At 40.9% G+C, this 72,089-nt stretch overlaps 1 long non-coding RNA gene and 4 pseudogenes across 4 annotated transcripts; 2 read left to right on the top strand and 3 right to left on the bottom strand.

Moving 5' to 3' along the window:
* Positions 1-1,309: 1,309 nt before the first annotated feature.
* Positions 1,310-6,611, top strand: LOC116764992 (annotated as a pseudogene).
* Positions 6,612-14,533: 7,922 nt separating this feature from the next.
* On the bottom strand, positions 14,534-21,656 carry LOC116764991 (annotated as a pseudogene).
* A 14,985-nt stretch (positions 21,657-36,641) lies between these two features.
* Positions 36,642-52,488, top strand: LOC116764909. 4 transcript variants are annotated; one of them, XR_004353078.1, is made up of 8 exons: positions 36,642-36,760; positions 40,044-40,166; positions 43,486-43,546; positions 44,131-44,189; positions 45,278-45,338; positions 50,316-50,362; positions 51,047-51,130; positions 52,456-52,488. It is a non-coding gene; the product is annotated as an uncharacterized LOC116764909 (long non-coding RNA). The 4 variants fall into 4 exon arrangements; XR_004353081.1 differs by having other exon boundaries at positions 44,131-44,205; XR_004353079.1 differs by having other exon boundaries at positions 44,047-44,189.
* On the bottom strand, positions 47,020-47,705 carry LOC116764908 (annotated as a pseudogene).
* Positions 52,489-52,607: 119 nt separating the features above from the next.
* On the bottom strand, positions 52,608-65,176 carry LOC116739341 (annotated as a pseudogene).
* Positions 65,177-72,089: the final 6,913 nt, after the last annotated feature.

The raw sequence follows: 72,089 nt of genomic DNA, 5'->3' as shown, positions 1-72,089 counted from the left end.
CAGTTGCTGCACTATCGAGCTACTTATATCTATGACTGTCTGTTCTGGTAATACAAAATGAGGACAAAGTGTGTCAACTTGTTTCCCACAGAAACCAAAAAATCTACATGAATCACTTTTCTCCTGTGCCCTTTCACCTTATCCCCGCCCAGTTCTCCACGAAATGTCCTCTTCCTTCTCTAATTATTCTCCTCTTCATTTTGCTAGGCCTTGCACCCAAGCATGCAAGACAGAGAATCCTAGAGGTCCAAGATTCTAGAGTGGCTGTTTGCAAGGGGGAGGAGGAGATTACAGTAACTGCCACACTGTATATACTTCTGTGCAAAGAAAAAGGGACAGTATTCAGAATGTCTCTCACATATAAAAGAGCTGGATGGCAGGATACCTGTGTGGCCCAAGGAACTAGAGGTAGCAAATTATGGGGAAAACAATTGCAACCAAAGGCTGGAAGAGGAAAGGTTTGCAACCAGCTCTGTCTCCTTGATCTCTGGTATTTGTGTCCAACAGGCAGAGTCTATTTTGTGAAGAATCAAGCACTGAAAAGAAGACTCCTGCTGCTGGAAATTGACAGGAAGTAACATCCATGAGGGTAAGAATGCAAGATCAAGGCTTGTCCTGGAAACAATGCTCATAATGGAAAAAGAAAAGAAAGCAGAAGAGAAATGTAAGAGGCAAGTCCAAGTTGGCCGAGCCTGGCCCAGCCCAAGGAAGGTAGGAGTCAAGGAGATGAAACTAACAGTGAAGATCCTTGGACAACAACACTCTCCACAAGGTACACTCAACAAACCTCACCCTACGCTTTAACCAAGTTACAAAAGGAGCTTCTTAATCCCTACTTTTGCTCCTTGAAAGCTGCTATAAGTTTACTAATTAGACAGATATGATTTCAGAACAACTGTAATAGTTCAAACTAGATGGCTCTTGCCTTCCTAAGGATATTAATTTAATAAGATATATATAGCTCTAAGTATATGATACATAAAATATAATACTCTGTAGGATATAGGTAACTGTTAGTAAATTATTTTAATGAACATCTGTAAAAAATGATGCAATGATTTCCCTAATGTAAGAGCCTGGGGGAGGTAAATCTGTCTTCTAGGATTTCCTACCCAGAGCTCAGAAATTTAGTTGTTGTTTTAGCTCTCCTACACTCTCTCCACCCAAGCCCGCCTTCCTGTTGGGGATCGGACCTCCCTATTGGCTATATCATACCTTTAAACTGCCTGCTTTGTGACATCATTCTCCTACATCATCACAAGTGACCAGTGACCACTGAGCAATAACCAGTGACCTTTGTACTGGACACATGCGCCATTCAGCTGCAGCCACTCAGACATCCTCTGGTGTTGTCTCCTCATCCCTTATATCTGCAGTTGATGTTTCCTCTTCTTCTCTGGCCATGTCAGGTAAGAAAAGAAACTTTTTAAAGTTTATTGTTAGATTTATTTTGCCCCTAAATTTACTAGTAGATTCAAAATAACACGAAATAATGAGGGAAAGTATTGAACTAGAAGTCTGGAGACCTCATTTCAGTTTTGACTTTGGCATTTACTATCTGCGTGACTTTGGACAAATCATTGACTGTCTCACAAAGCCTGATATTTTCCTTATCTGTTACGTTAGGATACTACATTGGTTGATCACTCTGATCCCTTTCTTTTCTAATATTGAGCCTTAAAGGGTACCCATGTAGAAAATGAAATCAGAGACTTCTCAAGAGTGTTTCAACAGAAACACAGAAAAGCCAGGTGACATAGGAAACTAGCAATATACAACAAGATGTTCCATCTCTAATGTTCTCCCACCACTAATATTTCGACTAGTTGAAAAGAGAAAATAGGGAGAAAGGACGGAGAGTACTGAGCTATAGGGAGGCACAGAGTCAAACGTAAGGAACTTTAGGATTGTTTTCATCAGCACAGGCCAACAGGGACAAAGAGATAGGAAACAATATAAGAATGAAGAGGGAAAGCATAGAGGAGCTCTCAAGAAAAACGTAGTTTGCAATGGAATGTTGATGGGAACCAAAGATTTTAAATTAAAGCAGAAACAGCATAGAGTGAATTCTGCTCATATCAGGGCAAAACAAAGTTGATTGTAGCAAATCCTTATTTTAACAGACTAAGAGGAAAGTAAGGACAGAATGGGGTATCACCAGGAAAGGCAGTTTACCAGAAAAGTCATACTGTTTTTTTTTCCTTTATTGCCTCTCTGAATACAGTTGGCTCTTCACAGTTTTCAATATAAACATTTTAGAAATATGTCCTAGAAATGATGCTTCCTATATACAAGAAACCAAAGTGATTATCTATGGGTCTGCTTTTCAATGTTTTATTCTTTCTAATTTTTAAACTATGTAGATGTTTTACCAATTAAAAAGTTTAAATGATATCTTCTAAATTGAATCAGAAGGACTATGTCCTTTGGGTTATATGTAGCTTCTAAGGCAAGGTTGCTTTTCATCTTTACAGTTCTTTCCTTCCTAACACAGAGAGCACATTGATCAAGAGCCATCGTTAGTTTTTAGATCTTAGCTACCTAAGAAGAAAAACGAAATGTCAAGCCCCACATCTCTAATTCCACATTGAGGGAATTTGCTGGCGGTCCAGTGGTTAGGATTCAGTGTTTTCACTGCCAGGGCCACGTGGCGCAGCAAAAAAGAAAAAATTCCACATTTACCTAGAAACATATTGTGGAGTCATTTCGATGTTCTTATATTTGAAAATCATTTTTTAATTGGATTCTAGTGATGATTTTTTTTAGGTTTTGGAATTTCACCTACTTGGATGTTGAAGATGATTATAATCTAAGTACTAGGAAAAATACAAAAAACTTCTTGATACTTTTTAAGCTTCTTTTCTGCTTATTACATATTTCTATTCTTTGAAATATATATTTCAACCAGGCTGAATACCTGTTACATGCTGGGTAAAAATATGAATGAACACAATAACGAAATTCTTTTACACTTAGTATTTTGCTGTCTGCTTTGTACCAGTTTTCACTGAAATACTTGTCTGCATATATTGTGGCTACCTATACATTCAGATTGATTGAATTTTGTTGCTTTTTATGCATTTTTACTGATATATCTTCTCTGTCTCTATGTATTGGCTAGGAATTCTTTCAAACAAAGATAAATTCTTTCTTCATAGTGTTTTTCTTTAATAGTATTCACTAAAACACAGTGGGCAAAATTCACTTTCATAACATTGCATGTATGGTACAGAATGTCATTTGTTAGTAAACTCATTGTGCTTTGATACTTGCCCCATACCCGAGTTTTCATAACTATGTATTTCTTTTTCATTACATAATATGTTTTTCATGAGTTTTCTGTGTCTTTCTAGAACTTATTGTAACTTCCTCCATATAAATCACACACAATATATCAGTTTATTCATGTATTAATTATTACTGCTATCATTATTGGTGGTGGTATTACAACCAATTTACAGATGAGTAATCTGAAGTAATCAGATAACATTTTTCTTTCCAAAAGCACTTAAGAAATTCATTTTCGGATAATCATTTTGAGGTAGAATGAGAAACCAGGCTTGAAGAGAGTAAAAATGACTCTTTAAATTTACCAGTTGGACTGAGCTATATGTGAACTCTAGGTAATAGCGTGAGAACTGCACAAGCAACGTGAGACACTGAAGATTATAATCGTAATAGTTGTACTGTTTTCTAACGAACAAAAAAACTGCCTATAGTATAAGTTCTATTTCTCCTGCTTTCTGGCAGTATCATCCTGGCAGTAGCGTCCTGCCAAGGAAGTCAGGATACTTAGGTTCTGAAACCTGGTAAGGATACTAACATAATGAGAGAACTTGAACAAGTCAACCCCACCTCTCTGAGCCTCAGTTCCCTTCCTCATGAAATGAGACTGTGAAAATAGAAGTTCTCTAAAGACCTCCTAGTTCTAAAATGTTTCCAGTCTAGGAAACAGCATAGAAGTCAACACTAGTGCAGGCTGAAGGGAAAGATAGGGCATGGAGAAGGTTGCTTCCAGCCTAGAGAACAATGTCTGAATAATACCACTTGGGTCTTCTGCCCATCTGTGCCCAACATGGGAGCACAGGCAGTTAATACAGAAGAGTGTAAAACTGCTCAGTCCTTACAACCATCATAACGGTCTGATTTTTGGTTTCTCAGTAAGTATTGACGTTAGAGGTGTCCTGATAGCAAGAACCTTAAGATAATGCTGTTCCTCAAACATAGTGAGAATTTATCAATCTCCCTGATTTTTTCATTACCCTCTTGTTCTTACAGAAAATTTCCAAAATCCACCTGTACTTAGAACTCTAAATTCTCTGCAGCACTCTCTTCCTGTGGTGAGCAATGCAACTTCCCTAACAGGAAGTGTCTGCAACTTCTCCAGAGTCTCTCCTCCTGTCATCAGTTCGGCATCACCTACTGGTACCTCCTTCCAGACACTCATGTGTAGTGCCTACCTTCACCAACAGTCTAGCACAACTATGTTATCTGGAGTCACTGACCAGAGCCAGATCTCCACTTCAGCTGCTTCCTATCCAGGGGTTCTTGACTGGGACATCACAGGAAGCACTGAAAAGAATTCTTCTTCACTCGGAGACTTTACTCTGGCAGTCACTGACCCGCACACAGCTGCTACCTCCATGTTTATGGCAGCCCAGTATGATAAAACTGCAGACCCCAATAACATGGTCCCTCTATATCCATCACTTTCTGCCAGGCTTGCTCAGGGAACACCATCTCAAATTCCAAATCAGGGACACAGCCTGTCACTTCCCTACCAGGAAGGAAGCCAGGTATATTATTATAACCAAGGCACATTGAGGTCTTTACTGTATGGAGAACTTGGATACTGCCTGCAATCCTATGGCTCTGTGTCATACACATGAAGTAGGGCCTCTGTGCAACCAGAAATGGTAATGGTACTGAGGAAGATTCAGCCCACAAATATCCAATCACCAGCTTCCACGTCTGGAATGTACTACCCTGTGTCTGCTCAACCCATCACCGAAACAAGTTTTCAAGAAATCCCTGATATTCACCAGACCCTGGGCTGCACTGATCCCCTCAGCCAAGAGGAGCAGCCTGGATCTGAAAATGCTGATCTGGGAAAGAACAGCCTGAGTCTTGAGGACCTAGGGACACCTGAAAATGGGATGGAATATAGCAGTGGTTTTCCAGACGTTACTACACTGGCGGAGGGTATTCACCTTCCCCAGCTCTTTAATTCTTTGAAAGATCTTGATCAACCCAAAGGTCCCAACGCAATCAAAGCCAAAGACAACAGAGCCACTAAGGTGAATCAGGTGCAGGAAAAGCCAAGTGTCATAAAGTTTCCCTCTGATCAAACCAGGAAGAACAAACATAAAGCCTCTGAGCCTATTAGTGGTGCTCCCAAGGCTAAAATCCAGCCAAAGAATCCAGAGTGCCTGTTAGGGAGAGAAGTGGTTCTATGCAATGCTGCAGTCAGTGACTGGGCTCCTGTGAACATGGCCAAGGATTCTAAACGCAAACCTCAGAAAGCTGCATCCAGAAAGATCAGCAAAACGAAGAGCCATGGGCAGGAAAAGACCAAAAGCACCAGAGGAAGGAAGAAGGCTGAAGAGAATAAGCAGTCAGGGAACAAAGTCAAGGCAGAAGAGAAGTCAACAATTCCCCAGACAAAGCAAAAGCAACACCAAATTGAGCTTATCCAAGAGAGCATTAAAAAGCCTCGAACCTCCCTAGGCATGCGCATGCTGGAATCTGTGAAAGTTTTTCATGCACTGGGGAAGAAGAATGATAAGAAAACTGGTCTCTCTTCTTGTCGGGTCTTGGGAAATTCAAGCAACACTAAAGACCCCCAGACACCCCAAGCATCCAGCCATGGCGGAATACCCCACGTGAGGGTAAGGGTCCTGAGAAAACTCAAGTCGAAGCCCAGAAACCAGACAGCAGTGCTGAAAAAGAGTGTGCATCTCCATCCTAGTATGAGCTGTTGCCTCCTAGGAAGGTCAAAGTTGATACCTCAGCCTTTTTCTGCCTGGGAAATGCCTCAAGCTCGACCTGCTCTTCGGAGGGCACAGTCTCTGGCCTCACATCGGCCTGCTGTTGCTGACCGTGCCCACCCTGCTTCTACTAACTCAGCTCAACCTGCTGCAGTCAGTTCTTCCCAGCCAGCTCCTGCCTCTTTGCCAGGTCCTGCCAAACCAGCTCAGCCAACAGTGACCAACCCAACCCAACCGGGTTGGACTGACCATACACAGCCTAGTGTCCCTCAGTCTGCTGCTCCTAGGCCTGCACCCTACAAAACTTCATCTTGCACTTCTCTCCAGTGGGAGCCTGTTCACCCTGCTGTGACTAAGCGCCAGTCCCCAGCCAAGCTCCAAACCCCATTTCTACTCCAAGACTTCAGCAAGCAGCCAATTCCATGGAGGGAACGCAATGTTCCTGAGACAGCAATGTCAAAGCCTATCGAACAAGAGCAGAGGCCAGAGCGGGAGGCCATGAAGAGGCGGGCCCAACAACAACGTGAGAATGCTGCCAAATACACCTCTTTGGGGAAACTGTAATTTTTCATTGAGAGGGAATAAGAAATGGAAATTGCTGACTACTACGGATATTTAAAGTAACATCTGCTAGGATTGTTGGTGCCACATTGGGGACCCGCTGTTCTTCCATATATAGATAAGATAGGCATAAATTTATTTATATTGGTATATTGTAAAACTATAAAACTGAATAAAAATGTAATAGAATTAATAGATGAGTAATAACCCTTTTTAATTTTGAGATGCTGCTAACTGTGGTGTGTTTTTTTCTTTTGTTTTGTTTTGTTTTTGATGGGGTTGGAATGAAAGTCTGCATGAGAAAGGAACGACTGAACGTTGGATGGGAGAATGAAGGAAATGGGTAAAAACTGAGGAAAGAGAAAGGAACTTGGCCCAGGGCTAGGAAGGCCAAAAGAGATTTATGGATTTATGAAAGGAAGCAGGAGTGAGGATGAAAAAGCAGAAGTATAAAGCAGGGTCAGAGGTCAGGGTTGAAAGAACCAAATTTGAGTAGAGTTGAAGATGACAGAAGGTGACTGTAGGTTTACTAGGAGAAATAGAAAAGGGCTATTGGGGAGGTTGGCCTTAAGACTCACAACCACCAGATAGGTATTTAAGAAAACAAGAGGTTCAGGACACATCTCTGAAAGGTTTGAGTTGCCTTATTCAGGTGTGATTATAGTGGGGGGATAGTGAAATCTACCAGAGAGGTGGCTAGGGCTCAGAGTTATCCTAGGGGCAGCTGATGACAGGGGCAGAGCCAAGGGAACTGCTGCATCAGGAGGCCCACGAATAGGACCTGGTATGTAAATTACCATGTACTCAACACCTGAGCACCAGGGCAGCTAATGCACTATTCAGTTAATCCTGGCAACGAAAGGCAAGGCCAGTATTCCTGTGCCACTTCACTTAGAGAGGTGAATATAATCATGAAAATCTAGATGGGACAAATTACCTGGTTTCTTTAAAGATAAAATTCAAGGAGGAAAAAAAGTGAGAGAGACATGGAGGGAGAACCTAGAGATTAAACAGGACTTCAGAGACCTAACAATCAATGGCAAAGTGTGGACCTTGTTTGGATCTAATTGAAAATTCTTAAAAACAATTTTTTATGACATTTAGGAGACAACTGCAAATTTGAGCACTCACAGGGTATTTACTATTAAAAATGATATTAAGGAATAAAAGTCCTGTACTTTAAATATACATACCAAAAACCTACAGGTGTAACTACATGTTTTCTCAGAACTGCTTCAAGATAATATGGAATGGGGTGAAACAGGTGGGGGTATAGATAAAACATGACAGCCATCAGTTGGTAAATATTAAAGCTGGATGAGTTCATGGGTATACAAGGAACACTCACAGTATTTTTATACTTTTGTATATGTTTAAAATTTGTGATAATTGTTTAAAAACAAGGCAAAACTGTAGAAAACAGTTTGGCAGTTTCTCAAAGGTTAAACGTACAGCTACCATATGATCCAACAACTCTGCTACTACCTCCACTGGTCATCTAAAAGAACTGAAAGCAGGGATTTCAACAAATATTTGTACAGCATGATCATAGCAGCATGATTCACAATACCTACAAGGTGGAAAAAACCCAAGTGTCAATCAACCGTTGAAGAAGAAACAATGGTATATACACACAATGGGATTTATGAAGCAAAAAAAGAAATGGCATTTCGTTACGTGCTATAACATGGATGAACGTTGAAAACACGATGTTTAGTGAAAGAGGCAGACACAGAAGGACAAATATTGTACATTCCACTTACACGAAGTACCTAGAATAGGCAAATTCACAGAGACAGAAAATAGAATAGAGGTTACTAAGGGCTGGTGGGAGGGAAATTGGGGTTGTTACTGTTTGATGGTTACAGAGTTCTTGTTGAGGATGATGAAAAATTTTGGTTATAGACAGTGGTGATGGTTACACAGCACTGTGACTGTATTTAATGCCACTGAACTGCATATTTATAAATGGTTAAAATAAATATGATTTACATATATTTTACCACATTCCAGCAAAGGAGGGAAATTGCAGGTATCAGAATTCTCTTTACTAATCAAGCGCGTTAATCCAACTGCGTGATGACGTCATCTCGACGCGCGGTGGCGCATGCATAGTAGAAAGAGGTCCGCGCGATGCGTGGGCTTGTGCCTAGGCGCTTGTTGTTCGGGGGCCTTGTGCTGGTACCGGGGGCGCCGGGTTGGCGACTTTGGCATTCTTGGCGTTCGGTGGGCGGCACCTTGGCGGTCACATGAGCCAGTGGCATCATGCCCGTGGCGCTGGGGTCAGCGTCGCGGCTTTTCCGGACATTCGTCGGCCAGGAGGAAGGGCGGAAAGCACATCCCGGAAAGGTAACATGCCTTGACCGCTGGGTGTTGCTGGTGGAGCTCAGAGCACCTGGGCCTGGGCTTCGTCTCCTGTGCTCTCTCCTGTGACTGTTGCCCCCGCGTGCTGCCCCGTCCGCGCTGTGCTAGGGGGTATTGGTCGTCTCGCGGCTCAGTTCACAGTAGCTGAAAGGGACAGTGTGTGTATTCTGATTTAACCCCATCGTTTTAAAAGGGAGGCTCTGGCCATTGCTCCTCAGGTAAAATGCAGAGAGACTGCTTTTTAAGATAGGACTGTGAGTATTGGGGACACTTCTTAATTACCGAAATGGAATCCCCTTCAATTCCTCAAGCTGTGTCGTTTTGGCACAGAAAATGTGAGTAAGATGAACTGGAACTGAGATTGAGTGAAAAAATGCACAGGCACTGTCAAATTTTCCATTGAAAACAGTTGATTTGTGTTGTCTCTAGGAATTATAAAGGGCGTACTGTTGCTTCCTAACCGGTGTCATTTGAGAGATCTACCTCTGTACGTTCAAATGATTAATTTTGAGACTTTGTTCATGTGTGCAGTAAACCCCTTAATTCCCTAAGACCTTCCTTTCCTCCATCTCATACCCCATTAAGCCCGCTTCATTATATCTCCTGAATTTCTTTTGAATCTATCACCTCTTCCTCAACATCCTAATACTGAACTTGCCTGTCTGTTACAATTATGTCCTAAGTAGTGTCCATATTTCTTGTTTCCTTCCAATCCATTCTTCACACAAGAAACCTTAAAAGCAAGTTGGAACATTGCTCATAAACTTCCTCAAAAAACATTTTTTTCAGAATAGAAAACAAACTGTTGGCCTTTAACACTCTGCGTGGTATAGAATCCTCTCTGCTTCTCTAGCTCCATCTTGTGCCACTACTGCCCTCACTTTCTATGCTTCAGATACACTGAATTAACGTTATTTCTAACTCATCTTACAAAAGTCAGTTCAGATATTATTTTTCACTGTGATTCCTAGCATTAAGGAATTTTATTTTCAGATTTTGTATGAGGAGTAAAAGTAAATAGTGAAGTGGAAGAATTGAGTTCAAACTATTTCAGTCAACATTCATGTATTAATGATACCTTAGTAGTCAACACCAAGCTAGGTTTTATCAGGGATACAGAAGTTCTGGCCATCTTTGGTTTTAGATAACCCTTATTTATTGAGACCATTGCATTGTTTTGTTGCCTCTTATCTGTTTTCAAGATGGGAGAACAGGAACAAGGGAAGTGTAGCTTATTACAAGGCGGGGTTGAGTAAGTGGAGCAGCAAAGTGCAAAGAAGAGGAACCTACTATAGATGGATATGATTTCCATTTTCAAGGCGCATTCATCCTATGTAGGGAGACAGCCTCACAAAATTTGCCTAATAAAAAATATATTAATAGTTGGAAAGACTATCTGCCCTTTGGACAGCAGATGCCTGGGACTCGTTTCATTGCTATCAAAGTACCTTTAAAAAAGGTAAGCAAAACTTAATACTGTATTCTTCCAGAAATCTGAATTCACCATATAGAGCCCTGGCTCTCAACTCCATCATACTCCATTTACCATTTTTATAGCAAATACTTTTTAATACCTCCTTTACTATCCAGAAATGGAATTCATACATAAATACAACCTACTTTTGAACTTAATTTAAAATAAAAAAAAATGGAATGCCTAAGTATAAATAAAGAATAAAGTAATTTATAAGAAAGTAATATGTATCTCATATGTAAATGTTTCTGGATGACTATACTAGAAATAAAGAAAGAGTCAGTTACTTGTACCGTGAATGCAATAAACTATGGACTTTGATTGATAATGATGTGTTAGTGTTGGTTCATGAATTCTCACAAAGGAAGCACACTGGTATGGCATGTTGATAATGGGGAAGGCTGTGTGGTTTGAAGGAGAGAGGGTATAAGTGGAAACTGTGTACATTTTACTCAGTTTTGCGGTGAATCTCAAACTGCTCTAAAATTAGTCTACTAATTTAAAAAGAAAAGTGTGTTGCTGGCACTTGAATAACCAAACAGATCAATGGAACAGAGTACATGTATAAGCCTAATACATAAAAGAATATTTAGCAGTGAAAGCCATCCTTCATATAGGTAGATATTCAAGAAGTATTTATTTATGTGTCTATTTACAGGCACTCTGCTTGGAGCTGACAGTACAGTGGTAGGCAAAATTGATGTAGTCCCTGCATTCTGGGAGTTTACAGTGTGGTTAGGAGACCAAGATGAAATAAACAAACATAGAAATAAATATATAGAAGTGAGCTTATTTTCTTCTGTCTAATCTCTCTGGAAGAAAGGATCATAATATCGCTTGTAAACTGCAGAGGAAGAAACTTGACTTTGAATCTCATATGTTAGCATCACAGGGTTTGAATAAATTGATAATATAATAAAGGATTTTAAACACATTTTCTTTCTTATTTTATTTTTTCTGACAGAGTTTTGAAAAGGATCATGCTCCAGAAGAATGTTTTTCCCCCTTGGATCTTTTTTGACAGACTCCAATAATGCAATGAAGAACTTTGGCTGATTATTGACTTAACATATACTCGCCGCTATTATAAGCCAGAGGTAAATGGAACCTGTAATTGAAAATGACCTTCTTTCTGATACTGTAATAATTCATAGTAATTCAGTAGTTATCAACTTATGCTAAGGTGAATCCTGGCCTTATTTCATGGGTTCAAAAAGGGAAGCTAGTGGTTTCCTTAAATACACATTTGTAATTGCTGTTTCAAAATGAGATTAAAGATATGAATTGAACTATAGTATTTGACAGTAGGCTCTAGATATGCTTAAGAAATTCTATAAGCTTCCATGTTCTTTATTTTGAAAATGAAGTAAACTTTTAGTAAGAATAGTAGTAGCCTAAAAGGAAAGAAAGCGTATGACCATTATGTCTTTAGCACTTATTTGAAGCAGTTGCCTGAGCATGTTTAAGCATCGGGGTAAAAGACAATTGTTCTCTAAGTTTTATGCTTTCTTTTTCTAATACCTTCTGATATAGTACAGAAACCCATATATTCTCTTGGCCCATGTAGGACATACCAGTGCAAAAGAATTATCCTTCCTCTGACCTGTTCCATGGCCTTGGGAGACAGTAACACCTAATGTTTGTTAATATTTGTATAGCAGTTTGCCATTTAGAAAGTTCTTTCATATCCATTGACTTTGTTATCTTCATAACAATCCTTTGCTGTTGAAGTGGAAGTAGTACTGATATCTCCTACTGAGTGCTTACTCTGCACTAAGCTCAGAGGATAGGCAACTACAATTACTAATTTTACAGACGATGAAACTGACTCTCAGACAAGGAAGAATTGAAATTTCAACTCAGTTATTCCTCTTTTTTTATTGTGGTAAAATATACATAAATCATATTTATTTTAACCATTTAAAAATATGCAGTTCAGTGGCATTAAATACAGTCACAATGTTGTGTAACTATCAGCACCACAGTCTGAACCCAAAACTTTTTCTTCATCCTCAACAAAAACTCTGTAACCATCAAATAGTAACAACCCAATCATCCCTCCCACCAGCTCTTAGAAACCTCTATTCTATTTTCTGTCTCTATGAATTTGCCTATTCTAGGTACCTCGTGTAAGTGGAATCTACAATATTTATGCTTCTATGTCTGGCTTATTTCACTAAACCTAGTGTTTTCAAGGTGCATCCATGTTATAGCATGTAACAAAATGCCATTTGTTTTTTGGCTTAATAAATCCCACTGTGTGTATATACCATATTTTGTTATTCATCGGTTGATTGACACTTGGGTTGTTTCCACCTTGTAGCTATTGTGAATCATGATGCTATGATCATTGCTGTACAAATATTTACTCAAAAGCCTGCTTTCAGTTCTTTCAGATGTGCAGTGTAGGTAGTAGCAGAGTTGTTGGATCATATGGTAGCTGTACGTTTAACCTTTGAGAAACTGCCAAACTGTTTTCTGCAGTGTCGTCTTGTTTTTAAACAATTATCACAAATTTTAAACATATACAAAAGTATAAAAATACTGTGAGTGTTCCTTGTATACCCATGAACTCATCCAGCTTTAATATTTACCAACTGATGGCTGTCATGTTTTATCTATACCCCCACCTGTTTCACCCCATTCCATATTATCTTGAAGCAGCTCCGAGACAACATGTAATTACACCTATACGTTTTTCTTTAATTAATTAATTGATTTTTTTGGCTGTGTTAGGCCTTCGTTTCTGTGCGAGGGCTTTCTCTAGTGGCGGTAAACAGGGGCCACTCCTCATCGCAGTGCACGGGCCTCTCACAATCGCGGCTTCTCTTGTTGTAGAGAACAGGCTCCAGACGCGCAGGCTCAGTAGTTGTGGCTCACGGGCCTAGTTGCTCCGCGGCATGTGGGGACTTCCCAGACCAGGTTTCGAACCTGTGTCCCCTGCACTGGCAGGCAGATTCTCAACCACTGCACCACCAGGGAAGCCCTAGCTATATATTTTGGTATGTATATTTAAAATATAGGACTTTTTTCCTTAATATCATTTTTTAATAGTAAATACCCAGTGAGTGCTCAAATTTGCAGTTGTCTCCTAAATGTCATAAAAAATTGTTTTTAAGAATTTTCAATTAGATCCAAATAAGATCCATACTTTGCCGTTGATAGTTAGGTCTCTGAAGTCTTATTTAATCTCTAGGTTCTCCCTCCATGTCTCTCTCACATTTTTTTCTCCTTGAATTTTATTTTTAAAGAAACCAGGTAATTTGTCCCATCTAGATTTTCATGATTATATTCACCTCTCTAAGTGAAGTGGCACAGGAATACTGGCCTTGCATGTCGTTGCCAGGATTAACTGAGTAGTGCATTAGCTGCCCTAGTGCTCAGGTGTTGAGTACATGGTGATTTACATACTAGGCCCTGTTCGTGACCTCCTGATGCAGCAGTTCCCTTGGCTCTGCCCCTGTCGTCAGCTGCCTCTAGGATAACTCTGAGCCCTAGCCACCTCTCTGGTAAATTTCACTATCCCCCCACTATAATCACACCTGAATAAGGCAACTCAAACCTTTCAGAGATGTGTCCTGAACCTCTTGTTTTCTTAAATACCTATCTGGTGGTTGTGAGTCTTAAGGCCAACCTCCCCAAGAGACTTTTTCTATCTCTCCTAGTAAACCTAGAGTCACCTTCTGTCATCTTCAACTCTACTCAAATTTGGTTCTTTTAACCCTGACCTCTGACCCTGCTTTTTACTTCTGCCATTTCATCCTCACTCCTGCTTCCTTTCATAAATCCATAAATCTCTTTTGGCCTTCCTAGCCCTGGGCCACATTCCTTCCTCTTTCCTCAGTTTTTACCCCTTTCCTTCATTCTCCCATCCAACTTTCAGTCGTTCCTTTCTCATGCAGACTTTGATTCCAACCCCATCAAAAACAACACAAAACAAAACAAAACAACAACAACAAAAAAACACGCCACAGTTAGCAGCATCTCAAAATTCAAAAGATTTATTACTCATCTATTAATTCTCTTACATTTATTTATTCAGTTTTATTGTTTTAAAATATACCAATATAAATACATTTATACCTATCTTATCTACATATGGAAAAACAGCTGGTCCCCAAGGTGGCACCAACAATCATAGCTGCTGTTACTTTAAATATCCGTAGTAGTCAGCAGTTTCCATTTCTTATTCGCTCTCAATGAAAAATTGCAGTTTCCCCAAAGAGGTGTATTTGGCAGCATTCTCACGTTGTTGTTGGGCCCGCCTCTTCATGGCCTCCCGCTCTGGCCTCTGCTCTTGTTCGATGGGCTTTGACATTGCTGTCTCAGGAACATTGCGTTCCCTCCATGGAATTGGCTGCTTGCTGAAGTCTTGGAGTAGAAATGGGGTTTGGAGCTTGGCTGGGGACTGGTGCTTAGTCACAGCAGGGTGAACAGGCTCCCACTGGAGAGAAGTGCAAGATGAAGTTTTGTAGGGTGCAGGCCTAGGAGCAGCAGACTGAGGGACAATAGGCTGGGTATGGTCGGTCCAACCCGGTTGGGTTGGGTTGGTCACAGTTGGCTGAGCTGGTTTGGCAGGACCTGGCAAAGAGGCAGGAGCTGGCTGGGAAGAACTGACTGCAGCAGGTTGAGCTGAGTTAGTAGAAGCAGGGTGGGCACGGTCAGCAACAGCAGGCCGATGTGAGGCCAGAGATTGTGGCCTCTGAGGAGCAGGTCGAGCTTGAGGCATTTCCCAGGCAGAAAAAGGCAGAGGTATCAACTTTGACCTTCCCAGGAGGCAGCAGCTCATACTGGGATGGAGATGGACACTCTTTTTCAGCACTGCTGTCTGGTTTCTGGGTTTTGACTTGAGTTTTCTCAGGACCCTTACCCTCACGTGGGTTATTCCACAATGGGTGGATAGCTGTGGGTGGCTAGGGGTGTTTAGGGTTGCTTGAATTTCCCAAGACCCGACAGGATGAGAGCCCAGTTCGCTTATCATTCTTCTTCCACAGTGCATGTAAAACCTTCACAGACTCCAGCATGTGCATGTCTAGGGAGGTTCAAGGCTTTTTAAAGCTCTCTTGGATAAGCTCAAATTGGTGTTGCTTTTACTTCGTCTGGGGAATTGTTGACTTCTCTTCTGCCTTGACTTTTTTTCCTGACTGCTAATTCTCTTCTACCTTGTTTCTTCCTCTGGTCCTTTTGGTATTTTCCTGCCCATGGCTCTTCGTTTTGCTGATTTTTCTGGATGCAGCTTTCTGAGGTTTGCCTTTTGAATCCTTCATCGTATTCACAGGAGCTCTGTCACTGACTGCAGCATTGCATAGAACCACTTCTCCCCCTAACAGGCAATCTGGATTCTTTGGCTGGATTTTGGCCTTGTTAACACCACTGATAGGCTCAGAGGCTTTACGTTTTTTCTTCCTGGTTTGATCAGAGGGAACCTTTATGACACTTGGCTTTTCCTACTCCTGATTCACCTTAATGGCTCTGTTGTCTTTGGCTTTGATCATGTTGGGACCTTTGGATTGATCAAGATCTTTCAAAGAATTATAGAGCTGGGGACGGTGAATATCCTCCGCCAATGTAGTAATGTCTGCAAAACCAGTGCAAGATTCCACCCCATTTTCAGGTGTCCCTAGGTCCTCAAGATTCAGGCTGTTCTTTCCCAGATCAGCATTTTCAGAACCAAGCTGCTCTTCTTGGCTGAGGGGATTAGTGCAGGCCAGGAGCTGGTGAATATCAGGGATTTCTAAAGGGAGTAGTGGAGGCTCTTTGTTTTCTCTTGGGACTGGTAGGCATCCAGAGGGTTTTAAAGGTTGTTTTTTTTTTTTTTTTTTTTTTAAGGTTGGTTTTTTTTTTTTTTTTTTTTTTTTTTATGCGTTACGCGGGCCTCTCACTGTTGTGGCCTCTCCCGTTGCGGAGGACAGGCTCCGGACGCGCAGGCTCAGCGGCCATGGCTCACGGGCCCAGCCGCTCCGCGGCATGTGGGATCCTCCCAGACCGGGGCACGAACCCGTGTCCCCTGCATCGGCAGGCGGACTCTCAACCACTGCGCCACCAGGGAAGCCCTAAGGTTGGTTTTTAATATCCTCCAAGTTCGTACTATCTATTTGTCCCTGGATTGGAGATAGAGGCAGGGCCAGGAGACTACTGGCACTCTGGACTGGAGCTGTCCCTGAAACGTCCCCAAGTTCAGGTGGTGTGTTACTCTCAAGTATCTGAATATTTCTGCTCCTGCAGGACTTGCAGAGTTCTTGAGTTTGTGTCACACAAGATGTCTGGCTTGGAGGTTGCAATCCCAGGGAGTTTTTCATCACCAGGGAAATCTCCATCTCTATGAAGGAATCCAGGTGGAAGACAGTCACTGGTAAGTGAGATGCTCCCTCTAAACACCAACACAGCAATCATGTACCTTTCAAGGTTCATGATTGCTGTGCTGATGTTTTGGGGGAAGATGGACAAGGCATTTCTACTAACTCTTCTTAAGGATCATGGACAGTGCCCTATGCTACGAGATAAGCGGTGACTGTTGTAAATCTTAGTGGTGATCATTTCATGTCACTGATTCTTGGCTTTCTTTGTATTTCATATGATTGTTATGAGTCAAATAAAAAATGAGTCTTAATTTTAAAAAATGAAATGTTTTACAAAGACCGGGATTCTCATATGGAGTCCTTTCAATTCTCCCCACTTTCCTGAGAGGCTAAGAACACTTCACACCATGAACTGGGAGAGGGAGTAGAGCCCTTCATGATGAAATGTATAAACAAAGGCATAGTCTTAGCCTGCTTCCTCTGGGCAGGATCTCGGACCACAAGGTCTTAAATCCAGGTATAAATTAAGGACGTGAATAACGAGAGTTCTGAAACACCTTCCAAAGAGACTCTAAAAGTAGATCAGGGAAGGGAGTGATACAGTGTGGTAGTACAAGGGGAATGATCAGCTACAGCAGTGGAAAATGTTGTACCTATTTGTATGCACTCAGGTTTCTTGTACATGTAGCATAGATGACCTTTAGAATGTCCCTCCCACTTCCCCACCTGAATTAGGTATTCTTCTTTTAAAATTTATGTATTTATTTTTTGAACTTATTTATTTTCTGTTTGTATTTTTTTGGTGGCACTGGGTCTTCATTGCTGTGCATGGGCCTTCTCTAGTTGCGGCTAGTGGGGGATACTCTTGGTTGCAGTGTGCAGGCTTCTCATTGTGGTGGCTTCTCTTACTGTGGAGCACAGGCTATAGGCGCATTGGCTTCAGTAGTTGTGGCTCACGGGCTCTAGAATGCAGGCTTCGTAGTTGTGGCACATGAGCTTAGTTGCTCCACGGCATGAGGTATCATCGCAGAGCAGGGTTCGAACCTGTGTCCTCTGCATTGTCAGGCGGATTCTTAACCACTGTGCCACCAGGGAAGACCTAGGTGTTCTTATATAGAGTCTAAAACCAGAGAGCCCTGAGCGAAGGTAATGGTTATTAAAGGCACAGGATCTAAATTCTACCTGTCTATACATCACTTCCCAGTGGCAGATTTGTTCCCATTTTGGAATGCTGACCTCATTGTTCAACTTTCTTGCTGTTTGTACTCACCTTAAAAACTTGTTTCTGTGATGGGTTGAGCAGACACAGGGTAGTAGATTCCAGAGGTGGAAGCTGGTGGTTGGATATTTGTGGGCTGAATCTCCTTTAGTACCATTACCATTTATGGTTGCACAAAGGCCCTACTTCCTGTGTATGACACCGAGCCTTTGGATTGCAGGCAGGAGCCACGTTCTCCATACAGTAAAGACCCTAAAGTTCCTTGGTTATAGTAATATAACTGCCTTCCTTCCTGGTAGGGAAGTGACAGGCTGTGTACCTGATTGGGAAATTGAGATGGTGTTCCCTGAGCAAGCCTGGCAGAAAGTGATGGATATAGAGGGACCATGTTATTGGTGCCTGCAGTTTTATCATACTGGGCTGCCATAAACATGGAGGAAGCAGCTGTGTGCTGGTCAGTGACTGCCAGAGTAAAGTCTCCGAGTGAAGAAAAATTTTTTCAGTGCTTCCTGTGATGTCCCAGTCAAGAACAACTGGATAAGAAGCAGCTGAAGTGGAGATCTGGCTCTGGTCAGTAACTGCAGATAACACAGTTATGCTAGACTGTTGGTGAAGGTAGGCACTACACATGAGTGTCTGGAAGGAGGTACCAGTAGGTGATGCCGAACTGACGGCAGGAGCAGAGACTCTGGAGAAGTTGCAGACACTTCCTTTTAGGGAAGTTGCATTGCTCACCATAGGAAGAGAGTGCTGCAGAGAATTTAGAGTTCCAAGTACAGATGGATTTTGAAAATTTTCTGTAAGAACAAGAGGGTAATGAAAAAATCAGGGAGATTGATAAATTCTCACTATGTTTGAGGAACAACATTTTCTTAAGGTTCTTGCTATCAGGACACCTCTAATGTCAATACTTACTGAGAAACCAAAAATCAGACCGTTATGATGGTTGTAAGGACTGAGCAGTTTTACACTCTTCTGTATTAACTGCCTGTGCTCCCATGTTGGGCACAGATGGACAGAAGACCCAAGTGGTATTCAGACATTGTTCTCTAGGCTGGAAGCAACCTTCTCCCTGCCCTATCTTTCCCTTCAGGCTACACTAGTTTTGACTTCTATACTGTTTCCTAGACTGGAAGCATTTTAGACCTAGGAGGTCCTTAGAGAACTTCTATTTTCACAGTCTCATTTCATGAGGAAGGAAACTGAGGCTCAGAGAGATCGGGTTGACTTGTTCAAGTTCTCTCATTATGTTAGTATTCTTACCAGGTTTAAGAACCTAAGTATCCTGACTTCCTTGCCAGGATGCTACTCTGAGCATGATACTGCCAGAAAGCAGGAGAAATAGAACTTATAATATAGGCATTTTTTTTTGTCCGTTAGAAAACAGTACGGCTATTACCATTGTAATCTTCAGTGTCTCACTTTGCTTGTGCAGTTCCCACGCTATTAACTAGAGTTCACACATACCTCAGTCCAACTGGTAAATCTAAAGAGTCATTTTTACCCTCTTCAAGCCTGGTTTCTCATCCTACCTCAAAATGATTACCTGAATGTGAATTTCTTAAGTGCTATTGGAAAGAAAATTGTTATCTGCTTACTTCAGATTACTCATCTGTCAAGTAGTTATAACACTGCTACCAATAAAAATAGCAGTAATAATTAATACATGAATAAACTGATATATTGTGTATGATTTATATGGAGGAAGATACAGTAAGTTCTAGAAAGACACAGAAAAATCCTGAAAAACGTATTATGTAACGAAAAAGAAATACATAGTTATGAAAACTGGGGTATGTGGCACGTATCAAAGCATAATGAGTTTACTAACAAATGACATTCTGTACCATACATGCAATGTTATGAAAGTGAATTTTTCCCACTGTATTTTAGTGAATACTATTAACCAAAAAACACGATAGAAGGTGATTTTGAATGAATTCCTAGCTAATACATACAGACAGAGAAGATATATCAGTAAAAATGCATAAAAAGCAACAAAATTCAATCAATGTGAATGGATATGTAGCCACAATATATGCAGACAAGTATTTCAATGAAAACTGGTACCAAGCAGACAGCAAAATAATGAGTGTAAAAGAATTTCATTATTGTGCTCATTCATATTTTTACCCAGCAAGTAACAGGTATTAAGTCTGGTAGAAATATATATTTCAAAGAATAGAAATATATAGTAAGCAGAAAGATAGCTTCAAAAGTATCAAGAAGTTTTTTGTATTTGTCCTAGAACTTAGATTATAATCTTCTTCAACATCCAAGTAGATGACATCCCAAAACCTAAAAAAATCCATCATCACTAGAATCTAATTGAAAAAGATTTTCTAATGCAAGAACATCGAAAGGACTCCACAATATTGTTCTAGATAAATATGGAAATTTTTTTTTGGCCACACTGCGTGGTCCTGGCAGTTAAAGCACTGAGTCCTAACCACTGGACAACCATCGAATTCCCTCAATGTGGAATTATAGATGTGGTGCTTGACTTTTTCTTCTTCTTCTTAGCTAGCTAAAATCTAAAAACGAACCCTGGCTGTTGATCAATGTACTCTCTGGGTTAGGAAGGAAAGAACTGTAAAGATGAAAACAACCTTGCCTTAGAACCTGCATATCACAAAAAGGAAATAGTCCTTCTGATTCAGTTTCGAAGATACCATTTAAAATTTTTAATTGGTAAAACGTCTACATAGTTAAAAATTAGAAAGAATAAAACATTGAAAAGCAGACCATAGATAACCACTTTAGTTTCTTGTATATAGGAAGCATCGTTTCTAGGACATATTTCTAAAATGTTTATATTCAAAACTGTCAAGTTCCAACTGTATTCAGAGAGGCAATAAAAGAAAAAAAACTGAGTATGACTTTTCTGGTAAGCTGCCTTTCTTGGTGATACCCCGTTCTCTCCTTACTTTCCTCTTAGTCTGTGAAAATAAGGATTTGTTACAATCAAATTTGTTTTGCCCTGATATGAGCAGAATTCACTCTATGCTGTTTCTGCTTTAATTTAAAATCTTTGGTTCCCATCAACATTCCATTGCAAGCTACGTTTTTCTTGAGAGCTCCTCTTTGCTTTCACTCTTCATTATTATATTTTTTCCTATCTCTTTGTTCCTGTTGGACTGTGCTGATGAAAACAATCCTAAACTTCTTACATTTGACTCTGTGCCTCCCTATAGCCCAGTACTCTCCATCCTCTCTCCCTATGTTCTCTTTTCCACTAGTCGAAATATTAGTGGTGACAGACCATTAGAGATGAAACATCTTGCTGTATATTGCTAGTTTTCTATGTCACCTGGCTTTTCTGCGTTTCTGTTGAAACACTCTTGAGAAGTCTCTGATTTCATTTTCTACATGGGTACCCTTTAAGGCTCAATATTAGAAAAGAAAGGGATCAGAGTGATCGACCAATGTAGTATCCTAATGTAACAGATAAGGAATATATCAGGCTTTGTGAGAGAGTCAATGATTTGTCCCAAGTCACACAGATAGTAAATGCCAATGTCAAAACTGAAATGAGGTCTCCAGACTTCTAGTTCAATACTTTCCCTCATTATTCCATGTTATTTTGAATCTACTAGTAAATTTAGGGGCAAAATAAATCTAACAAAAAACTTTAAAAAGTTTTTTTTCTTACCTGACATGGTCAGAGACGAAGAGAAAACATCAACTGCAGATACAAGGGATGAGGAGACAACACCAGAGGATGTCTGAGTAGCTGCAGCTGAATGGCGCATGTGTCCAGTACAAAGGTCACTGGTTATTGCTCAGTGGTCACTGGTCACCTGTGATGATGTAGGAGAATGATGTCACAAAGCAGGCAGTTTAAAGGTATGATATAGCCAATAGGGAGGTCCGATCCCCAACAGGAAGGCGGGCTTGGGTGGAGCGAGTGTAGGAGAGCTGAAACAGCACCTAAATTTCTGAGCTCTGGGGAGGAAATCCTAGAAGACAGATTTACCTCCCCCAGGCTCTTACATTAGGGAAATCATTGCATCATTTTTTACAGATGTTCATTAAAATAATTTACTAACAGTTACCTATATCCTACAGAGTATTATATTTTATGTATCATATACTTAGAGCTATATATATCTTATTAAATTAATATCCTTAGGAAGGCAAGAGCCATCTAGTTTGAACTATTACAGTTGTTCTGAAATCATATCTGTCTAATTAGTAAACTTATAGCAGCTTTCAAGGAGCAAAAGTAGGGATTAAGAAGCTCCTTTTGTAACTTGGTTAAAGCGTAGGGTGAGGTTTGTTGAGTGTACCTTGTGGAGAGTGTTGTTGTCCAAGGATCTTCACTGTTAGTTTCATCTCCTTGACTCCTACCTTCCTTGGGCTGGGCCAGGCTCGGCCAACTTGGACTTGCCTCTTACATTTCTCTTCTGCTTTCTTTTCTTTTTCCATTATGAGCATTGTTTCCAGGACAAGCCTTGATCTTGCATTCTTACCCTCATGGATGTTACTTCCTGTCAATTTCCAGCAGCAGGAGTCTTCTTTTCAGTGCTTGATTCTTCACAAAATAGACTCTGCCTGTTGGACACAAATACCAGAGATCAAGGAGACAGAGCTGGTTGCAAACCTTTCCTCTTCCAGCCTTTGGTTGCAATTGTTTTCCCCATAATTTGCTACCTCTAGTTCCTTGGGCCACACAGGTATCCTGCCATCCAGCTCTTTTATATGTGAGAGACATTCTGAATACTGTCCCTTTTTCTTTGCACAGAAGTATATACAGTGTGGCAGTTACTGTAATCTCCTCCTCCCCCTTGCAAACAGCCACTCTAGAATCTTGGACCTCTAGGATTCTCTGTCTTGCATGCTTGGGTGCAAGGCCTAGCAAAATGAAGAGGAGAATAATTAGAGAAGGAAGAGGACATTTCGTGGAGAACTGGGCGGGGATAAGGTGAAAGGGCACAGGAGAAAAGTGATTCATGTAGATTTTTTGGTTTCTGTGGGAAACAAGTTGACACACTTTGTCCTCATTTTGTATTACCAGAACAGACAGTCATAGATATAAGTAGCTCGATAGTGCAGCAACTGCCATGAATTCTGTACACTAAAGGGAACAGTCTTACATATATTTCTCGTTTTGTTTTATGTCATATTACCATATTAATAGCATTCACTGGTATGTTTGTAGAATACAGATTTTTTTTTAAATGCTCTGGTTTTGTCTACATGGTTATTTCCTTGTCAGATTTTTAAGGGCTCCAACATTGTAAGACATATTGCATGTTTTTGTCTTGATGATTATTTTTCTTGAAGCATCATGAACGAACTTGACCTGTTGGATTTTGTGGAGAAACTTTAAAAAGGGTCTGTGAAAAAGGCAATGCGGTGAGTCGCATTATGCACCCAAGCGTAAGGAGCAGATATCTGCCATCAGCCCAACTTGGCCTGGGTTGCCTCTGTTTTAGTTCCTGTGGTTAGTGCTTTGCTCCCTAACCACTCTTGTGACTGTGATAATGTGAGTAAGGGCTGAGTTGCTAATGATTTATATGTGAGGTAAGCTGGTTTGAGGGAGGAAATCTATGGATCTAGTCATTTTCCTTGGTGGTAAGCTTTCAGGGAGGGGTGCAAAGATTGATCTTTCTGGGGATTTTCTAGCACCAGGAAGATATCCCATAGATGAGACCTCCAAAGACACACGTTTAATTTTTAGGCCTGTTTTTCCTATTATGCGATATGAGTTTTTTCACTGATGTGGATGATGCTTATCTGAGAAGAAATTGTGAAAGGTGTTGTAGTATAAAGATGTGGCTTAAGCTTTTAAGTGTTTTTCAAGGTTTTTCCCCTAAGCTTCCCTCTTCAGATGGCCTATTTACATGGTACTAGTATGTGATGTGAGGCTAACAACTTAGTAATACCTGCAAGCCAGATCAGTGTCTCTTTTCTCTATATTTCCATACATATCAAGGGACCCATAGCTACTGCAGGTTAGGGTACTTGGTGTGAGATTGGGGGAAATGTGGTAAGACACATTTTGGTATCAGTAAAATGTTTACATATTAAAATATTCTGTTCCAACATACAATTCTATTTAGGCAAACCCTTAGTTAGGCTTTTCCTGGTTCCGAGCCTATGTAACTTATTTTCTCTCCCTAGTTCCAGCCATTTAACTTTAACTTGCAGGCTCAGCATCATGTTAACCTCTAAAAGAGTCTTACATGTAGGAGAAAGAAACTAAAGAGCTCTATTTCAACACTTACGAACATGAGGCCCTACCCTGACCTAAACCTTTATTCTTACATTTAGGGTATTGTCTTGTCCCATATACCCCCTTCCTGCATTTTGAACCCATCAGGTTAACTGAGACATGTCTTGGTGTAACATCCCCAATTCATCTACCCCTGAGGCTCTCCTTTATTCTTCCCTTTGTCACATTGTGATTTAATTAAATACTGGAATCCTTCAAACACTTGCATGATACCTGAGGCCCTATGGCATACTGGTAGATTTTGTTAGTGTGAAATATTTAGCTGTCTGATTCTCGAAATATCCCTTGTTCATATATTTTCCATCCCAGCATACAACATACCCATTAAGGCACTGTTTTATCTCATATTGGACCCACTCCCATCCAGAGGCCTTCTCCCTGCTAGTTCCCATACTTTCTGGAAACCCTATTATGGCCAGGTCTGGATTTTTTGTTTTCCCACCCAAAGCCTGTATCTTTTAGCAAGCTGGAACTATAAGACCTACATAGATTTTCTAGTTTCTGATAGATTTATGTCACAGTTTGTACATTGTCATGTCTATAGTTATTTGTATCATTTGTACTTTTCGCCATTATATGCCTACTGGATATTTTTCATAAATTGCAAGAGAATATTTTATGATTTAGCACCAAATTGTATGTGCCAAAATTTACACTTGTAAACTATGTTGTGCTCACTTGTATCTGTTCTTTATACAAATAGTAATTTACTACTATTGTCCCGTTTGTAATTATGTGGAAGTTTTCAGAAATGTAAACAAATGCTTGTGGATTGAAACTTGGTTAAACTATGACTTTCCCAGATATGTTAAATCTAGTGATCTATTTACTCATTCATTCAATAATTCTGACCTTGCCGACTTAGTTTGGCCAGCTCAAATGGTTGTGAAGATTATTAACAGTGTATTTAAGGTACTTTCAGAAATTAGAAATTGAGACAGGAGAAGATGCCGGAAGAGTAGGATTAGGAGATCACCTTCCTCCCCACAGATACATCAGAAATACATCTACACCTGGAACTGCTCCTATAGAACACCCACTGAACGCTGGCATAAGACCTCAGACCTCCCAAACGGTAAGAAACTCCCCCACGTACCTGGGTAGGGCAAAAGAAAAAAGAAACAACTGACACAAAAGAATAGGGACAGGACCTGCACCAGTGGGAGGGAGCTGTGAAGGAGGAAAGGTTTCCACATGCTAGAAGCCCCTTCGCGGGTGGAGACTGCTGGTGGCCGATGGGGGAAGCTTCAGAGCCATGGAGGAGAGCACAGCCACCAGGGTGTGGAGGGTAAAGTGGAGAGATTTCCACACAGAGGATTGGTGCTGACCAGCCCTCACCAGCCCTATAGGTTTGTCTGCTCACCCTCCACGACTGGCATGGGCTAGGAGATGTGGCTTGGGCTTCGGAGCTTACACCCCAGGAGAGCACTGGGGTTGGTGGCATGAACACAGCATGAAGGGGTTAGTGAGCCAGGGTTAGCCAGGAGGGAGTCCAGGAAAACTCTGCAGCAGCTGAGGAGAAAAGAGACTTATTCTTGCCTCTTTGTTTCCTGGTGTACTACAAGAGGGGATTAAGGGCTTCCCTGGTGGCACAGTGACTGGGAGTCTACCTGCCAATGCAGGGGACGCAAGTTCATGCCCCGGTCCGGGAAGATCCCACGTGCCATGGAGCGACTGGACCCGTGAGCCATGGCCGCTAAGCCTGCGCGTCTAGAGCCTGTGCTCCCCAACGGGAGAGGCCACAGCAGTGAGAGACCCATTTACCGCAAAAAAAAAAAAAAAAAAAGGGATTAAGGGTACCGTTTAAAGGAGCTCCAGAGACAGGCACAAGCCGTGGCTATCAGTGCGGTCCCCAGAGATGGGCATTAGACACTAAGGCTTCTGCTGCAGCCACCAGAAAGCCTGTGTGTGAGCACAGGTCACTATCCCCACCTCCCCTCCCGGGAGCTTCTGCAGCCCACCACTGCAAAGGTCCCATGATCCAGGGACAACTTCCCTGGGAGAATGCACGGTGCACCTCTGGCTGGTGCAACGTCACACTGGCCTCTGCCACTGCAGGCGCACGCCACATCCATACACCTCCCTACCCCTGGCCTGAGTGAGCTAGATCCCCTGAATTAGCGGCTCCTTTAACCCCGTCCTGTCTGAGCAAAGAACAGACGCCCTCAAGCTACCTACACACAGAGGCAGGGCCAAATCCAAAGCTGAACCCAGGGAGCTGTGCAAACAAAGAAGAGAAAGGAAAATTTCTCCCAGCAGCCTCAGAAGCAGCGGATTAATGCTCCACAAACAACTTGATGTACCCTGCATCTGTGGAATAACTGAATAGACAACGAATCATTCCAAATTGAGGAGGTGGACTTTTGGAGCAATATAGATTATTTTTTCCCTTTTCCTCTTTTTGTGAGTGTGTATGTGTATGCTTCTGTTTGAAATTTTGTCTGTATAGCTTTGCTTTCACCATCTGTCCTAGGGCTCTGTCCGTCCGTCTTTCTTTTTTTAATTTTTAAAATTGCTCTCTTAAAAATTATTCTTGGGCTTCCCTGGTGGCGCAGTGGTTGAGAGTCCGCCTGCTGATGCAGGGGACGCGGGTTCATGCCCCAGTCCGGGAAGATCCCACATGCCGCGGAGCGGCTGGGCCCGTGAGCCATGGCCACTGAGCCTGCGCGTCCGGAGCCTGTGCTCCGCAACGGGAGAGGCCACAGCAGCGAGAGGCCCGCGTACCGCAAAAAAAAAAATTATTCTTTATTTTAATAAATTTATTTTATTTTACTTTATTTTATTTTATCCTCTTTCTTTCTTTCATTCTTTCTAATTTTTCTCCCTTGTATTCTGAGCCATGTAGAGGATAGTCTCTTGGTGCTCCAGCCAGGCATCAGGGCTGTGCCACTGAGGTGGGAGAGCCAACTTCAGGACACGGGTCTACAAGAGACCTCCCAGCTCCACGTAATATCAAAGGACGAAAATCTCCCAGAGATCTGCATCTCAACACCAACACCCAGCTTCACCCAACGACCAGCAAGCTACAGTGCTAGACACCCTATGCCAAACAACTAGCAAGTCAGGAACACAGCTCCATCCATTAGCAGAGAGGCTGCCTAAAATCATAATAAGGCCACAGACACCCCCAAACACACCACAAGACATGGACATGACCACCAGAAAGAAAAGATCCAGCCTTATCCACCAGAACACAGGCACTAGTCCCCTCAACCAGGAAACCTACACAACCCACTGAACCAAACTTAGCCACTGGGGACAGACACCAAAAACAATAGGAACTACAAACCTGCAGCCTGTGAAAAGGAGACCTCAAACACAGTAAGATAAGCAAAATGAAAAGACAGAAAAACACACAGCAGATGAAGGAGCAAGGTAAACACCCACCAGACGTAACAAATGAAGAGGAAATAGGCAGTCTACCTGAAAAAGAATTCAGAATAATGATAGTAAATATGATCCATAACCTTGGAAATAGAATAGAGAAAATGCAAGAAATATTTACCAAGCACCTAGAAGAACTAAAGAGGAAATAAGCAATGATGAACAAGACAATAAATGAAATTGAAAATACTCTAGAAGGGATCAATAGCAGAATAACTGAGGCAGAAGAACGGATAAGTGACCTGGAATATAAAATAGTGGAAATAAATACTGCAGAGCAGAATAAAGAAAAAAGAATGAAAAGAACTGAGGACAGTCTCAGAGACCTCTGGGACAACATTAAATGCACCAACATTTGAATTATAGGGGTCCCAGAAGAAGAAGAGAAAAAGAAAGGGACTGAGAAAATATTTGAAAAGATGATACTTGAAACTTCCTTAATATGGGAAAGGAAATAGTTAATCAAGTCCAGGAAGCACAGAGAGTCCCATACAGGATAAATCCAAGGAAAGAACATGCCAAGACACATATTAGTCAAACTATCAAAAATTAAATACAAAGGAAATATATTAAAAGCAGCAAGGGAAAAGCAACAAATAACACACAAGGGAATCCCCATAAGGTTAACAGCTGATCTTTCAGTTGAAACTCTGCAAGCCAGAAGGGAGTGGCAGGAAATATTTAAAGTGATGAAGGAGAAAAACCTACAACCAAGATTGCTCTACCCAGCAAGGATCTCATTCAGATTTGATGGAGAAATTAAAACCTTTACAGACAAGCAAAAGGTGAGAGAGATCAGCACCACTAAACCAGCTTTATAACAAATGCTAAAGGAACTTCTCTAGGCAAGAAACACAAGAGAAGGAAAAGACCTACAATAACAAACCCAAAACAATTAAGAAAATGGGAATAGGAACATACATATTGATAATTACCTTAAATGTAATGGATTAAATGCTCCCACCAAAAGACACAGATTGGCTGAATGGATACAAACACAAGATCCGTATATATGCTGTCTAAAAAAGACCCATTTCGGACCTAGCAACACATACAGATTGAAAGTGAGGGTATAGAAAAAGATATTCCATGCAAATGGAAATCAGAAGAAAGTTGGAGTAGCAATTCTCATATCAGACAAAATAGACTTTAAAATAAAGACTATTAGAAGAGACAAAGAAGGACACTACATAATGATCAAGGGATCGATCCAAGAAGAAGATATAACAATTGTAAAAATTTATGCACCCAACATAGGAGCACCTCAATACATAAGGCAAATACTAATAGCTCTAAAAGGGGAAATTGACGGTAACACAATCATAGTAGGGGACTTTAACACCCCACTTTCACCAATGGATAGATCATCCAAAATGAACTAAATAAGGAAATACAAGCTTTAAATGATACATTAAACAAGATGGACTTAATTGATATTTATAGGACATTCCGTCCAAAACCAACAGAATACACATTTTTCTCAAGTGCTCATGGAACATTCTCCAGGATAGATCATATCTTGGGTTACAAATCTAGCCCTGGTAAATTTAAGAAAATTGAAACCGTATCAACTATCTTTTCCAACCACAATGCTATGAGACTAGATATCATTTACAGGAAAAGATCTGTAAAAAATACAAACACATGGAGGCTAAACAATAAACTACTTAATAACGAAGTGATCACTGAAGAAATCAAAGAGGAAATCAAAAAATACCTAGAAACAAATGACAATGGAGACATGACGACCAAAAACCTATGGGACGCAGCAAAAGCAGTTCTAGGAGGGACGTTTATAGCAGAACAATCCTACCTGAAGAAACAGGAAACATCTCAAATAAACAATATAACCTTGCACCTAAAGCAATTAGAGAAAGAAGAGCAAAAAAAACCCCAAAGTTAGCAGAAGAAAAGAAATCACAAAGATCAGATCAGAAATAAATGAAAAAGAAATGAAAGAAATGATAGCGAAGATGAATAAAACTAAAAGCTGGTACTTTGAGAAGATAAACCAAATTGATAAACCATTAGCCAGACTTATCAAGAAAAAAAGGGAGAAGACTCAAATCAACAGAATTAGAAATGAAAAAGGAAAAGTAACAACTGACACTGCAGAAATTCAAAGGATCATGAGAGATTACTACAAGCAACTCTATGCCAATAAAATAGACAACATGTAAGAAATGGACAAATTCTTAGAAATGCGCAACCTGCCAAGACTGAACCAGGAAGAAATATAAAATATGAACAGACCAATCACAAGCACTAAAATTGAAACTGTGATTAAAAATCTTCCAACAGGGCTTCCCTGGTGGCACTGTGGTTGAGAGTCCGCCTGCTGATGCAGGGGACAAGGGTTCTTGTCCCTTTATGGAAGGATCCCACATGCCATGGAGCAGCTGGGCCCGTGAGCCATGGCCACTGGGCCTGTGCGTCTGGAGCCTGTGCTGTGCAATAGGGAGGTCACAGCAGTGAGAGACCCGTGTACCACAAAAAAAAAAATCTTCCAACAAACAAAAGCCCAGGACCAGATGGCTTCACAGGTGAATTCTATCAAACACTTACAGAAGAGCTAACACCTATTCTTGTCAAACTCTTCCAAAATATAGCAGAGGGAGGAACACTCCCAAACTCATTCTATGATGCCAACATCACCCTGATACCAAAAGCAGACAAAGATGTCACAAAGAAAGAAAACTACAGGCCAATATCACTGATGAACATAGATGCAAACGTCCTCAACAAAATACTAGCAAACAGAATCCAACAGCATATTAAAAGGATCATACACCATGATTAAGTGGGGCTTATTCCAGGACTGCAAGGATTCTTCAATATATGCAAATCAATCAATGTGATACACCATATTAACAAATTGAAGGAGAAAAACCATATGATCATCTCAATAGATGCAGAGAAAGCTTTCAACTAAGTTCAACAACGATTTATGATAAAAACACTGCAAAAAGTAGGCATAGATGTAACTTTCCTCAACATAATAAATATGACAGACCCACAACCAACGTCATCCTCAATGGTGAAAAAGTGAAACCATTCCCACTAAGATCAGAAACAACACAAGGTTGCCCACTCTCACCACTCTTATTCAACATAGTTTTGGAAGTTTTAGCCACAGCAATCAGAGAAGGAAAAGAAATAAAAGGAATCCAAATCGGAAAAGAAGTAAAGCTGTTACTGTTTGCAGATGACGTGATACTATCCATACACAATCCTAAAGATGCTACCAGAAAATTACTAGAGCTAATCAATGAATTTGGTGAAGTAGCAGGATACAAAAATAATGCACAGAAATCTCTGGCATTCTTATACACTACTGATGAGAAATCTGAAAGTGAAATTAAGAAAACATTCCCATTTACCATTGCAACAAAAAGAATAAAATATATACGAATAAACCTACCTAACGAGACAAAAGACCTGTATGCAGAAAATTATAAGACACTGATGAAAGAAATTAAAGATGATACAAATAGATGGAGAGATATACCATGTTGTTGGATTGGAAGAATCAACATTGTGAAAATGACTCTACTACCCAAAGCAATCTACAGATTCAATGCAATCCCTGTCAAACTACCACTGGCATTTTTCACAGAACTAGAACAAAAAATTTCACAATTTGTATGGAAACACAAAAGACCCCGAATAGCCAAAGCAATCTTGAGAACGAAAAATGAGGCTGGAGGAATCAGGCTTCCTGACTTCAGACTATACTACAAAGCTACAGTAATCAAGACACTATGGTACTGGCACAAAAACAGAAAGGTAGATCAATGGAACAGGATAGAAAGCCCAGAGATAAACCCACGCACATATGGTCACCTTACCTTTGATAAAGGAGGCAAGAATATATGGTGGAGAAAAGACAGACTCTTCAATAATTCGTGCTGGGAAAACTGGACAGGTACATGTAAAAGTATGAAATTAGAACACTCCGTAACACCATACACAAAAATAAACTCCAAATGGATTAAAGACCTAAATCTAAGGCCAGACACTATCAAACTCTTAGAGGAAAACATAGGCAGAACACTCTATGACATAAATCACAGCAAGATCCTTTTAGACCCACCTCCTAGAGAAATGGAAATAAAAACAAAAAATAAAACAAATGGGACCTAATGAAACTTCAAAGCTTTTGCAGAGCAGAGGAAACCATAAACAAGACCAAAAGACAACCCTCAGAATGGGAGAAAATATTTGCAAATGAAGCAGCCTGACAAAGGATTAATCTCCAAAATTTACAAGCAGCTCATGCAGCTCAATAACAAAAAAACAAATAACCCAATCCAAAAATGGGCAGAAGACCTAAATAGACATTTCTCCAAAGAAGATATACAGACTGCCAACGAACACAAGAAAGAATGCTCAACATCATTAATCATTAGAGAAATGCAAATCAAAACTACACTGAGATCTCATCTTACACCAGTCAGAATGGCCATCATCAAAATATCTACAAACAATAAATGCTGTAGAGGGTGTGGAGAAAAGGGAACACACTTGCACTGTTGGTGGGAATGTAAATTGATACAGCCACTATGGAGAACAGTATGGAGGTTCCTTAAAAAACTACAAATAGAAAGACCATACGACCCAGCAATCCCACTACTGGGCATGTACCCTGAAAAAGCCATCATTCAAAAAGAGTCATGTACCAAAATGTTCATTGCAGCTCTATTTACAATAGCCAGGACATGGAAGCAACCTAAGTGTCCATCAACAGATGAATGGATAAAGAAGATGTGGCACATATATACAATGGAATATTACTCAGCCACAAAAAGAAACAAAATTGAGTTATTTGTAGTGAGGTAGATGGACCTAGAGTCTGTCATACAGAGTGAAGTAAGTCAGAAAAAGCAAAACAAATACCATACGCTAACACATATATATGGAATATAAGAGAAAAAAACGGTCATGAAGAACCTAGGGGTAAGACAGGAATAAAGACACAGACCTACTAGAGCATAGACTTGAGGATATGGGGAGGGGGAAGGGTAAGCTGTGACAAAGTGAGAGAGAGGCATGGACATATATACACTACCAAACGTAAAATACATAGCTAGTGGGAAGTAGCCGCATAGCACAGGCAGATCAGCTATGTGGTTTGTGACCACGTAGAGGGGTGTGATGAGGGTGGGAGGGAGGGAGACGCAAGAGGGAAGTGATATGGGTATATATGTATATGTATAACTGATTCACTTTGTTATAAAGCAGAAACTAACACACCACTCTAAAGCAATTATACTCCAATAAAGATGTTTTTAAAAAGTAATTAGAAACTAAAAAGTAAAACTAACAGAAAACATTTGTTATTATAAATAACAATGGAATTTAGTATGCTATTTTACCCTCAGGACTACTGTAGGGCATACTGTTCTTTGCTGTTCCACTTGTGGCAGGATTCATAGTTTTTCTAACAGGTACAGATCCCTAAGGCTGATACTGTGAGGAAATGTTATACTTGAGCTACACTCTTATCTCTATCAGGCATTTCTTGGAATTGTCTAAAATGTAAATGTATACTGACAACCTCCAGCATGATACCAGGCACATAATAGAAACCCAATAAATGTTTCACTGTGAGTGGAGTATCAGTTGATAGAATATTTTTGAAGGTTGATTAGGCAGATTAGATTGATTGATAATCTTTCAATATTTTAAGTTTACATCTCTTTCATTCCAGAAATTCTATGTCTAGAAATTTATATATAGCTATATACATGTGTAAAGAGGTTCACATTGCAGCCTATCTGTAACAGAGGACAAAAACAAACAAAAATAACCCCAATCTGAAAACAACTAAAAGTCTATCAATATTGAACTGGTCATGAAAATTACGTAATGTTAACGCAGCTATTGAAGAGAATAGAATTGATGTATGCAATAATTGAGTGGGAAAATCACTATCCAAGACACATTGTAGACTATGTATATAGTATGCTGCTCTTCTATGAAATACAGGATATCTTTTATGTACAAACACTTACTTACAAGATACAAGTGTGAATGTAAGCACTTGGGAAATATCTGAAAGAACCACACAAGAAACTGGGAGACTGGGACAACTTTCCACGTACCATATGATTGGAATTATGAAAGGTACACACACGAACTAATGGATGACTGCAAACAGCCTCCGGCTTAGGAGGGAAATTGCAGGCATCAGAATCCTCTTTACTAATCAAGCGCGTTAATGCGCCTGCGGGATGACGTCATCTGGACGCATGGTGGCGCATGGGCAGTAGAAGGAGGTCCACGAGCTGCGTGGGATTGTGCCTAGGCCCCTGTGGTTCGTAGCCTTCTGCTGGCACTGGGGGCACCGGGTTGGTGATTTTGGACTCCTGGCATTGGGTGGGTGGTATCTTAGGGGTGACATGAGCCAGTGGCATCATGCCTGCAGGTGCTGGGAGCAGCGTCGTGGCTTTTCTGGACATTCGTTGGCCACGAGGAAGGGCGGAAAGCACATCCCAGGAAGGTAATATGCCGTGGCCCCTGGGCGTTTACAGAGGAGCTCACAGCCCCTGGGCCTGGGCTTCATCTCTTGTGCTGTCGCCTGTCACAGTTGCCCCCATGCACTGGCCCGTCCACGCTGTGCTAAGGGGTATTGGTCGTCTCACGGCTCAGTTCACAGTAGCTGAAAGGGACCGTGTGTGATATTCTGATTTCTCCCCATCGTTTTAAAAGGGAGGCTCTGGCCATTGCTCCTCGGGTAAAATGCAGAGGGACTGCTTTTTAAGATGGGACTGTCAGTGTTGGGGACACTCCTTAATTACCAAAATGGAATCCCCTTCAGTTCCTCAATCTGTGTTGTTTAGGCACAGAAAATGTGAGGAATAGTTACTGGAACTAAGTTTGAGTGAAAAAACGCACCGGTACCACCGAATTTTCCATCGAAACAGTTGATTTGTGTTGTCTCTTGGAATTATATAGGGCGTACAATTGCTTCCTAACCAGTGTCATTTGAGAGATCTACCTCTGTACATTCAAATGATTAATTCTTCGGCTTTGCTCATATACGTACTAAACCCTTTAATTCCTTAAGACCTTCCTTTCCTGAATCTCATACCCCATTAAGCCTGATTCAGTTTACCTCCTGAATTTCTTCTGAATCTGTCAACTCTTCCTCAACATCCTAATACTGAATTTGCCTGTCTGTTGCAATTAGGTCCTAAGTAGTGTCCATATTTCTTGTTTCCTTCCAATACATTCTTCACACAAGAAACCTTAAAAGCCAGTTGGAACATTGCTCATAAACATCGCTCAAAAACATTGTTTTGAGAATAGAAAACAAACTGTTGGCCTTTAACACTCTGCGTGGTCTAGAATCCTCTCTGCTTCTCTGGCCCCATATTGTGCCACTTTTGCCCTCACTTTCTATGCTTCACATACACTGAATTAACCTTAGTTCTAACCCATCTTACAGAAGTCAGTTCAGATATTATTTTTCACTGTGATTCCTAGCATTAAGGAATTTTATTATCAGGTTTTGTATGAGGACTAAAAGTAAATTGTGAAGTGGAAGAATTGAGTTTAAACTATTTCAGTCAACACGCCTGTACTAATGATACCTTAGTAGTCAACACCAGGCTAGGTTTTATCAGGGATACAGAAGTTCTGGCCATCTCTGGTTTTAGATATCCCTTATTTGTTGAGATCTTTGCATTGTTTTGTTGCCTTTTATCTGTTTTCGAGATGGGAAATCAGGAACAAGGGAAGTATAGGTTATTACTAGGTGGGGTTGAATAAGGGGAGCAGCAAGATGTAAAGCAGAAAGAAATCATATCCCTACTATAGACGGATATGATTTCCATTTTCAAGGCGCATTCATCCTATGCAGGGAGACAGATTAACATAAAATTTACCTAACAAAAAACATATTAACAGGTGGAAAAACTATCTCCCAGTTGGACAGCAGATGCCTAGGACTCATTTCATTGCTTTCAAAGTTCCTTCAAAAAAGGTAAGCAAGAGGGAAGACATATGGGAACATATGTATATGTATAGCTGATTCACTTTGTTATAAAGCAGAAACTAACACACCATTGTAAAGCAATTATACCCCAATAAAGATGTTTAAAAAAAAAAAAAAAAGGTAAGCAAAAGTTAATACCAAATTCTTCCACAAATCTGAATTCACCATATAGAGCCCTGGCTCTCAACCCTGTCATACTCCATTTTCCCTTTTTATCGCAAATATATTTTAATACCTCTTTTACTATACAGCAATGGAATTCATAGATAAATAGAACCTACTTTTGAACTTAATTTAAAAAACAGCAACACCAATGGAATGCCCTAACTATAAATAAAGAATAAAGTAATTTATAAGAAAGTAATATGTATCTCAGTATGTAAATGTTTGGGGATGACTATACTAGAAATAAAGGAATAGTCAGTTACTTGTACCATGAATGCAATAAACTATGGACTTTGGTTGATCATGATGTGTCAGTGTTGGTTCATGAATTCTCACAAAGGAAGCACACTGGTATGGCATGTTGATAATGGGGAAGGCTGTATGGTTTGAAGGAGAGAGGATATAAGTGGGAACTGTGTACATTTTGCTCAGTTTTGCGGTGAATCTCAAACTGCTCTAAAATTAGTCTACTAATTTAAAAAGAAAAGTGTGTTGCTGGCACTTGAATAACCAAACAGATCAATGGAACAGAGTACATGTATAAGCCTAATACATAAAAGAATATTTAGCAGTGAAAGCCATCCTTCCTATATGTAGATATTCAAGAAATATTTATTTTTCTGTTTATTTTCAGGCACCCTGGATGGAGCTGGCAATACAGTGGTAGGCAAAATTGATGTGGTCCCTTCATTCTGGGAGTTTACAGTCAGGTTAGGAGACCAACATGAAATAAACAAACATAGAAATAAATATATAGAAGTGAGCTTATTTTCTTCTATCTAATCTCTCTGGAAGAAAGGATTGTAATATCGTTTGTAAACTCCAGAGGAAGAAACTTTACTTTGAATCTCATATGTTAGCATCACAGGGTTTGAATAAATTGATAATATAGTAAAGGATTAACATATGTTCTTTCTTATTTTATTCTTTCTGACAGAGTTTTGAAAAGAATCTTGCTCCAGAAGAACGTTTCTCCCCCTTGGATCTCTTTTAACAGACTCCAATAATGCAATGAAGAACTTTGGCTGATTATTGACTTAAGATATACTCGCCGCTATTATAAGCCAGAGGTAAACGGAACCTGTAATTGAAAATGACCTTCTTTCTGATACTGTAATAATTCATGGTAGTTCAGCAGTTATCATCTTATGCTAAGGTGAATCTTGGCCTTCTTTCATGGATTCAAAAAGGGAAGCTAGTGGTTTCCTGAAATACACATTTGTAATTGCTGTTTCAAAATGAGATTAAAGATATGAATTGAACTATAGTATTTGGCAGTAGGCTCTAGATATGCTTAAGAAATTCTATAAGCTTCCATGTTCTATATTTTGAAAATGAAGTAAACTTTTAGTAAGAATAGTAATAGCCTAAAATGAAAGAAAGGTACGTCCATTATGTGTTTAGCACTTATTTTAAGTAGTTTCCTGAGTATGATTAAGCATCACTGTAAAAGACAACTGTTCTCTAAGTTTTATGCTTTCTTTTCCTAATATCTTCTGATATAATACAGAAACCCATGTATTCTCTTGGCCCATGTAGGACATACCAGTGCAAAGAATTATCCTTCTTCTGACCTGTTCCATGGCCTTGGGTGACAGTAACACCTAATGTTTGTTAACATTTGTATAGCAGTTTGCCATTTACGAAGTTCTTTCATATCCATTCGAGTTAGTTAATCTTCACAACAATCCTTTGCTGTTGAAGTGGAAGTAGTACTGATATCTCCTACTGAGTGCTTACTCTGCACTAAGCTCAGAGGATAGACAACTACAATTACTAATTTTACAGACAGTGAAAGTGACTCTCAGACAAGGAAAAATTGAAATTTCAACTCAGTTATTCCTCTTTTTTTATTGTGGTAAAATATAGATAAATCATATTTATTTTAACCATTTATAAATATGCAGTTCAGTGGCATTAAATACAGTCACAGTGTTGTATAACTATCACCACTGTCTATAACCAAAACTTTTTCATCATCCTCAACAAAAACTCTGTAACCGTCAAACAGTAAGAACCCCATTATCCCTCCCATCGGCCCTTAGTAGCCTCTATTCTATTTTCTGTCTCTATGAATGTGCCTATTCTAGATACCTCGTGGAAGTGGAATCTACAATATTTATCCTTCTATGTCTGACTTATTTCACTAAACCTAGTGTTTTCAAAGTTCATCCATGTTTTAGCATGTAACAAAATGCCATTTGTTTTTTGGCTTAATAAATCCCACTGTGTGTATATACCATATTTTGTTATTCATCGGTTGATTGACACTTGGGTTGTTTCCACCTTGTAGCTATTGTGAATCATGCTGCTGTGATCATTGGTGTATGAATATTTGCTCAAATCCGTGCTTTCACTCCTTTTAGATGTGCAGTGTAGGTAGTAGCGGAGTTGTTGGATTATACGGTAGCTCTACGTTTAACGTTTGAGAAATTGCCAAACTGTTTTCTACAGTGTCATCTTGTTTTTAAACAATTATCACAAATTTTAAACATATACAAAAGTATACAAAATACTGTAAGTGTTCCTTGATGAACTCATCCAGCTTTAATATTTACCAAGTGATGGCTGTCATCTTTTATCTATACCCCCACCTGTTTCACCCCATTCCATATTATTTTGAAGGAGCACCAAAACAACATGTAATTACACCTATACATTTTAATTAATTAATTAATTTATTTATTTATTTCGTGGCTGTGTTTGGTCTTCGTTTCTGTGTGAGGGCTTTCTCTAGTTGTGGCAAGCGGGGCCAGTCTTCATCGCGGTGCATGGGCCTCTCACTATCGTGGCCTCTCGTTGTGGATCACAGGCTCCAGACACACAGGCTCAGTAGTTGTGGCTCACGGGCCTAGTTGCTCCGTGGCATATGGGTTCATCCCAGACGAGGGATCGAACCTGTGTCCCCTGCATTTGCAGGCAGATTCTCAACCACTGTGCCACCAGGGAAGCCCGAGCTATATATTTTTGGTATGTATATTTAAAATATAGGGCTTTTATTCCTTAATATCATTTTTTAATAATAAATACCCAGTGAGTGCTCACATTTGCAGTTGTCTCCTAAATGTCATAAAAAATTGTTTTTAAGAATTTTGAATTAGATCCACATAAGGTCCACACTTTGCCGTTGATTGTTAGGTCTCTGAAGTCTTGTTTAATCTATAGGTTCTCCCTGCATGTCTCTCTCACTTTTTTCTCCTCCTTGAAGTTTATTTTGAAAGAAACCAGGTAATTTGTCCCATCTAGATTTTGATGATTACATTCCATGTGTTGTGAACATATTCTTCAGTCCTTTTATTTCTTTAAATTGGTAGTTGATCAGAATGAAACTTGCATGTTTTGTTTTGACAAAACAGTTTCGTAGGTGATGGTGTGTTCTTTCACGAAGACGTATGTAATTGTCTCTTTCTGTGATATTAGCAGTCACTGATGATTCATACCTACATCCATTAATTCAGTTGAGGCTTCAAAAAATGGTGAATTCTGTTGTTCTTTTTTTCACTTATTAGCTGCATATATTTCTATGAGGAGAAGATTCCCCTCATCAGCTATTTTGTTGCCCAGTTGTAGAGGCATGATTCTCTTCTTTTATTTCACAGTTTTCAAAATAATGAGTTGATTCACAAATATCCTCCAGTGGTGACCAATTTTGTAAATTTATTTATTCATATCACCATGGACTCCATTACAGTTATTATTCTGAGTCCCTATCTTTGGCCAGTTGGAGATTCTCAGTGACTCCTGAGTCCTTTTGATATGACATCTGTTGTTTCTAGACCTTTTCAGTGGTCAGAGCTAGGAAAAATGTATGTTTGTTTTTAATATTTTTAAAATATGTCATAGGTTCATACTGCTACTTTCCATTTAAATTCAGAACTAGAGAATTTTCACTTATCCTTTTCTGTCTTCTATTGATAGTCTACTATCTCCCACCCCACGAATACCAGTTCTCAACAATGCCTGAAATTGGCTCTGTTTCCTAATTCGAATCCAAGTTCTTCTGACTCTATTCTACTATTCTACTTAAATCACAGCTGCTTTATGGCCCTTGAAATGTAAGATAGAACATAAATGTAGGTAGAACTGTTTATATCATTTTGAGTTAAATGTGCATTCATTCACATAGATTTCCTTTTCCTTTTGCATGCCTAGTAACTGTCCATTCTGCAGTTTTAATGAAACTCAAGTGATAATTACTGGTTAAAGGAGCTTTGGAAAAAATGGCTCTTATCAGAATGACTGACATACTAAGTTTAATATACTCTCCTGGTTTATATTCTGCCTTCTCTAATTAATTTTTTATTCTTTCCCTACAAAGGAAATAATACATATTTTCATGGTTTTGCCTTTTAGGACTTACCATAAACTATTCCTTATTTAAAATTTGTACAATTGGGCATCAGGTGCCAGATGACGACACTAGTTTTAAATTCCAATGTGCTGTTAACGGGTTTCTGAAAGAAAATAAAGATAATGGTGAGTTGTTTTTTGTTTGTTTTTTTTTTTCTTTACCTGGACTTTGGTATGCATTTTGAGTGGGGTTGGCAATTTTTAACATTTTTAATAGTTCTGACATTAGGCCTGTTGTGTTTGGTAACATTAAGGTGGAAATGTCAGATGGTGCTAATTAAGTGCGATGTTTTTCCTGTTTATGGTGACAAACAATTTAGTTTAGACTCGAAAGTGATTTTTGTGAGAAATATGAACTGAACTAGCTTACTTATCTCTTTTTTTAAAAATTTGAATGGAAAATACATTTTAAAAAATGTTCTTTTGTCCTATTTATTGGTTGAGAGGTGGAAGAAAAGGTTAAGACTCTCAGGTTCTTAGTGTATATAAAAGAGAAAACAAAAAGCAAAGGTTCAAGGTGAGGCAGATCCCTAGAAGGAAAACAAAAGAAAGTGGACTGGAAGAGTGGCTTCCTCATCATATGTGTTTAAGATATGTTTGCTGCTTTTACACTTTGGGTGCAAGTGAGGAAAAACACGACCACGTCTTATTCTTATCTTCAGACAGGAAGAACTTAAAAGGCTGGTGTTTTCTTGTTTCCACTTTAAGATCTACATTGTTGATAGTAGGTCTTAATAGCGTGTGAATTTTAAGGATACACTTGCCTTTTTCTAGCATCTAACTATCAGAAGGAGCATGGTGTTTGCCATGTTTTAAGACTGAGGAATCTTTTGTCTTTGTAACACCACTGACCCCCATGAGAAAGTGTTCATTTTGTCCTCTTTCTAAATTTAGCCTGAGGAGTGTGCACTTTATTAAATAAATCTAAAAGACAGTAAATATTCCGTGTACATATAAAATAATGTGCATATATACATAAAACAGGGAGTAGGGGAGAAGCAATAGAGATGGAGGTGGGAAGATAGGAGATAGGAGGTGAGAAAGAGAGAGGGAGAGACTGGAATTTCAAGATAAACTTTCATTCTATAACCTGGTTGCTTAATGCACATACTAGCTCTTAAATATCTTAAGCCCTATTCACAGATCTTCTCTGTACATTAGCTTTAAAACGTGAGAGGCTTTGCCTTGTCTGTGATCACCAGGGTGTCTAGAAAGGAGGCAAATTATCTGATTTGTGTAAACTGTAGTCACAGAAATGTTACCTCTTAAGATGTTAAGGTGCAGCTGCCAGCCTACTCACTTCCTCCAGGTTCCTTTGTGTATGTCCTGTCTGTTCCACGTGGGCTAGAAGATCCTTACAAGTGCATGAGAACACGTTTTTAAACCTTGATTGTTCACATGTTATACCAAGTGTAGTCCATTGCATATGCTGACTCCTCTGTGGGTCTTCTGCATGCGGTGGGCTAATTTCACCATGCTCTCTTCCATTGCAGTCTCAGGACCTTAGTTATGATCCATTCGTGACTTTCTCTGCTATAATCCCCTCCCACAGTTGCCAGAATCACTGATAATGAGGAGGAGACTATACTATCCACTCCCTAGAATTGGTAGAGACTAAGAAAATAGTTTCAGTAAACACCAAGTGCCTTATAGGTTTGTTGTTTTGGGCACAGGGATACAGAGGTGAGTAGAAGTCTTTGTTCAGTAGCAACTTACAGTTGTCTAGGAAGATAAACATGTAGTGACTATAAGTGGGTAATTATGATAAAAGAATCAAGTGCATCAGGAATATAGAGGAGAAATTGAAGAAGGCCTTACTGAGGAGACAGCATTTGAGCTGGGCTTCAGGGAAGAGGATTTTGCTGGAATGAGGAAAGGACAGCCCAGGTATTTGGAACAGGTACAAAAGGCACAGGGTTTGAACTTGTGCTCTGTAGGGGCAGACTCTGGTGTGACTGTAGGGTAGTGTGAAAGGGCAAAGAATTCATTTTCAGAAAATATTTGTATAACACCTTCTAAGTTGAAGGCACTGTTCTAGGAAGTAGGAAGAGAACAAAATTCTTGCCCTTACATACTTTACATTCTAGTGGGAGAGAGAGATGAATAAATAAGTCAATATATGGAGTGTCAAGTGGTGGTAAATGCTTTGGAGAATAACAAAAGAAGATGAAGAGGTGAGGGAATGTGGTAGGTGATCAGGGAAATCCCCTCTATTAAGATGTCGATTGAGCAGAGCCTTCAAATGAGATACAAGCCATTGGATATCTGGGAGATTGGAGATGGGGTGGGAGGGTGTGTTCTGAAGCAGGAGGAATAGTAGGTGCAAAGTCCCTGAGGCATGACTGTACTTAGCATGTTTGAGGAATAGTAAAGAGGCCAGTGTGCCTGAGCAGGGGAAAGTGAGCGAGGGAAGGGCAGCAGAGAATGGGATCAGGGAGGCTGGCAGGGGAAAGGAGGGAGGTGGATGATATAGGTCCTTGTAAGTCATAGTTTGAACTTATAATTCAGTTGGAGAGACAGACTGATATTTGTTTATAGAGTTCTCAATGCTATGCTAAAAACTTGGGCTTTATTCTGTGCTAAGTGAAGATGTTTAAGCAACAGAGCAATCCAGCCAAGTTTATGTTTTAGAAAGATAACATCTTCCATGTGGAGGATCAGTTGAAATAGAAGAGATTGTTAGAATTGTAGGGTGGTAGTAATCCAGGCAGGAGATGATGCATACCAGACACCACCTAGTCACAGAAATAAATTTTGCAGAGATTAGCTACATGTTGTTGCATTTTATTTACTTTCTCATATAATTTTTTTAAAGTGCTGGACCACGAAATACTTTGGCATAGTTGGAAAAATCTGAGACTCGATTCTAGTCTTTTTTCTGTTTTCCTGCTGTGCAGCTTGGGCTTACATCTCAAGCCTTACTTTTTCATTGTGAAATAAAAATGGTACTAGTTAACCTGAGAACTCCACAAGCACATAGACCCATGGTATGTGAGGAGCAGTGAATGAGAGAAGATATGGAAGTGCTTTGGGACCCCAAGAGCTCTTCAGAACCCGTTTGTTCTTTTTAATGTTGAGCATTAAAAGTGAAGGTATTTCATTTCTTTCACTCAAAACGAAATTCTATGCTTCTGATAGTGTGTTTTTGTTTTTTTCCACTCCCTTTTTCTATAGTCAGATCAGTTCCTGATGGGCATTCTCCAGTCCATGCTATTGCATCTGATTGGAGGCTATGCAAAATTTCCCAGAGACAATGAATTTTGACTTTATAGTAGTTAATTCTTTATAGTGCGTTCCTGCAAAAACACTCTTTTCTTCAGAGTTTTTCCTTTTCAGGAAGTGGTCATGTTTTGGTAACTAATAAATGCTACTCTTCAGAAAATTGTATAACTTGTTTTTTGTGTATCTACTTCGCTTACTTAATTCCATATTCCCTGTTTTATAGACAGACTTATTGGTGTCCACTGTACCCATGTTTTAGACAGGACTGTCTACCTCATCTATAGGTGAGTTGCCAACCCCCAGAGGCAGACCATGTTTAAATTGTTCTGTTTACAACAGTAATGTAAGCTAATGTAAGCTGAATGCAAAAAATGCAGTCAGAAAAATGTATGAAGTGGAAGGCAATTTTGCCCCCTACTCAGAGGTTACTACCAGTAATAATTTAGCACATATTTTTTGAGACGTAAAAAATGCAGATATAAGCATATACAATGATCCCTTGGTATCTGCAGGGGATTGGTTTTAGGACTCCCCATGGATACCAAAATCCTGGGATGCTCAAGTCCCGTATGTCAAATGGTGTAGTATAGTTGGCCTTGCATATGTGCAGGATATGGAACAGTTGGATATACAGCACTGACTGTACACGTGATTCAGCTGTATAGTGTTTAGATATTCTGGCTTATAATTTAATGTATGGTGGCCATCTTCCTATGAAAATATTTGGAGACCTCAATCTTATTTATTTATTTATTGTTATTATTTTCCTCCAAATTTTCTTTAGGTAGTTGGATATATATTAATGAACAAAAACTTATGCAAGATATATGTAACAATTTACTGGAACCTGATATTCTGATTCTTTCAGTTTTTCTCAAACTCACCATGCAACTCATAAGAAAATTCCCAGAGGCACGACTGTGCTTGGTATGTTTGAGGAATGGTAAGGAGGCCAGTGTGGCTGGACAGGGGCAAGTGAGTGAGGGCAGGGCAGTAGAGAATGAGATCAGGGAGGCTGGCAGTGGAAAGCAGGGAGGTGGATGATGTAGGTCCTTGTAAGTTATAGTTTGAACTTATAATTCAGTTGGAGAGACAGAATGATATTTGTTTATAAAGAATTCTCAATGCTATGCTAAAAACTTGGGCTTTATTCTGTGCTAAGTGAAGATGCTTAAGCAACAGAGCAATCCAGCCAAGTTTATATTTTAGAAAGATAACATCTTCCATGTGGAGGATCAGTTGAAATAGAAGAGACTGTTAGAATTGTAGGGCGGTAGTAATCCAGGCAGGAGATGACGAATGCCAGACACCACATAGTCACAGACATACATTTTGCAGAGATCAGCTACATGTTGTGTTTTATTTACTTTCTCATATAATTTTTTTAAAGTGCTGGACCATGAAATACTGTGGCATAGTTGGAAAAATCTGAGGCTCGATTCTAGTCTTTTTTCTGTTTGCCTGCTGTGCATCTTGGGCTTATGTCTCAAGCCTTATTGTTTCATTGTGAAATAAGCACAGTGCTAATTACCCGAGAACTGCACAGGCACATAGACCCATGGTGTGTGAGGAGCAGTGAATGAGAGAAGGAATGGAAGTTCTTTGGGACCCCAAGATCCTTTTAGAAACTTTTTGTTCTTTTTAATATTGAGCATTAAAAGTGAAGGCATTCCATTTCTTTCACTCAAAACAAATTCTATTCTTCTGATAGCCTGTTTTTTTTTTCCACTCCCTTTTTCTATAGTCAGATCAGTTCCTGATGGGCATTCTCCAGTCCATGCTATTGCATCTGATTGGAGGCTATGCAAAATTTCCCAGAGACAATGAATTTTGACTTTATAGTAATTAATACTTTGTAGTACATTCCTGCAAAAACACTCTTGTCTTCAGAGTTTTTCGTTTTCAGAATAGTGATAGTGTTGTGGTAACTAATAAAGGCTACTCTTCAGAAAATTGTTAACTTGTTTTTAGTGTGTCTACTTCACTTACTTAATTCAATATTCCCTCTTTTATAGACAGACTTATTGGTGTCCACTGTACCCATGGTTTAAACAGGACTGGCTACCACATCTGCAGGTGAGTTGCCAACCCCAAGAGGCAGACCATGTTTAAATTGTTCTGTTTACAGTAGTAATGTAAGCTGAATGCAAAAAATGCAGTCAGAGAAATGTATGAAGTGGAAGGCAATTTTGCCCCCTACTCAGTGGTGACCACCTGTAATAATTTAGCACATATTTTTTGAGACGTAAAAAAATGCAGATATAAGCATATACAGTGGTCCCTGGAAATCTGCAGGGGATTGGTTTCAGAACTCCCCATGGATACTAAAATCCTCAGATGCTCAAGTCCCGTCCATAAAATGATGTAGTATTGTTGGCCTTCCATATCTTCAGGATATGGAACCATTGGATATACAGCACTGACTGTACATGTGATTTCATGGTATAGTATTTAGATATTCTGGTTTATAATTTAATATATGGTGGACATCTTCCTATGAAAATATTTGCAGACCTCAATCTTATTTATTTATTTATTTTTCCACCAAATTTGCTTTATGTATTTGGATATAAATTAATGAACCAAAACTTAAACAAGATACATGTAAGGATTTAATAGAACCTGATACTCTAATTCTTTCAGTTTTTCTCAAACTCATCATGGGGCTCATAAGAAAATTAACCAACATGGATACTACTACAGTTGAATGTCGAATTCTTAAGTGCTTATGACATACTAAATTTTTCTATAATGCACTTATGAAGAACCCTTCAAGAGAATTGTGTTTTATATGTAGAAAAGTGTTGATTTCTTTGAGGAGAGAAGCATTCAGCTTTAGTGGATAAATCCTTGTTAGGCTGAGGCAATCATTATCATATCCCTCTTTGCCATGAATTGTCTTATGAATGGTCATATCAATCTGTTTTGGCAAATGAGCAATTAGGAGAAGGTTGTTATTGTGCTTATGAGAATAATATTTTTCTCTGAAGAAAGATAAATATGCATTAGGAAAATGACCATTGGGACTCCTTTTCTGCTTCCTCCTTGTTTTGTTAGAATATGATACTTGGTTTTACAGCAGTCATCTTGTGACCCTGAGATGATTGTTGTATGCCAATAACGACAAATGGTAGATTAGAAAGAACCAGCAAAGACAGAAAACAGCAGCATCAATAGTAACAACAATCACAGCAAAAGAACAATGGGACCTTAACTTGTGGAATTCCTATAAAGTACAAAATAAATGCTCTATGTTTATTCTAAAAAGAAAAAGAACTGTGCAAAAAAGCTTAAAACTACTTTTTTGTGCCAGTGTTATAAAATGTAGCTTTAAATAAAACCTTGACCCAAATTCCAGCAACTTCAGAAAAGAATTTGGGTAGGGGGAAGAAGAAAGATATCTCACTTAGGAACAACAACCACTATCTTTATCCTAATCTTCGACACACAATTGAAACATATATAGCTGCTCTAACACTTTACACAAATCCTATGTACTGGAGCAATAACAAGATCTGAATACAATTATATTTTTAAACACTGGGCAAAGGCTTTACATAAAAATAGCATCCTACTTTTCCCCCTAAATTTCTAAAATATCACATACTTTTCCCCAACATCTGCAGCTGTTCAGGAATTTTTAGGAAACTTTCATTCATGATCTTAATTCCTAATCCCTGGCTCTTTGGGTTCAACAACAAAAGATCAAAACCACCAAAAATGATGGTTCTCTTGAAGTCAGGTGCGAGTCACTGGCTTAGTTAGTCTTGTAGGACAAAAGCAGTTCTGCGTCAACTGTCTCCATGCAGGAGGGGCACGTGAAGCATCTCATCAGCCAGTCATCTGTACAGCCCTGGTGATCTGCATACACAGCAGAAATCAAATTGGGTTCTCATAAACAAAGTTCATCATACAGATCACACACTCCCGGATCTTTTTATTTAATATTTGTTTTATTTTATTGATTTTTTTTTTTTGTTTCACTGGGTCTTATTTGCAGCCGGTGGGCTCCTTAGTTGTGGCATGCAAACTCTTAGTAGTGGCATACATGTGGGATCTAGTTCCATGACCAGGGAACGAACCTGGGTCCCCTGCATTGGGAGTGCAGAGTCTTTAGCCCGTGTACCACCAGGGAAGTCCCCCAGATCCCTTTTTCTGATCCGTTTCTTCCAGGATCATAAACTCCTTTAGGCTGATGCTGTATGAGGCCTATTCTTTTGAGCTATCCTATTTTGTTCCTCTCAGTTAAGTTGCTAGGTGAGTCTGGCTAGGTGTTGGGTGATAGACCAAAACTGGAACTTGATCCAGATATGGCAGCAGTGGCTCCTGATCCAGCTCCATCCCCTTGCCAAAGCTAGCCCAGTCAGACTGAGACTTGTGAGGCAGGGAGATGTCATCCGAAGTGGGGTACATAATGCACTTCCCCATCTTCCGGGGCTTGAGTGTGTGATCTGTGTGCTGTTTTGACAGTCTTCCAACCTGATTCTTCTTTTTTTTTTTAATTTATTTATTTATTTATTATTTTTATTTATTTTTGAATTTTTAAAATTTATTTTTTATACAGCAGGTCTTATTAGTTATCTATTTTATACATATTAGTGTATATATGTCAATACCAATCTTCCAATTCATCTCACCACCACCGACCCCCACCCCGCCCCACTTTCCCCGCTTGGTGTCCATACGTTTGTTCTCTACATCTGTGTCTCTATTTCTGCCTTGCAAACCCGTCCAACTGTACCATTTTTCTAGATTCCATATATATGCATTAATATACAATATTTGTTTTTCTCTTTCTGACTTACTTCACTCTGTATGACAGTCTCTAGGTCCGTCCACGTCTCTACAAATGACCCAATTTCATTCTTTTTTATCTTTGAGTAATATTGCATTGTGTATACGTACCACATCTTCTTTGTCATTTCATCTGTCGATGGGCATTTAGGTTGCTTCCGTGACTTAGCTATTGTGAATAGTGCCACATTGAACATTGGGGTGCATATGTCTTTTTGAATTATGATTTTCTCTGTGTATATGCTCAGTAGTGGGATTGCTGGGTCCTATGGTAATTCTATTTTTAGTTTTTAAGGAACCTCCATACTGTTCTCCATAGTGGCTGTATCAGTTTACATTCCCACCAGCAGTGCAAGAGGGTTCCCTTTCCTCACACCCTCTCCAGCATTTGTTGTTTGTAGATTTTCTGATGATGCCTATTCTAACCGGTGTGAGGTGATACCTCATTGTAGTTTTGATTTGTATTTTTTTAATAATTAGTGATGTTGAGCAGCTTTTCATATGCCTCTTGGCCATCTGTATGTCTTCTTTGGAGAAATGTCTATTTAGATCTTCTGCCCATGTTTTGATTGGGTTGTTTGTTTTTTTTTTTTTAATAATGAGCTGCATGACCTATTTATATATTTTGGAGATTAATCCTTTGTTTATTCATTTGCAAATATTTTATCCCATTCTGAGGGCTGTCTTTTTGTCTTGTTTATATATTCCTTTGCTGTGCAAAAGCTTTTAAGTTTCATTAGGTCCATTTGTTTATTTTTTTTAAGGCTGCTTTGTTCCTTTGCTCACTGATGAACATATAAAAGTCAGAAGTTTTTGATATTATAAAACGTCAAAGTAATGAACATTCCTGTGTGAACACGTTTGAATATATATGCTTTGTCTCAGTTAACTTCACTCAGAATGGGACTTCTGCATCAAAGTGTTGATGCCCTTATGCTTTTTGTGGTTGTTGCTACACTGTACCAATTTATGGTTGTTCACGCAGGAAATACTTATTGAGCATGTGTTATGTTTAAGCACTGTGCTGGGTGCTAGCAAAAAGGCTTGTGAAATTCTGTGTGAAGAGACTTGGCTTGCCCTTTGTGAATTCTAACAGTCCAGAGAGGGAATAGATATTCAAGAATCATACTCTGCATGTAGAATTACATCTCTGACAAGTGCCAAGCAGAGGAACATGGTGCCATGAGAGCATATTTTAGGGAGGATTTGATCTCATCATGGAGATTAGAGAAGGTTTATTTAGGGAATGTTTCAGCTGATATCTGGAGGATGAGTAGGTATTAACCAGATAGAGACGTTGGGGAGAGATTTCTGAGCATAAGGAATAGCAAAAGATCCTATAGAGGAAAGCATATGCTGTGCTGGAGGAACTGGTCAGGAAGGTGGGGCTGTTGGGGGAGCCTGTGATTATAATGGAGCTTCAAGTGTGGGTAGGAGATCGATCGTGCAGGCTTATGTTTAAGGTTTCAGACTTTAAGAGTAATAGAAAACCATTGAACTTTTTTCTTCAAGGTGAGTGTGTGGAACATACCCAATTGCATTTTCAACCTATCATTTTGCTACCAAGTGGAGAATACACTGCAGGGAGAAAGAGTGGAAATGAGGAAACAAGTTAGGAGACTTTTGTAGAAATTGGGCATAACGGTGGCTTGGACCAGGGTATGGTGGTCATTTTGGTGGAAAGATGTGGACAGATTCTAGAGGTATATAGGCAGTATCATTGTTAGCACTGGTGTTGGGTTGAGGATGAGTGTGAGGGAGAAATAACTGTCAGTGATGGTGATTCCTAAGTTTCTGGCTCCTATGGTTGGTTAGATAGGGTTTTTTAGATATGATGTTAATATTTATCTTAATGTGTCTTTTGTTATTTGCTGGTTCTTGATGAATACTCTGTCATATCAGGTCTCCTGTTTTTAGCGTACAGAGCATTTTCACCGAAACTGACTGTTGCATGTTATCAGATAACTTTTTAACATCTGTCAGTTTTGTCCTGTATTTTATTCTCTTTCTTTATTAATTAAATTGTTGTATTAATATAAATATATTAATAGATTTTCTAAAGTTGCATTATCCTTGCATCCTTGAAATAACACCTTTTTGTAGTCCTGGTGTATATCATTCTTTAATAGCTATTGATTAGATATGCTGATATTTTCTTAGGATTTTTATATCTATATTTGTTAAAGCGAAATGGACCTTTTTTGCAAAACCTTGATTTTATTTTTATTTACAAATGACTCGAATTTTGTTGTTTTGTAGATATTTGATTGATGTAGAAGGCATGTGGCCAGATGATGCAATTGGATGTAAGTATAAGGGTTGTCACTACTTTTCCCTTTTTATAAAATTTGAAGGTAGAAGTGTAGGGGAATTTCTCAAATTTTGGACAAAGAGAAAAATTTGTAATTCATTTGTTCTGTCATAAGATAACCTTTAACCAAAAGTTTTTAAAGGGATGTATCTGGAAATAGCGAGATATAACAGCCTAAATAATTAGTCAGTGGATTCAGCATTTTTTTTCTTTTTAAAATTTATTTAATTAATTTATTTATTTTTGATATTATATCCACTGCACCACAAAGGAAGTCCCTTTTTCTTTCTTCCTTCCTTCCTTTCTTTAAAGCTCCAAGTCATTTAAAATATATGACTTCTTACTAAAAATCTCCAGTTCATATAACCAAGGGGTTTATAACTTCTCCTGTAAAAGTTATATTCCTGGGACTTCCCTCGTGGTCCAGTTGTTAAGACTCTGTGCTTCCAATGCAGCAGGCGTGGGTTCAATCCCTAGTTGGGGAGCTACAATCCCACATGCTGCACAGCCAAATAATTTTTTTTTAAGTTATATTCCTGTATTATTGAATTTAGTGGTTTAGGTTTTTTTTTAATGTTTAGAAGATTTCAATTTATTTACCAGGAACAAACAAAACATAATCTAAAAATAGTTTTCCAGAAACTATTTCCATCATTCTCTTCTTCCCTTTCTCCTGCAGACTGGTGTTTTATCTTTACAAGTTCTCCATCATTCCATAAGAAAGCTGCTCTTCTTCTTTTTTCATAGGAGATGGTGAACAGTGGTAAAATATCCAGTTTACCTAAATTTCTAGAGTACACTTCAGGGAGTGAATGATGGGGTGGGATGTTGGGGCAGAGTGAGAGATACAGATTCTGGTGAGACTGAGAGTCATTCACAAAAATTATTGGGCTGTGGTGAAGGGAGAACAAAAATAAATCAGGTTCCTACTAGTGGACAGGAAGCCAAAATGAAGAAGAATGGTGTGTAGCTGGACAGTGTAATTAGGCCCATAAATGCTGTGTCTTCTGATAGTAATTATGAACAGAAAACAAGTAATAATTACTAATAACACGTAGGTGACAAATCCTTGAGAGTTGAGGCAGAGAGAAAGAAAGATGGCATTATACCTTGTCTCTGGTTCATTGAGTTTCCAAGGCTGGTTTATGACCAATCTTGGGTGAAATCATAACTAAATCATTTTTGCTAAGGTGATCAGCTTTCGTGGGGTCCTTTCTCTGCACTCTGTCCAATGATAAAGCCCACTTGTTTATGCCTCCTGGAAAACAGTTATTTCAATACAGTATAAGTGAAGCATTGATGAAACAGCTATGAAGAACATATTTCCACATGGCCTCACACCTCCGTTTCAAAGTGCTTTAAAACTTTTTTCATCCAAAACTCAATAAAAGAAAAGGATGGGGATCAAATCCCGTACAGAGGCACTGTAAGAAGAAAGAGAATAAGGAGCAGAATAGCATCTCTTCAGACAATAAAATCAAGTTGGAAAAAACAGGTCCACAAAACAGATCAAAACTGTAACCTATTATTTCAAAGTGAGCTAAAAGATGTTAGGAAAAACAATGGAAAAGATGAAAGAACATGGATCGAGGAGGGAATTGGAAGTTACTGTTTAATGGCTATAGAGTTTCTGTTTGGGATGGTGAAAAAGTTCTGGAAATGGTAGATGCTGATAAATGTCACCTATGGGTGTTTAGTTTTAGTTGATCTTCTTCCATGAAAGGGTTTGGAGAGATTCAGAAACTATACTGCTGCCTCCATCTTTCTGAGGTCCTGCTCAATCTTTAGACATAATTATTTTGAATTTGGATAGTGGTGATGGTTGCACAGCATTGTGAATGTATTTAATGTCACTGAATTGTATACTTGAAAATGGTTGAAATACTAAATTTTGTTTTATGTATATGTTACCATAATGAAAAAAAGATGAACCAACAGCATAAACTAGAATTAGGTAAGATGATAGAACTCAGGACAGATTTCAAAATAAAAGAAAAAAAATTCACAAATGCAGACTAAATTTAAAATAATACAAGAGTGGGGACTTCCCTGGTTGTCCAGTGGTTAAGAATCTGCCTTCCAATGCAGGGGATGCAGCTTCGATCCCTGGTTGAGGAACTGAGATCCCCCATGCTGCAGGCCAACTAAGCCTGCACACTGCAACTACTGAGCCCACGTGCTGTGGAGTCCACGTGCCACAACTAGAGAGCCCACAAGCCGCAAGGAAGAGCCCACGCACTGCAATGAAGAGCCCACATGCTGCAACTAATACCTGACATTGCCAAAAATAAATAAATTAAATAAAATAATACAAGTGAATGAACATAATGGATAATGCCTTAAGAGAAACAAACAAGAAAAGGAAAAACATTTTAAATCAAAAAGAAGATAAAAAGAATTTTAGAGAAATGGAAAACATAAAAGATAGGCAAAAAAGAGTCAGGACAGCTCTGAAAAAAGTAATATAATTACGTGTAAGAATCTATTATACCATAAAAGTGACATTTCAAATCAGTGGGACAGGTTAGTCAATAAATTGTGATACATACATGTTGAGGTATAAATAGTTCTCTGGAAGGATCCACAGCATGGCAAAAGCAGATGTCTCTGAGGAGGGAAATATGTGGCTGAGGAACATGGGGAAAAGGGTGACTTTTCATTGAATACCCTTGTGTACCTTTTCTAATGTTCTGTCATGTGAATTTATTACCTCTGAAGTTCGCCTGAGTTCAAACCCCAGTTCCCCAAATTACTAGCTCTTAATCTTGGGCAAACTCTTCACACTCTCCAAGCCTCTTTATCTGTGAAATAAGGTCAGTAACTTAGACTGGTGCTGCCTGGCACAGAATAAACTGTCAATAAATGGAGATTATTAGTGTAAAAAAACAAATGCCCATCAATGGATGAATGGATTTTTTAAATGTGGTGTATATGTGAAATATTATACAGTCATAAAAAGGAATGAAGTACTGACACATGCTATGACATGGACAAACTTGAAAACATTATGCTAAGTGAAAGAAGCCACACATAGTGGTCACATTTGTATTATTTCATGAAATGTCCAGAAAAGGCAAAACTATAGTGACAGAAAGGAAATTAATGGTTGCAGGGACTGAAGGAGGAGGGGATGAAGAGAACCTGCTGATGGTTACGGGGGCTTCTTTTTGGGGTGATGAAAACCTGATGGGTTAGATGACAGTAATGGTGGCATAGGTTTGAGAATATACGAAATGATGCTGAATTTGCAGTTTCAGAAGGTGAATTTTATGGCATGTGAATGACATCTCCAAAAAATAATTTTGAAAATGAAAATTGCCAGGTTTCCCATGGTCACTATCCACTGTCTCCATCTCTCCCTTCTCCCCATTGCATTACTTTTGACGCCCGCCCCCCCCCCCCCCCCGCTGCTCTCTCCCATCCTCACTCCCTCGAGCTTGCCCATGAGGCCTCCCAGTGAGCCCCTGAACCGCTGGGTGCCTGCGTCCTGTGGCTGTTGGAGCGGCTGCCCAGTGTGCGTGCCCCGACTGCTCTCTCCCATGAGAGTGGACGCTTCCATCAGATTTTTCTTGTGCATTTCAGTTGATGGTGATGTTTATAGAAGGTGGCACGCACCCTGGTCAATGGAGGAAGCCCCTGAAGTTAATATTTAGGCCTGTCCATAAGTTTGATCTCGTCCACCAGTAACCTCAGGATGCTGTGCTCTGTAAGCCAGGTGGGCCGCCTGCGGGCACTTGCAAATACTGAGGACTTTGGAGGCATTTGGGCCTCAAATTGAGGCCTTGTAACTCCACATGCGATGTGATGTCAGCCCTTTGCTGCACCTCTCTAAGTGAAGTGGAACAGGAATACTGGCTTTGCCTGTTGCTGCCAGGATTAACTGAATAGTGCATTAGCTGCCCTGGTGCTTAGGTGTTGAGTACATGGTGATTTACATACCAGGCCCTATTCGTGGGCCTCCTGATGCCACAGTTCCCTTTGCTCTGCCCCTGTCATCAGCTGCCCGTAGGATAACTCTGAGCCCTAGCTCCCTCTCTGGGGGATTTCCCTATTCTCCCACTATAATCACACCTGAATAAGGCAACTCAAACCTTTCAGAGATGTGTCCTGAACCTCTTGGTTTCTTAAATACCTATGGGGTGGTTGTGAGACATAAGGCCAACCTCCCCAAGAGACGTTTTCTATTTCTCCTACTAAACCAAGACTCATCTTCCGTCATCTTCAACTCTACTCAAATTTTCTTCTTTCAACCCTGACCTCTGACACTGCTTTTTCCTTCTGCCATTTCATCCTAATTCCTGCTTCCTTTCATAAATCCATAAATCTCTTTTGGCCTTCCTAGCCCTGGGCCACATTCCTTCCTGTTTCCTCAGTTTTTATCCCTTTCCTTCATTCTCGCATCCAACTTTCAGTCCTTCCTATCTCATGCAGACTTTGATTCCAACCCCATCAAAAACAAAAGAAAACAAAAAAAATCACGTCACAGTTAGCAACATCTCAAAATTCAAAAGTTTTATTACTTACCTATTAATTCTATTATATTTATTAAATTTTAGTGTTTTAAAATGTATCAAAATAAAAGGAGAAATTTATACCTATATTATCTATATTTGGAAGAACAGGTGATACCCAAGGTGGCACTAACAATCCTAGCAGCTGTTACTTTAAATATCCGTAGTAGTCAGCAATTTCCATTTCTTTTTCCCTCTCAATGAAAAATTGCAGTTTCCCCAAAGAGTTGTGTTTGGCAGCATTCTCACATTCTTGTTGGGCCCACCTCTTCATGGCCTCCTGCTCTGGCTTCTGCTCTTGTTCGATGGGCTTTGACATTACTGGCTCAGGGACATTGTGTTCCCTCCATGGAATTCATTGCTTGCTGAAGTCTTGGAGTAGAAATGGGGTTTGGACCTTGGGTGGGGACTAGCGCTTAGTCTCAGCAGGGGGAACAGGCTCCCCCCGCAAGGTGAAGTTTTGTAGGGTGCAGGCCTGGGAGTGGCAGACTGAGAGACAATAGGCTGGGTATGGTCAGTCCAATGCGGTTGGGTTGGGTTGGTCACAATTGGCTGAGCTGGTTTGGCAGGACATGGTAAAGAGGCAGGAGCTAGCTGGGATGAACTGACTGCAGCAGGTTGAGCTGAGTTAGTAGAAGCAGACTGGGCATGGTCAGCAACAGCAGGGCGATGTGAGGCTAGAGACTGTGGTCACTGAAGAGCAGGTCAAGCTTGAGGCTTTTCCCAGGCAGAAAAAGGCAGAGGTATCAACTTGACCTTCCCAGGAGGAGGCAGCTCATACTGGGATGGAGATGGACACTCTTTTTCAGCACTACTGTCTGGTTTCTGGGCTTTAATTTCAGTTTTCTCAGAACTCTTACCCTCACGTGGGATATGCCGCCATGGCTGGATAGCTGGGTGTGGCTGTGGGTGTTTAGTGTTGCTTGAATTTCCCAATACCTGACAGGAAGCAAGCCCAGTTTTCTTATCATTCTTCTTCCCCAGTGCATGAAAAACCTTCACAGACTCCAGCATGTGCATGCCTAGGGAGGTTCGAGGCTTTTTAATGCTCTCTTGGGTAAGCTAAGTTTGGTGTTCCTTTCGCTTCGTCTGGGGAAGTGTTGGCTTCCCTTCTGCCTTGACTTTGTTCCCTGACTGCTTATATTCCCTTCAGCCTTCTTTCTTCCTCTGGTCCTTTTGGTATTTTCCTACCAATGGCTTTTTGTTTTGCTGATCTTTCTGGATGCAGCTTTCTGAGGTTTGCCTTTAGAATCCTTGGCCGTGTTCACAGGAGTCCAGTCACTGACTGCAGCATTGCATAGAACCACTTCTTCCCCTAACAGGCACCCTGAATTCTCTGGCTGGATTCTGGCATTGGGAGCACCACTGATAGGCTCAGAGGCTTTGTGTTTGTTCTTCCTGTGTTGATCAGAGGGAACCTTTATGACACTTGGCTTTTCCTGCACCTGATTCACCTTAATGGCTCTGTTGTCTTGGCTTTGATCACGTTTGCACCTTTGGATTGATCAAGATCTTTCAAAGAATTAAAGAGTTGGGGAAGGTGAATATCTTCCGCTAGTGTAGTAATGTCTGCTAAACCACTGCTAGATTCCATCCCATTTTCAAGTGTCCCTAGGTCCTCAAGACTCAGGCTGTTCTTTTCCAGATCAGCATCTTCAGAGCCAGGCTGCTTCTCTTTGCTGAGGGGATCAGTGCAGGCCAGGAGCTGGTGAATATCAAGGATTTCTAAAGGGAGTAGTGGAGGCTCTTGGTTTTCTCTTGGGATCTGGTAGGCATCCAGAAGCTTTGAAAGCTTGATATTAATATTCTCCAAGTTCTTACTATCTATTTCACTCTGGTTTGGAGCTGGAGGCAGGGCCAGGAGACTACTGACATTCTGGACTGGAGCTGTCCCTGAAATGTCCCCAAGTTCAGGTGGTGGTTACTCTCAAGTATCTGAATATTTCTGCTCCTGCAGGACTTGCAGAGTTCTTGAGTTTGTGTCACACAAGATGTCTGGCTTGGAGGTTGCAATCCCAGGGAGTTTTTCATCACCAGGGAAGTCTCCATCCCTACAAAGGAATCAAGGAAGTAGTCAGTCCCTCGTAAGTGACATGCTCCACCTAAACACCAACACAGCAATCATGTACCTATCCTATAAGATAAATGGTGACTGTTGTAATTCTTACTGGTGATTATTTCATGTCACTGAGTCTTGGCTTTCTTTGTATTTCATAGAATTGTTATAAGTCAAATAAAAAATGTCTCATTTTTTAAAAATGAAATGTTTTATAATGCCTAGCATCCTCATATAGAGTCCTTTCAATTCTCCCCATTTTCCTGACAGGCTAAGAATACTTCATACCATGAACTAAGAGAGGGAGTAGAGCCCTTCCTGATGAAATATATAAACAAAGACAAAATATTAGCCTGCTTGCTCTGGACAGGATCTCGGATGACATGGTCTTAAATCCTAGTATAAAACAAGGAAGTGAGGACAGTTAAACTGGCACTATCATACCAAGAGTTCTGAAACACCTTCCAAAGTGACTCTAGCAGTAGATTAGGGAAGGGAGTGATACAGTGTGGTAGTACAGGGGGAATAATCGGATACAGCAGTGAAAAATGTGGTACCTATTGGTATGTTCTCGGGGTTCTTGTACCTGTAGCATAGATGACCTTTGCAGTGTCCGTCCCACCTTCCCACCTGCGTTAGGTGTTCTTCTCTTTTAATTTATTTTTTGAACTAATTTATTTTATGTATGTATTTTTTTGGCTGCACTGGGTGTTAATTGCTGTGCACAGGCTTTCTCTCGTTGCAGCTAGTGGGGGTTTCTCTTGGTTGCAGTGTGTGGGCTTCTCATTGTGGTGGCTTCTCTTTTTGTGGAGCCTGGGCTCTAGGCATGTGGGCTTCAGTAGTTGTGGCTCACGGGCTCTAGAATGCAGGCGCAGTAGTTGTGGCACATGGGCTTAGTTGCTCCACGGCCTGTGGGATCTTCCCAGACCAGGGCTCGAACCCGTGTCCCCTGCATTGTCAGGCGGATTCTTAAGCACTGCACCACCAGAGAAGCCCCAGGTGTTGTTATATAGAGTCTAAAACCAGAGAGCCCTGAGCGAAGGTAGTAGTTATTAAAGGCTCAGGATCTAAATTCTACCTGTCTATACACCACACCCCAGCTGTAGATTTGACCCCATTTTTGAATGCTGACCTCATTGTTCAACTTTCTTGATGTTTGTACTCACCTTGAAAAGTTGTTTCTGTGATGGGTTGAGCAGACACAGGGTAGTAGATTCCAGAGCTGGAAGCTGGCAGTAGGATATATGTGGGCTGACTCTCCTTTAGTACCATTACCATTTCTGGTTGAACAGAGGCCCTACTTCGTGTGAATGACACAGAGCCATAGGATTGCAGGAAGGAGCCAACTTCTCCATACAGTAAAGACCCTAATGTGCCTTGGTTATAGTCATATACTTGCCTTCCTTCCTGGTAAGGAAGTTACAGTCTGTGTCCCTGGTTTGGAATTTGAGATGGTATTCCCTGAGGAAGGCTGCAGAAAGTAATGGATATAGAGGGACTATGTTATTGGTGTCTGAAGTTTTATCATACTGGACTGCCATAAACATGGAGCAAGCAGCTGTGTGCTGGTCAGTGACTGCCAGAGTAAAGTCTCCGAGTGAAGAAGAATTCTTTTCAGTGCTTCCTGTGATGTCCCACTCAAGAACGCCTGGATAGGAAGCAGCTGAAGTGGAGATATGGCTCTGGTCAGCAACTCCAGATTACATAGTTGTGCTAGAATGTTGGTGAAGGTCGGCATTACCCATGAGTGTCCTGAAAGAGGTAGTCCTAGCTGATGCCAAAATGACGGCAGGAGAAGAGACCCTGGAGAAGTTGCAGACACTTCCTGTTAGGGAAGTTGCATTGCTCACCATAGGAAGAGAGTGCTGCAGAGAATTTAGAGTTCCAAGTACAGATGGATTTTGAAAATTTTCTGTAAGAACAAGAGGGTAATGAAAAAATCAGGGAGATTGATAAATTCTCACTATGTTTGAGGAACAACATTTTCTTAAGGTTCTTGCTATCAGGACACCTCTAATGTCAATACTTACTGAGAAACCAAAAATCAGACCGTTATGATGGTTGTAAGGACTGAGCAGTTTTACACTCTTCTGTATTAACTGCCTGTGCTCCCATGTTGGGCACAGATGGGCAGAAGACCCAAGTGGTATAGTTCAGACATTGTTCTCTAGGTTGGAAGCAACCTTCTCCCTGCCCTATCTTTCCCTTCAGCCTACACTAGTATTGACTTCTCTACTGTTTCCTAGACTGGAAGCATTTTAGACCTAGGAGGTCCTTAGAGAACTTCTATTTTCACAGTCTCATTTCATGAGGAAGGAAACTGAGGCTCAGAGAGGTCGGGTTGACTTGTTCAAGTTCTCTCATTACGTTAGTATCCTTACCAGGTTTCACAACCTAAGTATCCTGACTTCCTTGCCAGGACGCTACTCTGAGCATGATACTGCCAGAAAGCAGGAGAAACAGAACTTTATAATATAGGCATTTTTTTTTTGTCCATTAGAAAACAGTACGGCTATTACCATTGTAACTTTCAGTGTCTCACTTTGCTTGTGCAGTTCCCACGCTATTACCTAGAGTTCACATATAGCTCAGTCCAACTGGTAAATTTAAAGAGTCATTTTTACCCTCTTCAAGCCTGGTTTCTCATCCTACCGCAAAATGATTACCTGAAAGTGAATTTCTTAAGTGCTTTTGGAAAGAAAAATGTTATCTGCTTTCTTCAGATTACTCATCTGTCAAGTGGTTATAACACCACCACCAATAAAAATAGCAGTAATAATTAATACATGAATAAACTGATATATTGTGTATTATTTATATGGAGGAAGATACAATAAGTTCTAGAAAGACAAAGAAAAATCATGAAAAACATATTACATAACGAAAAAGAAATACATAGTTATTAATGAAAACTGGGGTATGTGGCAAGTATCAAAGCATAATGAATTTACTAACAAATGGCATTCTGTACCATACATGCAATATTATGAAAGTGAATTTTGTCCACTCTATTTCAGTGAATACTATTAACGAAAAACCTGGATAGAAGGTGATTTTGAATGAATTCCTACCTAATACATACAGACAGAGAAGATATTTCAGTAAAAATGCATAACAAGAAAAAAATGCAATCAATGTGAATGTATAGATAGCCTCAATATACGTAGACAAGTATTTCAATGAAAACTGGTACAAAGCAGACAGCAAAATAATAAGTGTAAAAGTATTTCATTATTGTGCTCATTCATATTTTTACCCAGCAAGTAACAGGTATTAAGTCTGGTAGAAATATATATTTCAAAGAATAGAAATATATAATAAGGAGAAAGGAAGCTTAAAAAGTATCCAGAAGGTTTTTGTATTTATCTTAGAACTTAGTTTATAATCATCTTCAACATCCAAGGAGATCACATCCCAAACCTAAAAAAAACATCATCACTAGAAGCCAATTAAAAAAGATTTTCAAATGTAAGAGAATCCAAGGAACTGTACAATATTGTTTTAGATAATGTGGATTTTTTTTTTTTTTGCCATGCCACGTGTCCCTGGCAGTGAAAGCACCGAGTCCTAACCACTGGACGGCCAGCATATTCCCTCAATGTGGAATTAGAGCTGTGGGGCTTGACATTTTCTTTTTCTTCTTAGGTAGCTAAGATCTAAAAACGAATGATGGCTGTTGATCAATGTGCTGTCTGTGTTAGGAAGGAAAGAACTGTAAAAATGAAAAGCAACCTTGCCTTAGAACGTACATATCACACAAAGGAAATGATTTGTCCACATATTTCGTTATGTAATATGTCCACAAAGAGCCAATGATTTGTCCAAAGTCTGATTCAGTTTCGAAGATATTGTTTAAAATTTTTAATTGGTAAAACGTCTACATAGTTTAAAAATTAGAAAGAATAAAATTTTGAAAAGCAGACCCCTAGATAAACACTTTGTTTTCTTGTACATAGGAAGCATCATTTCTAGAACATATTTCTAAAATGTTTATATTCAAAACTGTCAACTGCCAACTGTATTCAGAGAGGTAATAAAAGAAAAAAACTGAGTATGACTTTTCTGGTAAGCTGCCTTTCCTGGTGATACACTCTTCTGTCCTTACTTTCCTCTTAGTCTGTGAAAATAAGGATTTGCTACAATCAACTTTGTTTTGCCCTGCTCTGACCAGAATTCACTCTATGCTGTTTCTGCTTTAATTTAAAATCTTTGGTTCCCATCAACATTCCATTGCAAACTATGTTTTTCTTGAGAGCTCCTCTATGCTTTCCCTCTTCATTCTTATATTTTTTCCTATCTCTTGGTTCCTGTTGGCCTGTGCTGATGCAAACTATCCTAAACGTCCTTACATTTGACTCTGTGCCTCCCAATAGCTTAGTACTCTCGCTTCTCTCTCCCTATTTTCTCTTTTCAACTAGTCGAAATATTAGTGGAGGGAGACCATTAGAGATGAAACCTCTTGGTATATATTGCTAGTTTTCTATGTCACCTGGCTTTTCTGTGTTTCTGTTGAAACACTCTTGAGAAGTCTCTGATTTCATTTTCTACATGGGTACACTTTAAGGCACAATATTAGAAAAGAAGGGATCAGTGTGGTCAACCAATGTATTATCCTAACGTAACAGATAAGAAGAAAATCAGGCTTTGTGAGAGAGTCAATGATTTGTCCAAAGTCAGACAGTTTGTAAACGCCAAAATCAAAACTGAAATTAGGTCTCCAGACTTCTAGTTCAATACGTTCCCTCATTATTCCATGCTATTTTGAATCTACTAGTAAATTTAGGGGCAAAACATATCTAACAAAAAACTTTAAAAAGTTTCTTTTCTTACCTGACGTGGTCAGAGAAGAAGAGGAAGCATCAGCTGCATATACAAGGGATGAGGAGACAACACCAGAGGATGACTGAGTGGCTTCAGCTGAACGGAGCATGTGTCCAGTACAAAGGTCACTGTTTACTGGTCACTGGTCACTGGTCACTTGTGATGATGCAAATTTATTTACAAACAACTCCACGGAAACCCAAAGACTCTACCAACTGGTAGTGGGTTTGGTAGCAGAATGATGTCCAAAAGCAGGCAGCTTAAATATATGAGATAGCCAATAGGGAGGTCCTATTCCCAACAGCAAGGCAGGTATGGGTGGAGAGAGTGTAGGAGAGCTAAAACAACACCTAAATTTCTGAGCTCTGGGGAGGAAATCCTAGAAGACAGATTTACCTCCCCGAGGCTCTTACATTAAGGAAATCATTGCAACATATCTTACAGACGTTCATTAATATAATTTACTAACAGTTACTAATATTCTACAGAGTATTATATTTTATGTATCATATACTTAGAGCTATATATATCTTATTTAATTAATATCCTTAGGAAGGCAAGATCCATCTAGTTTGAACTTTTACAGTTGTTCTGAAATCATGTCTGTCTAATTAGTGAACTTATAGCAGCTTTTAAGGAGCAAAAGTAGGGATTAAGAAACTCTTTTTGTAACTTGGTTAAACAGTAGGGTGAAGTTTGTTGCGTGTAACTTGTGGAGAATGTTCTGGTCCAAGGCTCTTCTCCTTCAGTTTCATCTCCTTGACTCCTACCTTCCTTTGGCTGGGCTAGGCTGGGTCAGGTTGGAGTTACATTTCTCTTCTGCTTTCTTTTTTTTAATTTTTTCCCTTATGGGCATTGTGTCTAGGACAAACCTTGATCTTGCATTCTTACCCTCATGGATGTTACTTGATCTCAACTTCCAGCAGCAGGAGTCTTCTTTTCAGTGCTTGATGCTTCACATAACAGACTCTGCCCATTGGAAGCAAATACCAGAGAACTAGGAGACAGAGCTGGTTGCAGACCTTTCCTCTTTCAGCCTTTGGTTGCAATTGTTTCTCCATAATTTGGTAGTTCTGGTTCCTTGGGCCACAAAGGTATCCTGCCATCCTGCTCTTTTATATGTTAGAGACATTTCGAATACTTCCCCTTTTTCTTTGCACAGAAGTATATACAGTGTGGCAGTTACTGTAATCTCCTCCCCCTTACAAATAACTAGAATCTTGGACCTCTAGGATTCTCTGTCTTGCATGCTTGGGTGCAAGGCCTAGCAAAATGAAGAGGAGAATAATTAGAGAAGGAGGAGGACATTTCGTGGAGAACTGGGAGCAGATAAGGTGAAAGGGCACAGGAGAAAAGTGATTCATTTAGATTTTTTGGTTTCTGTGGGAAACAAGTTGACACACTTTGTCCTCATTCTGTATTACCAGAACAGACAGTCATAGATATAAGTAGCTCGGTACTGCAGCAACTGCCATGAATTCTGTACACTAAAGGGAACAGTCTTACATATATTTCTCATTTTGTTTTATGTCATATTACCTTATTTATAGCATTTACTGGTATGTTTGTAGAATACAGATTTTTTAAAATGCTCTGGTCTTGTCTACATGGTTATTTCCTTGTCACATTTTTAAGAACTCCAACATTGTAAGACATATTGCTTGTTTTTCTCTTGATGATTTTTTATCTTGAGGATCATAAACGAATTAGACCTGTTGGATTTTGTGGAGAAATTTTAAAAAGCGTTTGTGAAAAAGGCATTGCTGTGAGACGCATTATGCATCCCAGTGTAAGGAGCACATATCTGCCCTCTAGCCAACTTGGCCTTGATTGCCTCTGTTTAAATTCCCCTGGTTAGTGCTTTTCTCCCTAACCACTCTTGTGACTGTGATAATGTGAGTAAAGGATGAGTTGCTAATGATTTATATGTGAGGTAAGCTGGTTTGAGGGAGGAAATCTATGGATCTAGTCATTTTCCTTGGTGGTAAGCTTTCAGGGAGGGGTGCAAAGATTGAACTTTCTGAGCGTTTTCTAGTACCAGGAAGATATCCCATAGATAGGACCTCCAAAAACACACATTTAATTTTTAGGCTGTTTCTCCTATTATGTGATATGAGTTTTTTCACTGATGGGGATGATGCTTATTTGAGAAGAAATTGTGAAAGGTGTTGTAGTATACAGATGTGGCTTAAGATTTTAAGTTTTTTTCAAGGTTTTTCCCCTAAGCTTCCTACTTCAGATGGCCTACTTACATGATACTAATATGTGATGTGAGGCTAACAACTTACTAAATACCTGTAAGCCAGATCAATGTCTCTTTTCTCTATATTTCCATGGAAATCAAGGGACCCATAACTACTGCAGGTTAGAGTAGTTGGTGAGAGATTGGGGGAAGTGTGGTAAGACAAATTTTGGTATCAGTAAAATGTTTACATATTAAAATATTCTGTTCCAACTTCACTTCTATTTAGGTAAACCCTTAGTTAGGATTTTCCTGGTTCCAAGGCTATGTAACTTATTTTCTCTCCCTAGTTCCAGCCATTTAACTTTAGCTTGCAGGCTCAGCATCACCTTAACCTCTAAAAGAATCTTACATGTGGGAGGAAGAAATTAAAGAGCTCTATTTCAACACTTAGGAACATCAAGCCCTACTCTGACCTACACCTTTATTGTTAGAGTTAGGGTATTGTCTTCTCCCGTATACCCACTTCCTGCATTTTGAACCCATCAGGTTAACTGAGACATATCTTGGTGCAACATACCCAGTTCATCTATCCCTGAGGCTCTCTTTAATTCTTCCCATTGTCACATTGTGATTTAATTAAATACTGGAATCCGTCAAACTCTTGCATGGTACCTGAAGCCCTATCGGATACTGGTAGATTTAGTTAGTGTCAAATACTTAGTTGTCTGATTCTCCAAATATCCCTTGCTCCTATATTTTCCATCCCAGCATACAACATATCCATTAAGGCACTGTTTTATCTCATGTTGGACTCACTGCCATCCAGAGGCCTACGCTTTGCTAGTTCCCATACTTTCTGGAAACCCTGTTATGGCCAGGTCTGGATTTTTTGTGTTCCCACCCAAAGCCTGTATCTTTTAGCAAGCTGGAACTATAAGACCTACATAGATTTTCTAGTTTCTGATAGATTTATATCACAAGTTGTACATTGTCATATCTATAGATATTTGTATCATTTGTACTTTTTGGCCATTACATGCTTATTGGATATTTTTCATAATTTGCAGAAGAATATTTTATGACTTAGCACCAAATTGAATGTGCCTATTTGAAAGCTGGTAAACTATGTTGTGCTAACTTGTATCTTTTATTTATACAAATAGTAATTTACTACTATTGTCCCGTTTGTAATTATGTGGAAGTTTTCAGAATTGTAAATAAATGCTTATGGATTGAAACTTGGTTAGACTATGACTGTCCCAGATACGTTAAAGCTACTGAACGTTTTACTCATTCATTCATTCATTCAATAATTCTGACCATCCTGACTGAGTTTACCCAGCTCAAATGGTTGTGAAGATTACTAACAGTGTATGTAAGGTACTTTCAGACATTAGAAATTGAGACAGGAGAAGATGGTGTAAGAGTAGGAAGCGGAGATCACCTTCCTCCCCACAGATACATCAGAAATACATCTACACTTGGAATTGTTCCTATAGAACACACACTGAATGCTGGCAGAAGTCCTCAGACCTCCCAAGAGAGAAGAACCTCCCCCACATACCTGGGTAGGGCAAAAGAAGAAAGAAACAACAGAGACAGAAGAATAGGGATGGGACCTGAACCAGTGAGAGGGAGCTGTGAAGGAGGAAAGGTTTCCACACACTAGAAGCCCCTTCGTGGGCAGAGACTATGGGTGGCAGAGTGGGGAAGCTTCAGGGCCATGGAAGAGAGCATAGCCACTGGGGCGTGGGTGGCAAAGTGGAGAGATTTCCACAAAGAGGATCGGTGCCTACCAGTACTCACCAGTCCCAGAGGCTTGTCTGCTCACCCACCAGGGTGGGCGGGGGCTGGGAGCTGAGGTTTGGGCTTCTGAGCTTAGATAGCAGGGAGAGGACTGGTGTTGGTGGCATGAACATAGCCTGAAGATATTAGTGTGCCACAGCTAGCCGGGAGGGAGTCTGGGAAAAGAGACTCTTTCTTGCCTCTTTGTTTCCTGGTGCGTGACGAGAGGTGATAATGAGCACCACTTAAAGGAGCTCCAGAGACGGGCGTGAGCCATGGCTATCAGGGAGGACCACAGAGACGGGCATGAGATGCTAAGGCTGCTGCTGCAACCACCAAGAAACCTGTGTGTGAGCACAGGTCACTATCCCCACCTCCCCTCCCAGGAGCTTCTGCAGCCCACCACTGCCAGGGTCCCATGATCAAGGGACAACTTCCCCAGGAGAACCCATGGTGTGCCTACGGCTGGTGCAATATCATGCCGGACTCTGCTGCTGCAGGCTCACCCCGTATCCATACCCTTCATTCCCCCCGGCCTGAGTGAGCCAGAGCCCCCTAATCAGTGGCTCCTTTAACCCCATCCTGTCTGAGCAAAGAACAGACACCCTCAGGTGACCTACATGCAGAGGTGGGGCCAAATCCAAAGCTGAACCCCAGGAACACTTTCACCATGAGCACTGTCACCATGGGTACAGTCACCATGGGCACTGATACCATGAACAATATCCCCGTGAGCACGATAACCATGAGCTCTGTCACCATCGGCACTGTCACCATGGGCACTGTCAGTGTGAGCACTGTCAACATGGTTACTGCAACTATGAGCACTGACACCATGAGCACAGTCACCATGGACACTATCACCATGTGCACTGTCACCATGGGCACTGTCAGCATTTTTCACTGCCACCATTTGCACTACCACCATGGGCACTGTCACTGTAGAAATTGTCACCATGGGCACTATCACCCAGAGCACTGCCACCATCGGTACTGCCACCATAGGCATTGTCACCATGGGTACAGCCACTATGGGCACTGTCACCATGGGCATTATCACCTTGAGCAGGGTCACCATGGGCAATGTCACCATGTGCGCTGTCACCATGGGCATTGCCACCATGGGCACTTCCACTGTGAGAACAGTCTCCATGGGCACTTCAACCATGGACACTGCCACAATGGGCACTATCATCATGAGCACTATCACCGGGAGCATTGTCACCATGGGCAATGTCATTATGGGCACTGCCAGCATGGGCACTATCACCGTAAGCAGCGTCACCATAGGCACTGCCAAAATGTGCACTGCCATCATGAGCAATTTCACCATGGGCACTGTCACCATGGGCACTTTCACCATGGTCACTTAACCGTGAGCACTATCACCATGAGGACTGTCACCATGGGCCCTATGACAGTGAGCATTATTACCATGGGCACTGTCACTGTGAGCACTGTCACCAAGGGCAGTGTCACCATGGGCACTGTCACCATGAGCACTGTCTCCATAAGCACTGTCACCGTGAGAACTCTCACTATGCTCACTGTCACCATGGGCAATATCACCATGAGCACTCTCACTATGAGCACTGTCACCATGGACACAGCACCATGGGTACTGTTACCATGAGTAGTATCACCATGAACACTGCTACCATGAGCATTATCAACATAAGCACTGTCACCATGGGCACTGTCACAAAGGGCCCTGCCATGATGAGCTATGACACCATAAGCCCTGTCACCTTGGGCACTCTCACCATAAGCATTGTCACCATGGGCAAAGCCATGATGGGCACTGCCACTGTGAGCACTGTCACCATGGGTACTGCAACAATGAGCACTGTCACCATGAGCACTGTCACCATGGGCAATATAACCCTGTGCACTGCCACCATGTTCACTACCACCATGGGCACTATCAACATGGGAACAATCACCATAAGCACTGTCACCATGGGTACTGTCACGATGGGCACTGTGACCATGGACACTGTCACGATGGGCACAGCCACCATGAGCACTGTCACCATGGGCACTGCCACCATGAGTACTGTCACCATGAGCACTCTCACCATCGGCACTATCATCATGAGTACCCTCACCATGGGCATTGTCACCATTTTGCAATGACACCATGTGCCCTACCACCATGGGCACTGTCACAATGGGACTATCACCGTGAGCAGTGTCACCATGTGTATGACCACCAAGTGTGCTATCACAATAGGCACTATCACTGTTAACACCGTCACCATTTGCACTTTAACCTTGCGCACAATCACCATGGTCACTGTCACTGTGAGCACTGTCACCATAGGCACTGTCACTGTGAGAACTGTATCCATGGGGACTGTCACTATGGGCATTGTCACCATACGCACTGTCACCATGGGCACTATCACCTTGAGCACTGTCACCATGGGCATTTTCACCATGGGAAATTTCATCGTGATCACTGTCATCATGGGCACTATCACCACGGGCACTGTCACCGTGGGCAATGTCTCCATGGACAGTTTCACCATGAGCACTCTTACTATGGGCACTATCACCATAGGCTTGACACCATGGGCACTATCACCATCAGCACCCTCACCGTGAGATATGTCACGATGGACACAGCCACCATGGGCACTGCCACTGTGAGCCCTGTCACCATGGGCACTGCCACCATGAGAACTATCACCATGAGCACTGTCACCATGGGCACTGCCACCATGAGCACTGTCACCATGGGTGCTATCACCATGAGTACTGTCACCATGGGCACTATCACTGTGAGCACTGTCACCATGGGCACTGCCACAGTGGGTATTGTCACTGTTAGAACTGGCACCATGGGTACTGTAACCATGGGCATTATCACCTTGAGCAGTGTCACCATTGGCACTGTCACCATGGGAACTATCACCATGGGCACTGTCACCCTGGGCAAGCCACCGTGAGCACTGTCACCTTGAGCACTGTCACCATGGGCATTGTCACTGTGAGCACTGTCACCATGGGAAATATCACCATATGCGCTGTAACCATGGGCACTGCCACAGTGGGTGTTGTCACCATGGTAACGCCACCATGGGCACTGTCACCATGGGCATTATCACCTTGAGCAGTGTCACCATGGGCACAGTCACCATTTGCACTCTCACCATGGGTACTGTCACCATGGGCACCGCCACCTTGAGTAATGTCACCATGAGCACTGTCACCATTAGCACTGTCACCATTAGCAATGTTACCAGGGGCCCTTTCACCCTGAGCACAGTCACCATGGGTACACTCACCATTGGCAGTGTTACCGTGAGCAATATCACTGTGAGCACTATAACTGTGAGCACTGTCACCATGAGCAGTGTCACCATGGGCACTATCACTGTGTGCACTGTCACCACGGACACTATCACCGAGAGAACTGTCACCATGTGGACCGTCACCATGTGTACTACCACTGTGTGCACTGTCACCATGAGTGCTGTTACCATGGTCACTGTAACCATGAGCACTGCCACCATGGGCACTGTCACCATGAGCACTGTCACCAAGGGCAGTGTCACTGTGGGAAGGGTCACCATCGGCACTGTCACCATGGGCACTATCACCGTGAGCAATATCAGCATGAGCACTATCACCTTCAGCACTGGCACCATGCGCATTGTCCCCATGGACACTTTCACCATGAGAACTATCACCATGGGCACTGTGACCCTGGGTACTCTCACTGTGGGCACTGTCACCTTGGGCACTATCACCATGAGCAATGTCACCAGGGGCACTCTCACAATGGGCACTGTCACCATGGGCACTATCACCATGAGCATTGACACCATGGGCAATATCACCTTGGGCAAGGTCACCATGGGCAATTTCACCATGAGCACTGTTACCATGGGCACTCTCACAATGGGCACTGTCACCATGGGCACTCTAACCGTGAGTATTGTCACCATGGGAATTGTCACCATGAGCAGTGTCACCATGGGCACTGCCTCCGTGAGCCATGTCACAATGGGCACTGCCACCGTAAGCCATGTCACCGTGGGCACTGTGATCCTGGGCAATGTCACCATGGGCACTGTCACAATGGGGAGTATAGCTATGGGCACCTTCATGGCGGGCATTGCCAATGTGAGCAGTATCACATAAGCACTGTCACCATGGGGACTGTGTCCATGGGCACTGCCACTATGGGAGCTATCACCGTGAGCACTGTCACCATGAGCACTGTCACCAAGGGCAGTGTCACCATGGGAACTGTCACCATGGACACTGTCACCATGAACACTGTCACCCTGGGCACTGTCACCATGTGCACTATAACTGTAAAAACTGTAACCGTGGGCACTGTCACCATGAGCAATATCATCGTGAGCACTATCACCGTGAGCATCCTCACCACGAGCACTGTCACCATGGGCATTCTCACCGTGAGCACTGTCACCAAGACCACTAGCACCATAAGCACTTTCACCGTAAGCACTGTGACCATGAATAATGTCACAATGGGCATTGACACTGTGAGCACTCTCACCATGTGCTCTATCACCATGAGCACTGTCACCATGGCCACTGCCACCATGTGCACTGTCACCATACACACTATCATCATGTGCATTGTCACTGTGGGCACTGTCACTGTGAACCCTGTCACCATGGGCATTGACACCATGGGCAACGTCACCATGGGCAATGGACAGTGTGCATTGTCACCATGGGAAGTGCCACCACGGTCACTGTCACCATTTGCACTCACCATGGGTACTGTCACCATGGGCACTGCCACCTTGAGCACTATCACCATGAGCACTATCACCATGAGCACTGCAACCATGGGCACTATCACCTTGTCAACTGCCACCATGAGCACTGTCAACATGAGCAATGTCACTGTGGGCACTTTCACCATGAGCACTGTTACCATGAGTACAGTCACCATGGGCACTGTTCTTGTGAGCAATATCACCGTGAGCACTATCACCGTGAGGACTGTCACCATGAGCACTGTCTCCATGGGCACTGTAAGCATTGACAGTATCACCGTGAGTACTGTCATCATGAGCACTATCACCTTGAGCACTGCCACAGTGAGCATTGGTACCATGGGCACTGCCACCGTGAGCATTGTCACCATGAGAAATGTCAACATGAGCACTGTCACCATGAGCCCAGTCGCCATGGGCACTGTCACCATAAGCACTGTCAACATGGGCACTATCAATGTTAGCACTAACACTATGGTCATTGTCACCATGGACACTATCACCATGAGCACACTCACTGTGGGCACTGCCACTATGGGCACTGTCACTGTGAACACTGTCACCATGGGTACAGAAACCATGAGAACTGACACCATGAGCACTGTCATCATGGTCACTATCACCATGTTCAGTGTCAACATGGGCACTATCACCATGAGCACTGTCACCATGGGCACTCTCAGCCTTTTGCACTGCCACCATGTGTACTAAAACTGTGGCCACTGTCACATAGACACTGTCACCATGGGCAGTATCACTGAGATCACTGTCACCATGGTTAGTGTCAACATAGGCACTGCCACCATATGCACTGTCACAATGGGCATTATCACTGTGAGCACTGTCACCAAGGGCAGTGACACCATGAGCACTGCAACCACGAGCACTGCCAACATGGGCACTGCCACCATGGGTACTGTCACCATGTGCACTGTCACCATGAGCACTGTGACCATGGGCATGGTCACCATGGGCACTATCACTGCAGGAACTGTCACCATGGGAACTATCACCATGGGCACTGTCACTGTGGGCACTGCCACTGTGGGCAATATCACCATTAACACTGTCACCCTTTGCACTGAAACTATTGACAGTATCACCGAGAGCACTGCAAACATGAGCAGTATTAACATGAGTGCCACAATGTTGACAGTTACCACAGTGACAGTGCTCATGGTGATAGTGCCCATAGTGACAGTGCTTTGGTGACAGTGTTAATGGTGACAGTTCCAATGGTGACAGTGCTCACTGTGTTAGGGCTCATGGTGATGGTGCCCATGGTGACAGTGCTCACAGTGATAGTGCTCACAGTGACAGTGCTCCTGGTGGCAGTGCACAGCGTGATAATGCCCATGGTGGAAATGCTCATGGTGACACTGCCCATGGTGACAGTGGTCATGGTGACAATGCACATGTGGAAAATGCTCACGGTGATATTGCTCATGGTGACATTGCCCATGGTGTCAGTGCACATGGTGACAGTGCTCATGGTGAAAGTGCTCAAGGTGATAGTGCCCTTGGTGGGAGTGCCCATGGTGACAGTGCCCATGGTGATAGTACCCATGGTGACAGTGCTTATGGTGATAATTGTAGCAGTG

The sequence above is a fragment of the Phocoena sinus genome, chromosome 14 (genome assembly GCF_008692025.1).
Source record: "Phocoena sinus isolate mPhoSin1 chromosome 14, mPhoSin1.pri, whole genome shotgun sequence".
Taxonomy (NCBI): Eukaryota; Metazoa; Chordata; class Mammalia; order Artiodactyla; family Phocoenidae; genus Phocoena; species Phocoena sinus.
This window is presented reverse-complemented; position numbering and strand designations above follow the sequence as displayed.